The sequence below is a fragment of the Cryptomeria japonica genome, chromosome 11 (assembly GCF_030272615.1).
Source record: "Cryptomeria japonica chromosome 11, Sugi_1.0, whole genome shotgun sequence".
Taxonomy (NCBI): domain Eukaryota; kingdom Viridiplantae; phylum Streptophyta; class Pinopsida; order Cupressales; family Cupressaceae; genus Cryptomeria; species Cryptomeria japonica.
Window position 1 is genome coordinate 714706526 of NC_081415.1, and position 60948 is coordinate 714767473.

A 60948-nucleotide genomic window follows, 5' to 3' on the forward strand; every position below is an offset into this window, starting at 1 on the left:
ATTTGTTACTTGGGCTAGGTTGTCAAGTACCTTAACCCAACATTTCATAATGAAGGATAATTATTTTGGCTCAAACTAAATATTCACCATCGCATCTCGATTTGCTATCTCCTCAACCGACCCTTTGGCTTTATAAAGGCTTCTCCCCTAATTGCAACATTTAACTTTGATAGAGAGTGCAATACACGAGATATGAACACGGTTCTAAAGCTCAAATGCTCTAAGAGACAAATGGATATAACTGGCGAGATAAAGGTAGCCCGATTGAAAGGTATTGTTAATTCTCCTCATGACCTGGTTATTAACGCCATTTTACAAATCCTAGGGGAAGATTTCATTCACAATGAGGAAGAACCAGAGAAAACTCTGATATCTCCTCCATGTTTTTAGCAGTAGTGTTTCATTTTGAGCCTAATAGGGAGTTCATTAGGAAGCTATGCTTAAAGGTCTTTAAGCACAGCATCCTGAGAGAACTTGACCAAGTAATGGTAAACGTTACCAATGATCTTCTGGCCCCTAAGCCCCAAAATTATGACATCCTAATGTGGAATAATCATCAAGTTCCTCGGTTCCCAATTCTGGCAATCAATAATCTTGCAAAATTTGCAAACAGGCATCTTATCATTCAGAGGAATATCGATTTCCTCATGTGGTGGCTTCATGTGAAATCTCCTCGCTAAAAGCACTGGCTGGTTGTATACCTCTGGAATGAACTAAACATGGATTTGGCAAAAGGAATGGAAAAGCCTGACCTGAAGTCTCTAGCCTCGCCGAAGAATTCACCATTGGATCATGCAGGGATCCAAGGGAAAGGGTCTACCACTTGTAGTTAGATTTGTGAAGATGATCTTCTTTTAGACTTTTCGTTTCTCGGACTTAGATATACTTTAATTATCTAGAGTTTGATGCTGACTTTTTTTGAATTTCAGAACCTTCCATGTTGTTCTTCATAACTATATAGTTGCCTCCTTTGTTAACATATCTACACTTAGACTCATAATATATATATATATATATATATATATATATATATATATATATATATATATATATATATATATATATATATATATATATATATATATATATATATATATATATATATATATATATATATATCTGTATATGCCTACATATATGAAAACCCATTTATAGTAATTCTGAAAATATCCCAATTCATAATTAAGATAATCTAATAAAGTGAAAACATCTAACCAAGGCGGAATTAAGCATATATATATATATAATTATGAATTGGGATATTTTCAGAATTACTATAAATGGGTTTTCATATATGTAGGCATATACAGATTTGTATGTATATATATATATATATATATATATATATATATATATATATCGACATACGCATAAACACATAGATGCAAGTGCATATATATACTGCTCTATAAAGATATATACACATCTACATCCACATATATATCGACATACGCATAAACACATAGATGCAAGTGCATATATATACTGCTCTATAAAGATATATACACATCTACATCCACAGGGATATATATATATATATATATATATATACTCATCTCTTATAAGTGCACAGGTATAGACACTTACAGGTTTTATACTCTGCCATTTTCAAATATATTTCTGGTGGCCCAACCCTAGTTATTTCTACATTAAGGGTTAACTATTAAATTGGATTATTTTTTTTCATCATTAATCGGATAACCTATAATTTATTCTACCCTCGGTCCTTGCTATGTTGGTTTCCCTTATAAAAAAGAATCCTCGTCCTGTATTGTAAGTTGGCTTATTCTCCAGGTTGTTCTCTCTCTGATCTTCCATTCTATTCTCCAGTAGTCTACGACTGTAATGGCCCCGGTCTGTTTTTTCTCATATAATCTCTAGTTTTAGGCTCTTTGATAAAATGTCGATGCAGGTTTCAGCCTCTACACTTATTTTCAGGTTGACTTAATACTAGCTAGTTTAGGGCCAACAGGGAGCATTAATGACACACGACTCTGTGTCTGAGGTTTGGTTTATGAAGTTGGGTAGGCTTATTATCTTCCCTTGCTTGATAATTTTATACATATTTTCAATTTAATTCTTCTTCAAGATTAACTCGCTCATCCAAACTGTAGGAGAACCATGTTTCAGTGATTCGCAGGTTCCATAGATAGTCAGGAAGCCACTTCTTGATTAGAGCAACCAGGCTTGAAAGCATTTCTTCTGGATACTGCAGATCGACTATTCTCAATTAGCAAGACTCTACCTATGATCTGGAATTTCATCACAAAAGGTCAAGTTTAAAATTGATGTCAGAGGGACTAATGATTTATGTAATCTCCTGAGCAACCATCCATTGGCTATTTGGCTCTCTAGGATATGTATTGTTATTCTAGGATTTATCCTTAGGCAAGACTGGAGGTTTTCTTCGTTTGGTTCTTTCCTACCGGTGCCCACACCGAACCAAACTTGTATTCATTTATTTTGATCAATAAAAATACGGCTACGACCCATTATTGATTAAAAAAAATAGAGTGTAAGGTCAGTTTAGGATTTAGATAGGAAAAATGACATTAAATAAAAATAAATAGTGGAAATTAGAAGGAACAAGGACATTAAATAAAAAGAAGCAATGAAAACTAAATAAAATTAAAGTTACAATTTAGATAGGAAAAAGGACATTAAATTAAAAAGAGAGTGGAAAATAGATGAAATGGAAGGAGTGATATTAGGGGAAGATGAAAGTATACAATTATAAGGAATTGGCATATAAACTAATTACATTAGAATAAAGAACTATCTCACCCTGTGTAAAATCAATGAAAAAAGTTTCCTAGTGAGATTGGAAAGGTTGAGGCATTCTCTAAATAGATTAAAAAATTATTGTAGAGATTAAGATGATAGATGAAAGTCTACTATAATGCTTGATGAAGTATAGAATTCTCATCCCTTTAGAATAATTTCTCAAATACACTGCACAAGAGAGGATATTAAAAAACCTGTCTTTACTACTATCACATGGATTTGCACCTGAGAGCTAAGCTGAAAGCTCAACAATCCTATGCAACATGGGACTACTCTCAGGCTGTGGGTATCCTATGGCGAGAGTAGACCTCTAGATTATGGGCTGGCTCCCTTCCTAAAAACTAAAGGATTTGACAGGGAAAAGGGGAAGAAAGATGTACTAGTAATTGTAAATCTAACACTAACAGGTGATACACCAAAGATAAAACTTGACAATGTTGTTGAAGGTCACAAAAATAGTTAGTTAAAGAAGCCACACTATCTCACAACTCAACTACACATGCTTGCAAAAATGATTCTTATGAAAGGTTTCAGCCTTCTGATGTTCATAAAAAGGAAAACAATGATGTTTTCACAATTTTAATGCAATGGAAAAACAAACACATTCACAGACTTGCACTATAACATGTTGTTCCTAAATCAACCATTGAAGGAATGAAATAAAAATAAAGGATTTCAAGATAAAATCACAATATTCTTAACAGATTGCTCACATACAACACTGAAATAGAAATATTTGAGGATGAAACAAGCTTCTTTTATTGAGAATCAAGATCTTTTTGCATTCCAAGGCCAAAACTTCTCTACAAAATGATAATTACTCATAAGAAAATGAGTTACAAAGTATGAAGGACTTGCTGCCACAACAGATATAATACTCAGAACTAGAGAAGATGAGAAAAGAAAGGGACTTATACAAACAGCTCCAAAAATTCAAAATTAAAAGTTTGGCTCCAAAACATGATGTGATGTCAAAACTCCATCTTCTCCCTTAAATTAGGCATCTAACTGAGAAAAAACTCCTCCAAGAATGCATAAAGAGTTGTCAAATTGAAAACAGCTTCAAGGGGTCGAATGTAACTAAAAATCCATAGGGTTGTAACTGAAAAAAATAAGGAGTCAGATGCCTAAAAATTCTCCTTGACTCATACTCCATCCATTTGGACTCCTAACTAAAGCTGAACTGCCAATTAAGTAACCAAATCCATTATTTTCCTCCACATATTTGAAGATCTCCTCAATTACCTCCAAGATTCATGTTAAGCTTTAAAGCTCACATTAACTTCCTATTTGACTACCTCCCATTAGCACTTTATGATATCTCTATTCTTTGCATTTCAAATATTATTTATTTAAAGTGATTTATAATTATCACTTGATATTCAATAATTGCTTCTGGATATGATAAAAATTGGTGCACACAATCGAATCCAGAAGTAATTACTGAATATTAATATGGATTGTGGAAATATGATAGCTCTAATTATCAAGTTTAAATAAAGATTTACAAGCTCGGAATAAATGAAAAAATAAAGGAGTTTTGAAAATGTTTGTTTGACTAAGTCTTTATAAACACTTCAAAGAATTACAAGGCATATACACATGCCATGATATACACATGTAAATAAAGCTAAGGCAAAAACTTTCACTTCTTTCAAATCTTCCTAGGGTTATCAAACCCTAAAAGTTGTTGCAAACATCATTTTGTCTTCAATTTCACTTTGATGTTCAATGTGAGAGCTACCACCATGGAAACCTAGGGTTTGAGCTCGAAGTACCTGTTGTTCCTAATGGTTTGCTCAAGATAATCATAGGGAGATGCGTGGTAAGCCCATCTCTGCTATATTTTACCTCTGTGATTTTGGTTGCATTACATTGCATGGAAACACTGTATCTTTGATGCTTTGTAAGAGACTCCTTCACTGTCTTTGCTATGTGCATTCTTGGATTATGGTATTATCCTTCTTGTATGCTACTACTGAGTCTTTGAAAGAGTCAAGATCATTGTGCATGAAAAAATATATTATTTTCCTTTGGTTGATCTTTGTGATTGAAAACCCTCACCTTTTTCTCTCTAGTGTCTCTTTGATAGAGATCTTTGTACTAGCAACTGCTCTTTGTGTTGCCATGGCATGACTTCATAGGATTCCTCTTGTAGGATGTAATTTCTAAGTTCTCCAATGGTTTGTTCTATATTTGTGGCAAGTTTTGGATCTTTGTTCCGTATACTTATAGTCTTGTCATATGACTATTCCATGCTCTTTGGGTATAATACTTTCATTTTGCTCTTTGTCCTTCTATGATCTCGGGTATCAAATGATGGCTCTTTGTGACTGATCTTATACTATCTCTATATTATGACAAGGTCTGTATTATGCTTGATATCTTAGACCTTCAACAAGTACTTCTCTCTATTTACTGCTATTCAGAGAGTTGTCTTCTTAATTGCCTTCCATTGGCTTGAAGGGTATGAACAATGTATTGCATCCTTGAACATTTTGTCACGGGGCTTCACTCAATATCTTCATACTATTTTTGAATCTTCAACATTGTCTTAGGCCTCTATGAGTAATGCTCTTTTACCTTGAGCTAGCTATTGTTTTCCTTAACTCTGATCATGAAGATTCTTTGGGTTACTATCTTGAAGATTGTTACAAACTTTTGCCTGATCTTTTATTTATTTCCTTTGTGTGAACAGTGATCATGCTTTCTTGGATGTCAATATGCCACTATCATTTTAGAGAGGACTGCTACAGTATCATATTTTCTCTATTACAACCTTATGTAATGCTCTCTGATTACTATACTATTTCTTTCTCCTTATTAATGCAACCTAGATGCAACGTGACTTCATTGATATCATGTGACAGTCATATTTGGATCGCTCATTGTCCATGAGACTGTGAATCTTCCTTTTGGAATACTCTTTACACTATGATGGCCTTTCGACTACCATATCAATGTCAAGGTTGTTGTTATTGATAGCTTTGTTGATCTTGAGTTGTGAGACTCTTCTTCTTCTCTATCTCTTTGAAGTCACTATCAATCTTTATGCCTTGAGGGAACGTATGACTGTTATTTCATATCTTGGTTGCTCTTACTTATAACCTATTATCATTGTTCCTTAAGTGTCAGAGGTTTTGTATGAAGGATGCATGAACATGATGTCCCCTTGTATCTAATTTCACATAGACCTCTCATGATTCTAATTTGCTCTTTTGACAAGCGCTTACAAAGTATTGCATTCTTATTATAACCTTGCATTTTTATTTGTAAGGTCTCAATCACTTAGGACAATGATATTCTCCTCTTGTAGATCTCACTATTCTTGTATCTGTATTTTCTTGTGAGCACTATCATGTGTCTGCTCATTGAATGTACCCATGATGGTGATGATCACAGTGTCTAGGTCTTATGGAGTTTTTGACCACTGTCTGAACTAATGGACTGTCATTGCTTGTGTTGTGCCTGTGATGTGCAATACCTATAGCTGCAACACAAAACACTCAATAGATCATTACAAGCATGGTTAGAAAATAATAAGATGAACCATGACAAAGCGACTTATCGCCTCCTAAGAGATGCGAGTATGATTTTTCTCTCAGATCTGGATAAGCAATCCTAATGACTTGACTACACCTAGATGGAGGATTTGAAATGATAATGATATGCAAAGATGAGATTGATTATGATAGATTGATCCAAGAAACTAATTAAGCTAATGATATACATTATTAAGCTATGATGATGATGCAATTAAGCTAGAAAATCGATTGATTAAGCTACATGATTCAACAATTATGCTAGAAAATGATCAAATTAAACTAGATCTAAGATGCAATTGCCTATAGTAACAATGCTAAAATGGATATGCATGTAGTAATAATGCCTAAATTTATATGAGATGGGATCCTTATTGCTCCAAAATGGGGGATATTTATAGGATTCCCAAGGCCAGGGGTGAGGTGGCAGGAATCAACGGTCAATATTGAGTCTGAAGATATCAAGGGTGAAATTGGAGGAGGTTGAAGAAGAGGTCGGAGGAAGAGACACTTGTCATCTCTGTGGTGACAAGTGTCAAGGAGATTTTCTCATAAAAGGGCAAGTGTCCAAGAGAGGAGACATGTGGCCAAAGTGCCATGTGTCTTAAGAAGAAAATATCCACACCATAGGAGGTTAGGATAAGGAGGTTAGGATGTGCAAGATAGGATAGGGTTAGGCAAACCCAAGGTTAGGTGGAATGGGTTAGGTTAGAGGGATGGTTAGGTTAGGTGGTTAGAAGTTAGGAGGCATCTAGGTAATTTGAACTTAAAAATTCAAATAATAGGAAAAGACTAATTAATTCTCAACAACTCATAAATTGATTTGTTTTAATTAATTAGAGGATTATAAGAATTGATTGAAGTGGGGGGAGGATTAATTAATTTGAATTAAGTAATCAAAGGGGACTATGAAAATGAACCTATTAAATAAATCCTTAGATTTATTAATAAGTAGATGAAAGGGAGAATTTAATCAAATTGCCTAATGAATTCAATTAAATTAGGAAGGGGGATTAATTAAATAATTGCTTATTTAATTAATTATCTTCAGACCATTTTTAGGTGTATACATTTCACCCCTCTTTGAAGTGAGGTGTGATGACATGTTGATTCAAATAATAATCTTATTTTGATGATGATATTGGTTCGATAGGATGCCCCAGCTATTGATTGATAAATTGCGATACGATGATGCCCCCTCGGGAGATCAATCAAGATAATTGATCTTTGGAGTTTTTGGATTTTTTGTGAAATTGATATCTCGATTAGAAATGATTTGATGTTTGCAACTATTGTTGATGAAAATGCGAGTTGTATGATCACGGTGATGCGGTTCTTGATTATTGATCAAGCTTGATTGATTAGATTGATAAGATCGAGATTCAGTCTGGTTTCAGGAATGATACCTCTTGTATAAGACAAAGATGATCAAAGCGTCTGGTTTCAAGAATGATACATCATGTATAAGACATTATCAGAATGTATGGTTCTAGGAAAGATACATCCTGTATAAGACATGATAAAATAGATGAGATGTGATCGATGGATAGAATTGATAAGATTGATTGGATGAAGAACTGACAGTTTGTTGATATCAAGTTGCAGGAAGATTTAGATAAGCTGATGTTGGTTCTGTTGAGGGCAGAGTAATATAAGATTTTCGCTGAGTCGATAATATCTGGATAGAGATGAGTCATCAGTTTGATTGCGTATACACTTATGATGATACCTTGATGATTCTTGCGATAGATTTAACCTTGGATAAAATGAGCATGCGGGATCCCATGCAAGAATGAAATGCAAGATAAATGCAAATGCCAATGCAAATGAAATGCAAAGCTACGACCAGACCAATCACTGGGTTATTGCATTTTGTCATCATTGAGCTTTTTAAAATGTGGGAAGTAAGTGCAAACATCGATGGTATAATTAAACCATGATGACCTGAGCACGACTTTCCTAGATTTTGATATTGCAAGTTAGCACAAGCATCGAGTTATAATTTAACCAAGATGACCTGAGTGTTGCTTTCATAAAACAGGCAGTATTAACCCTTTCAATACGCAAATCAAAAATGTCTTCGATGATACTAGGATGATCATGTCCCGAGACAAATCTGCACATATTAATGATTAATTTATAGATAGTAGACAACAAAAATATCATGTCCCTTCCTTATTCCTCTAGTCAAAGACATCTTGGAGTCACTCAGAAATCATGATAGCAAAAATTAAGAGAAAAATTGAACAATCATGTTAATTTTTTTTTTTTTTAAAGATATCATCCGTGTGCTTAGACTGACTTTGTGATAGTTTGATGGTTGACAATTTGATCTCGTGTCCAATGTTGGATATGTCTCAATTTTCACTTGATTAGAGTTGTCTAACTGTCGTGCTACATGTTTGATTTAGCTCATTTAATGATAAAATTTTTGTCTTCATTCATGGATCAATTCTAACTCATGTAATCTAGATACTCGTTGTTCTTCATCCGGGATAATACCTTTTAATGATACTTGTAGAGAAGGTATCTCTACTTTTATTGGAAGTATTGCTTCTGATCCATAAAAAAGAGAGAAAGGTGTGGCACCTGTTGGTGTGCGGATACTAGTACAGTAGGCCCATAGAGCAGGGTTCAATTGAATATGCCAATCTCTTCCAGCATCATTCACTGTCTTTTTGAGGATTTTCAAGATAGTTTTGTTTGATGCTTCTGCTTGTCCATTCCCTTGTGGATAGTAGGGTGTGGAAAATCTATGTTGGATCTTGAATTTCTCACATAGCTCTTGTACATCTTGATTCTTGAATGGTCGCCCATTATCAGTGATAATGGTTATGGGCATTCCATAGCGACAAATGATGTAGTTCAAGATAAATGCAGCAATTTGTTTTCATGTGATATTTGTGAGAGGTATTGCCTCAATCCATTTTGTGAAATATTTTGTAGCTACAAGGATGAATTTGTGACCATTAGATGAAGAAGGATTTATTTTTCCTACTAGATCAAGACCCCATTGATAGAAAGGCCAAGATGTTGCTAAAGCATGAAGTTATTGTGTTGGTACATGAGTCAAATTCCCATGGATCTGACATTGTTTGCATGTTCTAGCTATCTAAAAATAATCTCGTTCCATAGTTGGCCAATAATAGCCCAAGCGTGTGATTTTTTTTGAAAGGGTAAGACCACTTGAATGAGTGCCACAAATGCTATTATGGACTTCATGTAAGGCCTTCTTAGATTCTTCTTGTTCAAGACATCTTAAAAGAGTACCGTCTAGACCTCGTTTAAATAGGGTATTCGCGATGAGAGTATAATGGGAGGATTGGCGAATAAAGTTTCTCTTTTGATTTTTTGATAATTTGGGAGGGAGGATATTATCTTTTAGGTATGTGTAAGTTTGGTCGTAATGGGAGGAATCATGCCCAACAAGGTGACAAATAGTTTGGGAATCAGGACAATTATGAGTAGGGTAAAACAACTCTTCTACCGGGAATTCATAATGCTATTGATTTTCCTGTGTCTGAAGTAGAGAAGAAAGTGTAGTCATGGCATCTGCTTCTTTGTTGTCATTCCTTGGAATCTGCTGAAAAGTTATTTCTACAAAGTATTTCTTGATATCATCAGTCATCTTTTTATAAGGCATCAACTTTTCATCCTTTGTTTGATAATTGTCATTGATTTGATTGATGACGAGTTGAGAGTCTCAAAAGACTTGAAGTTGTGTAATGTTCCATTCTATAGCCATTGTGATACCTGCAACTAAAGCTTCATACTCTATTGTGCTATTGGTGCATGGAAAGCTTAATTTGTATGCTTTTAGGATTGTATGACCTTGTGGTGTGATGAATAGAATACTTGTTCCTGATCCATGTTGTGTATATGAACCATCAAAGTACAATAAGCATTACGAAACTCAATCTGTAAAGGATGATTATCCTGAAGTGGTGCCTCGGCTAGTTGATCTGCAATGACTTGTCCTTTTATAGCTTTTTTGTCAACATACTCAATATCAAACTCACTCAGGATCATGATCCATTTTGCTAATCGTCATGTTAATGTTGCCTTGCTGAGTAAATACTTTAATGGATCGATTTTAGCTATCAACTTGATGGAGTGAGATAGTAGATAGTGTCTTAATTTTTGAGAAGCAAAAACTACCGCCAAGTATGCTTTTTTTGTTGGAGAATAGTTGATCTCGTATCCCACTAATGTTTTGTTGATGTAGTAGATGGCTCATTCTTTTTCTTCATTGTCCTATTGTTCAAGTAGAACTCCTAATGATGCTTCGGTGATCGATACATATAGTAATAATTACTTTCCTAGAATTGGTGACATTAGGATTGGTGGTTGCATGAGATATGTCTTGATCTTGTTGAATGCATTGATCTACTAGTTGAGCAACAAATCTTCTGATTGACTAGAGTCTTCCTTGGAGTGATCGTAGTTGACTTATATTGTTGGGAGATGCCATTTCCATGATTGATTTTACCTTAGTTGGATCTACTTTGATACCTCTAGCTGAAACAATGTATCCCAATAGCTTGCCTGAAGTGACACCAAAGGCACATTTCTTAGGATTGAGTCATAGCTTATATTGTTCTAACCTATCAAAGATATTTTATAGTATTCCTATATGGTCTTCTCTGTTGTATGATTTTGCCAAGATGTCATCCACATAGTCTTCCATGAATGTATGCATCATGTCATGGAATATTGTTGTCATAGCTCTCTGATATGTAGCACCTGCAATCTTTAGTCCAAAAGGCATGACGTTCCAGTAGAAAGTACCCCATGAGCATGTGAAAGCCGTCTTTTCTTGATCTTTAGGTGCTATTTTAATCTGATTGTATCCGGAGAAACCATCCATTAGAGAAAACATGGAGTGTCCAACAGTTAAATCTACAATGATATCAATGTTAGGCAAAGGAAAGTCATCCTTTGGACATGCATTATTAAGATATCTCAAGTCTGTGCATATTCTGATGCTTTTATCTGGTTTTGAAATAGGAATGATGTTGGATACCCATTGAGGATATGCTATAGGTCCGATGAATCCTACATCCAATAATTTCTTTAGTTCTACTTTGACCAGGAGAGCGATATGTGGATGCATTTTCCTTAACCTCTATTTGATTGGTTTAGCTCCAGGACTGACATTTAAGTGATGCATAATAAGCTCTAGATCCAACCCTAGCATGTCTGCATATGACCAGGCAAAATTGATTTGTTGTCGTTTGAATAATTCTATATATTGTTGCATTTCTTCTTCTGACAGAGATGTTGTTGGATGTAGGATCTTTGGTTGCTCTGTTGTCCCAATGTTAACTACCTCTGTTGGTTTGATCAAAATGGATGACCTTTCTTGATAGTGTGCAAGTAAAGTGTCAAATCTCCCATCTTCCGACGCCTCGAGGAGGTTTTCACCATTAGGTACGTCCTTTCTTTTTACTTTTTCCTGATCTAATGTTGCCAAGAAATGGTTTTCATAATTAGACTTGATATTGTTTTCTTTATTTTTCTTTTTGCGACTAGGAGATTTGGAACCCACTTGACTAGAAGATGTGTTGCTGAAATTCCTAGTGAGATTTGTTGCAGGTTCAATTGCATTAAGATATACAGATATGGCATGGTCATTTGGAAAGGTATCAATGGCAGTATGTCCTTCATTTTCCCAATCAATAAGCTCGGGGTGGATTAGAGGTAGGGGCCATTGGGTTGAGATGTTTCAAAAGTATCAAGAGTCATCATGGATGTATTGAAGTTTTCAATATGTATGTCAATGTCTAGAATGGTACCCTCATCAAAATGACCTTGCACAAGAAGTTCTTGATAGTCCTCGATTAAGTCCAAGTCAACTGAATGTGATTCTGATTCAAGTGAACTAGTTCCTAACGTTTGCCCTGCATACGTGTGAACTACATCGACTCCTATATCTTCTTCAAAGCAATTTTCTTCAGCTGATTCTTTAGAGTGATAGGAATCCCATTCCCATTCATTAGAATCTGTATCACTTGCAGCCTGCAATCTATAGATTTGTTCATATAGTATTTGATTTGTTTCTTCATCTTTTCTTATTATATCTTTTCTTTCATATTCAACCTCTTCGGGACTAAGATTGAGTTTTGTCAACCTTGCTATGAGCTCTCCTTGATTAGTACTAGGTTCATGCTTGTTTTGATTGAGTTTTAATTCTGCTTGAGAGGTGCTTTTAGTTTGTTTTTCTTGTTTATTTGAAGCTTGCTTCTTTTCCCATTTCATGTTTGCTTGTGTTTGTTGCTTAGCTGATGTTTCTTCTCTTTCGATTGCCAGTTGTTCTTATCTGTTTTCATATTCCTCTTGTTGTTGGCTAAAAGATGTGTCTTCCAGTAGAGTGTATTGTCCATACCTAAGCCTGTTTTGTCTGCAGCCTGTTGAGTGTAAGGTTGGATAGGTTTTGATATACCCTCTTTTCTTTTCCCTATAGGACCTGTTCCAATGTATCCCATTTTTCTGAGGATGTTAAATCCTTTTCCATACTTTTTTGTAGGTATGCAGACATTGTTGATCTTTTGTTGAACTTCTTCATCCTTGTATAGCCACTGTAGCACATCTTTGTCTTTTGTTTCCTCTGATAAGGTTCCAGCACTAACAAGTTCTCCATCAAATATTAGAAGATGTTTTACAATTGGTTGTTGTTTAGAGTTTGATAGTTTTCCAAAGGATTTAGGAGAAAGTGGTAATTGAGATATTGAATATTCTCCATTCCCTTGATCTCTTAGCTGCATTTGTTTTTCCATACTTGACAAAATTGAGGCAAATGATTTTTCTTTAGATTGTGTGTTTGAAGATGACGCCTCTCTATTGTGAGGAACAATGACTTCTTGAGCTGGTTTGAGATTACTACAATACTGAAATGGACTTGAATCTACTGAGATCGTGATTTCCTACCCATTGTAGGGAAAATTTAAGCACTGATGATATGTTGATGGCACAACTTGTATTTCATGTATCCAGGGTCTCCCCAAGAGTATGTTATAGGATAAGTCTAACTCTAGAACTTGGCATGCTTTGTCTTTCTGCAAAGGTCCCACTCTGATGGGTAACATCATAATTCCTTTAGAGGAACTCTCTTCTTCATCATAGGCTTTTATGGTGATATTTTTTTTTGGGATCAACTGCATCTTCTGAATAACCCAAAGCACGGAGTAGACTCAAAGAGAAAATATTTAAACCAACTCCTCCATCTATTAGGATGCGTTTAACACACATCTTATGGATGATGACTTCGATATGCAAGGGAGTGTTATAGAGATGTTGCAGGGACATGTCGTCTTCTTCAGTGAATGATAAGCAGTGAGGGGTTGTGAGGTGTCCCGCCATGGTTTGGAATTGATCTATATCCAGATCTTTAGACACTGTTGTATCTACCAATGCTCGTTCAAGAATTTCTTTGTGTGCAGGTGAAATCTTTAAAAGTTCCAAGATGAATATTTGAGCAGGTGTTTTCTCTAATTGATCCACTAGATTGTATTGTTTGGTAGTGGATGATGTGTTTGTTGTAGGACCCGACAAAACAACTTTAGCTTTGCTTCTTGTGATAGCATGAGCAGGTTCTTGATTTTTCTTTTCTTTAACTACAATCACATTTACCACATTATCATATGTATGAGCGTAGTTTACCTTCTCTTTACCCTTACCATTATTTGTTGTTGATGATTCACCCTTCTCATAGTTTGGAAGCGGAGTTTTAAAAGTTGTATGTGATTCGTTTGTTGTATGTCTATCAATTGTTATTACTCCATTATCAATCAAATCTTGGATGACATGTTTCAACTGCTGACAATTATCTGTGTGTTGTCCCTTGTTTCGATGGAAATCGCAATAATGGTTATCATTCCACCAAGGTGGTTTTACTTGAGGTTCGTAGTTCCTTTCTTCTGGTAAAGTAATCAATTTTTTTATGAGAAGTGTCTTTAGTGCTGACCCAAGGGGTTCACCAATGTTTGTAAATTGTCTTCGAAACAAATTTTTGATAGTTGCTTTTTGGTGATGATTGTTTGGTCGAGCCGCTGCTGGGTGATGGGATAAATTAAAAACCGGTTGCTTTGGTTTCACATTGTTGTTATCCACTATTCCATCATTAACGACATTACGATTTCTATTCCAAAACTTTAGCTTATCATTGTGATTGTTGTTATTAGTGTTGTTAGGAGGATGAACTCCATCTTTGTATATTTTCAATTCACCTTTCTTTATCATGGCTTCTTCCATTCTGATTCCATTATCAATCATCTTTATGAAACTTTGATTTCCTTGAATTTTTAGATGATGACTCATTTGATCATTTATGTTGTCGATGAATATATCCATCTTTGGCACTGTACGAGGATATCGTGAAGCTAATCATCTCCATCATTGTAAAAATGTCATGAAAGGTTCTCCACTCTTTTGTTTGGTGTTACATAGGTCTAGCATTGTTACTTCATGTTGTATGTTGTAAGAGTATTGTGAAACAAACTTATCCACCAATTCTAAGAATGATTTGATTCCAAGTGGAAGTTTGGAGAACCATTCCATAGCTAGTCCAGTTAAGCTTTTCAGAAATAATCTCATTAAGTAGGTATCCTCATGTGCAAACTCCATACTCATTGTGCAAAATTATCGTATATGATCTTGAGGGTCAGTGCTTCCATCATATTTTTCGTATCTAGGAGTTTCAGAACCTATAGGAAATGGTATCATGTTTAGATTTCTATTGAATGGATAAGGAAAGATTTCTTGAAGTGAGTATCTTCTAACATTTCCTCTCTACATATATTGAATTTGCGTTTGCAGTGTTTGTAATTGTTGTGTGAGAGTTGTGATAGGATTATCAACATGATTTGTTCTTGAATATCCATGATTTTGTATTCTAGGAGGATCTTGGTCTCTTCTTGTATCATCTCTACCCCTTCTTGTATCTTCATTGGGTTGAATGGTATTAAAAATTTCTATTTCATCTCTTTTGGGAATGTAATTTTCTTCATTGGTTCTGGTGTTTCTAGGAATTGACGTGTCATTCATTTTAAGACCAAAAATATCCTCATATTGTTCATTATTAGGAGGAGGGTCAATTTTATTTTGTGTCAATTTGTTCACATCAAAATCTTGGGGGAGTGTAGCACCAATTCTTGCTAACATTAGGAAGTATTTTTCTTTGACTCCTTCCAATATTTTCTCCATAAATTTATCGAATTGGGGATCTTTTTTTATGTCTCTGACATGTTGTTCTATTATTTCTTCTTCAAATTGTATTTCATCTTCATGTTCCATGGTTCTATGTTCTTTGGTTATTTCCAATGTTTTGATTTCCGTTTCTACGATCTTTCATCTCTGAGCTCTGGTTAAAACAGGCATACACGTGTCTTAGATATTGTGCTAGGATTCGATTGTCTAAAAGTTGTTTTGATAAGTGTTCAACTGTCAATGTAAATGTGATAGAGTGATATGACACGAAAAGATGGTTCAAGTGTTTAAAAGTTTGCAAGTTTTTCGATCTTTGGTTTTGGAGTGCAATGATGATGATTTTGATAAAAACCAAGTTGAATACGAACGATATATCCTACGATGTGGGACAAGATTTTCCTGACCAAACATTGTAGTTTCGTGATAAAGGATGATAGATCATGATGAGAAACTATGTTTTGAGTGATCAGTTTATGAAAGAGGGTGATGATGCACTTTGAGATGTTTAGATCTTGAACTTGTTGAGGGTGAGTACTTGAAAATATTGAGGTGTTTAGATTTAGAATTCAATTTGACAAATGATAACTTGACTAAGTAAACCAAGAAGACAATCCAAGCACATAATGACAAATGACAGGTGTTTATGATCATTGTAAACTCACCAAGAAAATATGATAGTGCTGAAAAAGATGTGCAAGAAGACAACTCTAGACCAACAAAGAAAGAAATTTGTATGACAGTTTAAGCAGCTTCAGATGACAATACATACAGGCTCATATGAAAAATCGAGAATTTAATATGAAAAAGCAGAAGCTCGTACGAAAATTACCACTGAGAAAAATGGTAAACTAGAGACCTCGTACGATAAACAAGAAGGCTCGTATGACAAAACACAAGCTCATACGACTCAAGACAGAACAAAGGTAAAAAATGTTGTTTGGATAGATTTTTTATCATTGAAGTTTGATGTTTTGCTTATGTTTTCCAGTTTTAAATGTCTATTTTTTTGTTTTAGGGATGAAGACACAATAAACACACGATATGATAAGCGACCTCAAGCACATTACATTACCTAAGGAAGTTGGTTGAGAGAGAAAATCTTTGCTTGCAAGCTTAGGTACACACCCAATAGCTAATCAAAATACGGTCGATGAGTCTCACGCAATGGATTCTCAATGCCGTATTATCTGACTCCAAACGCTAATGGGGGCACGATATGGCAACTATCTTGGGAGAGTTACTATCTCTCTTGCACAAATATTATCACCCTTTCGGAGGTGAATCGGGTAGCTTCTAATTTAACCGAAACTAGTAAGGGATCCGTTCGGCGCGTCGGGGTATAATACTTATTTAAGAGGTCTCCCAGCCTTGAAAACCAAGGTTTGATATACTTGAAGGTATGGAGGAGATCTATTCCCGAGAACTGTTGTTGACTTGATTTTCATTAAATCACATTTATTTTATAGTGGGTTGGAGTACTTGGCGTTAGCCATTCCCACTTGGGTCGTTCCCCTCTCACCGACCTTAATGGCTAAGAGTTATTAGCTCCTCGAGAGGGTAGGCCCGCTAAAGATATGCACTAATGAAAGCAAAGGACGAGTCTAGCTTTCTAATCACCTAAGAAAGGTGAGAGCATACTCGCCTATTATCAAAACAAATGCATTAGTAGTCATGATGTTTGGATGAAATGAAGCTTTGACAAGTGTAATCTTCGACAATCGTCCTGCAAAAACCAGTTTGGCTGCCGAAAAACTCACAAGTAGACCAGGGTTAACATTAATAATAATCAAATTGAAGCATGAAAACCCTAAAATGCAATCTACTTTGAAAACATAGAAGCAGATTTTCGTACGACACAATTTACCTGATCGTACGAGTATCCTTCCGAGACCGTACGAGTGCAAAATGGAGCTCGTACGCCAATTCAGTCTCCTTAAGAGCTCGTATAAGTCAGGAAGAATTATTGTTTCAGTGCACAAAGGAGCTCACATGAGACTGAAAAGGGACTCGTATGATATTCTAATTCAGACTTGGCCAGAGATGAAGATTTGATTATGCTTGAGAGGCCAAAAATGAGATTTTCGGCCCCACGGTGGGTGCCAAAATGTCATTCCTGTGATGTGTGATACCTGCAGCTGCAACACAAAACACTCAATAGATCATTACAAGCATGGTTAGAAAATAATAAGAAAACAAAGATAAACCATGAGAAAGTGACCTATTGCCTCCTAAGAGATGTGAGTATGAATTTGCTCTCATATCTGGATAAGCAATCCCAGTGACTTGACTACACCTAGATGGAGGATTTGAAATGATAATGATATGCAAAGATGAGATTGATTATGCTAGATTGATCCAAGAGACTAATTAAGCTAATGATATACATGATTAAGCTATGATGATGATGCAATTAAGCTAGAAAAGAGATTGATTAAGCTACATGATTCAACAATTATGCTAGAAAATGATCAAATTAAACTAGATCTAAGATGCAATTGCCTATAATAACAATGCTCAAATGATATACTAGAATGGATATGCCTATAGTAACAATGCATAAATTGATATGAGATGGGATCCTTATTATCCAAAATGGGGGATATCTATAGGATTTCCATGGCTAGGGGTGAGGTGGCAGGAATCAATGGTCAAGATTGAGTCTGAAGATATCAAGGGTGAAATTGGAGAAGTTTGAAGAAGAGGTTGGAGGAAGAGACGCCTGTTATCTCTGTGGTGACAAGTGTCAAGGAGCTTTGCTCATAAAAAGGCAAGTGTTCAAGAGAGGAGACATGTGGCCAAAGTGCATGTGTCTTAAGAAGAAAATAACCACACCATAGGAGGTTAGGATAAGGAGGTTAGGATGTGCAAGATAGGATAGGGTTAGGAAAACCCAAGGTTAGGTGGTTAGAAGTTAGGAGGCATGTGGGTAATTTGAATTTAAAAATTCAAATAATAGGAAAAGACTAATTAATTCTCAACAACTCATAAATTGATTTGTTTTAATTAATTAGAGGATTTGGAGAAGTGATTGAAGTGGGGGGAGGATTAATTAATTTGAATTAATTAATCAAACTGGACTATGAAATTGAACCTATTAAATAAATCCTTAGATTTATTAATAAGTAGGTGAAAGGGAGAATTTAATCAAATTGCCTAATGAATTCAGTTAAATTAGGAAGGGGGATTAATTAAATAATTGATTTTTAATTAATTATCTTCAGACCATTTTTAGGTGTATACAGCTTGTGTAGAGGACTGTTGTCTCAGTCCATAGACTCCTTCCATAGCACTTCTCTTCAAAGAAGTGTGCTCATTGCCACAAAGAATTAGGTTGCTCCTTTATGCTACAGTGATATACTTGTGAGACTATGCTTTGTATACTATCTTTAATGACTATGAAAGCTCATGAAGCTTTGAAATGTTTTTGAATACTTATGACTGTGAATGGCTCTCATAACTGAGCTTAAGTAAGGAATGATTTCTTTTAAAACCCCTTCAGTGATTAATGTAAAAAGATTGTGTTGTGATGTATGACCTTACCTATGATGACCTTCTTTGTTCTTTGAAGGATGCTCATTTCTCTAGCTTCTTTGGTCTTGAGCATGTCTAAGCATAGAATTCACTTCTTGATTGTTCTAGTTTGTGGTGAAGAGTTCATTTATCAAAGTCTCATGTATGATTGTCATCTTTAAGGGTTATTTACCTTTGAACACCCTTTTCCTTTGAGCTGTGACTCTACCTATACTTTGTGGCTGCTTTTGATAGTGATTGATACTTCTCTTTTGGTGTGATCATCCTTGTATTTTTTTATCTCATGTCACAAGTAGTGTCCATATTAGCCATTGCTCTATCATACCAGATACGGGATTGAAGCATTAAGCATTGTTTGTCTATGAAACAAAATTAACATAAAGCTTTCACCATGGAACATCCTTTCTCATCCACTGTATGATAGCCCTAAAAATGATTGCATGGAAATTTTCATGTTTGAGTAAAAAATATTGGTCACTTTGGATTTTATTTTGCCCTCTATCAAAGTTCAAGGTCTAGGGTTTGTGAATTTCTAACTAAGCCTTGTGAAGGAAAAACCCTAAGCCTGTTATATTTCGTCGCTACCTTTTTTCACTTAAGCCAAGGGTTGATTACCGTTGGCGGGCCCATTTGTGTTTCCTAAGCATTAGGTTGTTTTTCGGCCTGGCCCCTTATATTTTTCCTAAGTTAAAAATTTTAAATACTTCGACTGGTGGATAAAAGCAGAAAAGATCTTACAGTCAATGTTTCCCCGCGGATGAAAATGCAAGAAGGATAAGGACCACGACATCACGAGATGATGCCACGTGTCCTCAACGGAGAAGGGTAACTTAGTTGTTTTACCATTCAAAGTCCTCATATTACCGGTTCTCAAGAGGTAAAACCCGAGTTACTAGCGGTTCTATCAATTTGCATGTGTTTCAAGTTGATGGTGATGTTATAATCTAGGCGAAAAGGTGCTCAATTTTTAATCTGCAAAAGTTGGCGGGCACTGTGGTTGCAAGATAAAGAGAGAATAGATCCAAAGTTCCTTGTAACCCCGGGAATAAAGATGCAAGGAGATTATGGACCGTGGCATCACAAGATGATGCCACATGTCCAAGGTGGACCAAGAAGACCAACAGTGGGGTCACTGACAGTGTTGGGCTAGAAGATGAGTTGGCACTGCTACATCACATGTTTCACAGGTCTAGAAGCCACGATTGAAGGTTAATGTTAGATTGACAATTAGTGATCGTTTGATTTGTCGGGCTGGGAAAGATCTACGACAAGGTTTCAAATTGTTTTTTAAAAGGTAATAAAGGGGTATTATTTGTCACCTGCGCGAGAAGGTTTAAACAAACAAAATGCAGGCTTGTTGACATGGAGCAACATAGTGACAAGTTGGGACACTAGGATGCCAACTCATTCCTGAGAGACTATTTTGAAGGTTTCTACTGAACCAAGATTGATTTGACAGGAAAGAATGACTGTTTCAGAGGCATAAGGGGATTGGGATAACTTCTGAGTTGGAAATGAAGGATCACAGGTTTCCCGATGAAATCAAAGATCACCTGTTTGACAGGGATTCTGAGGCAGAAATTGTACACTCAAGGAGGAATAAGATCAGAACAAAATCATTCACGTAAGATGATCCTAAGAAGGAGGCAGTGAATTGATAGCCTAGATGTGATAATGAACTGGGTTTGATAGGCATGATTTCTGGAATCCATAGCTGGCAGGATGAGCAGAAAGTGTCAGGATGATGATCTTTCACATAAATGAGCACCACCATTTTAAATTGATCTTCGATTATAAATTCAGTGGGTAGAAAGGAACAAGAAATTTTTTATTTTCTGAGAGCAATTCTTTCTTCTGCAAGGAAGATGATGTTTCAGCAAGATCGTGCATGGAGTTGTTGTATGCTCTGTGATACTGGATGGGTATTTTTCTTATGTGAGTGTATTTATTGCCAGAGGGGTTTTTTAAGTGAGAAGGATTGCCAGAGGGGGCATGAAAGCCTTTTCTTATGAATAAAGGCCATGCATGACACAACCTCTGCTTCTACTCTGTCACTTGTTGGCAAGGGGTTCAAAGAAGGAGCTCGCAAAGGAATGAAAGAAGGATTTGTTTGGGTAGGGAGTGGTAGCCAGTCATCTCTGTGACTACATGGAAGCTGTAAACCCTCCCCAACATATTATGTTTCCCTTCCAGTTCAACCTTCCACTTTTTCTGATCCTGGGCATGAAGGCTTGAGGTCCTATTCTATTTTAGAGGTGACTTTTCTTCTTGTCGGGACCCAGTATCCCTTCTGAGAAGGAAAACACAATGTTGAGCATAACATAACATCTCACACTCCATCCGAAAGCATCAGGGTGATAATGGCATGGCTCAAGTAGTTTTGCTTCTACCAATTTTCAGTTGAAATTTATGATTCACGGGTGCCAGCACATGGATATGAAATATTGTTGTAACAATATCGCATATGGCCTTTTAGGCCTAATTGTTGAGAGTACGTATGTTGTTGACATGTGTCTCTTGGCTTGAAGCTTGTTGCTCCCTTTTATTCTATAAAAAGGGAAATCAAGGCCATTAGATGGGTTTGGATTTTGGGAGTCTCCCGAGGATTCAAAATTTCAAGTTCCTTAGGGTTTTCTTGCATGTTTCTAGTAGTGAGTCTAGGTGAAGGGAACAAGTTGTAAAATCATTTACAGAGAAAATGAATGAGTCTTGTGTCTAGTTTTTTGCAGGTTCTTGAAGGAGTTATATGTAAATTTCATAATGTGACACAAGTAGTATTTTATTCAATAGAAATAAAATTCTGACCCATTTCTCTCCATTGTATGATTCTATCAGTTTTTGAGTGAAATCAACCAAGGGTTTATTTTATTCAGTGCATTGTTGTGATGCATGTAGCTCCCTCTTTATGCTTCGACCCAAGGGGTTAATTAAATTGCTTAAATAGAGTTGCAAAATGATAGGGCTTATGCAAGGATTTAGATAAGTAGTTTGGGTTGGGATTGCAAATGAGATATACTGTAAGGCATCATTATCTTAGATCTTATACTATTAGATGAAGTTCTGTCGCATTTTTAGTTTACATTTTATACCTTTAGTTTCTCAATGGAGTAAGGCACTAATCACTGCTTGTAACTGTCTTTAAATATCAGTATTGTTTCAAATTCACCGATGAATTGCTATAATTTGTTGATTATCAGAATACCTTATATTTTCATGTCTGTTATTGTTTAGCTTACCTATCTCATGCTCCAGTTAGGTTGAGGATCACTGAAGGATTTTCCATCCTTGAGCATTCTCCCTATTGTTGAGCAGGCATATGAGAGAATCTGCTTTGTTTTAGTGAATATTTGAGTGTGGTGCAGAGATCAAGAAATTCACTAAAGGTATTACCCTCCTGGGTTTTGTAAAGCCCAAAGTGAAGAAGGGTCTTTAATCCTTGTCGTAGTTGGTCCAATCCTTGTGATAATTTCCACAATTGAAGTTGGCTACTTCATAGAAATTGGATTGAGTGTATTGGTGGCTTTTAATAAGCATACAACCCATTTTGGGAACCAACACTGTGAATGATTGATATCTTTGTTTTGAAAGGCTATCACTGTCATAAATGGGCTACATCTTTTGTACTTTTGATAGTCCTTTATTGTGATTTCATTATCTTAACAGTGAACCCTATATGTCACAATGAGTTGTCACTGTGCATCATTATTGTTTCTCTGTGATCTCTGAGATCATGAGCCTACAACTGCTAAAACTATGTTGAGAGTCACAACTTCTTTTTGACTATGAATGTTCAACTACAAACTACCTTTGTGGTTGCCTTTGTTCATTGAGATTTATATTTCCCTTGATGATATTTGATACTGTTACCTAATATCTTAACATCATACACTGTATTTTGATTACTATTTCATCTTTGTATTACTATCTTTTGTACTGTTCATTGCTTGATATTAAAGTGCACTAACATTATGAATGTTATTGTCTTACACTTTTTGCAATTCACTGTCTTAATAATATGTCATCATAAAAGGAAAACATGTTGGGCTCAACCCTTGTGGGAGCCACATTTCAACCCACATGTTGTAATAGATAAAACAAAATCGTAGCAAAGATTTGACCTATACCTGCATAGTGAACAAACATGCTAGATAAAAAATGAGCATATGATAAGTGTGCTTGATAGCTCATTTTCTTGGACATCTTTGACATGCTAGCTATTATGGTCTACATGAGGATCATATTATATGTTTATATCTGCATCTGCATATAATGAATGATTACCCCTCATTGCTCTAAAAATATTTTGTCTCTCACATGCAGGCACCTAGGAGCATCAAGGAAGCAACAACTAGATGCAAGACAGGCGAAAGATTAAAGATGATTGAGCTTTTTAGAGAAATTAGGTAACATTTAAATAACAATTGTAGTTGATTTTTTTACATTAAGTGTTACATGTTAAAGGGGTTCTTTAAAGGAAATTATCCCTAGTGATTTTATTGGATTGAATAAATATTTCTGAAGTAATATATTTGTATCATAATTTTACATTCTAAGCCCTCCATATTGCATAAAAGCTAAGATTATTTTCCATATAGGATAAAAGCTAAGATAATTGTACCGGGAGCACGTAGGAGGCATCCATGCCACAAGATGCAGTATGCATTTTAATTTGTTGTATAGATTGTGCCTTCTCTACTTCAAAATGATGAAAGGCAATATGAAATTAAGGGCATCATCTTTGCAAATCCATCCAAGATATCCTCTCAAACTTTGAAGCAGGAGCGATGTTGCACATTCTTTCTTTGAGAATTCACTCTAACATGCCTTCATTATTTCCTTGTACAAGATAAATGTGTATGCTCAAAAATATGTTTCCAAGAATTTTTTTTTTTTTCTGTACAACTTAGAGCTCACATGGCAAGTTGTCACTTAATGATGAAAACAAAGGGACCCACTATGAGTAAATGCTAAGAGATCATGCTAATCGCGGGTTGACTATAATGCTTTACCTACAAATAAATTCGACCAACTGAGCATAAAGTACTTAAATTTAACTTTGATAATACCCTACTAAACTTGTAACTAAGTGTCAAGACACTATAAAGTTAGCTAATGGGCTATGGTACTTGCTCAGAATCAAGCCTTCCTCATTCTTGGATGGTTGAAACATTCATCGCCTCACAACAAAAAGTAAAGTTTGACTCTCATTTAATGTTGGAAAAATCTAATTGTAAGATCTCCAAATCAAATTGGATTTTAGTAGGGTTTTGAATTGTGGGATTAAGCATTTGAAACTTTCTAATTTTTAACTTATAGTTAACTATTCTTTAAAATTGGTTGTTATTGGTAGGGTTGTGAGTTTATAGGCTTCATAAGTTGCTATGTTACTACTAATGATCTTTTTCCCATTTATTTTTCTATTTCAGATGTTTAGTAACAACCTATCATATTAGTGTTTAATACTTTTTGAGGGGAAGGTCAAGGTTTGTTATTAATAATTCAATAGTTTGAACTAAATTAATTGTGTACTAGAGACTCAACAAAAAATTTCAATAAGGAAGTTTGTTTACCAGTTTGAATCCTTCAATCCGCCTGTCAACATCTTATTGTAATGGTTCATTTTATCATTATTTATTATTTTTATATTCAAATTATCTATTGTTTTTTTTGTCCTTTAATGCTTTCAAAATGTCTGAATTAAATGCTTTATTTTGAATGGATCTTATGGATGGTGACAAACAATTTATTTGTGGAATCTAAAATTATTGGTGTGGTTGCATACTTCATGTTCTTTCTATTACTTAATGGGACTTCCCTTTGAGCATTTCTTTTGCCAACTCACTCTTCCCATTGTTCCTTTTTTACACAATAACCTCTAGTCTATCTACTTGTGCAACAATTTTCTTTCTTCTTATATTGCATTTATTTCCTATCCTCCTTTCAACGCTAAAACTTCTATCTCTCTTGTGCAACCAAACTTTTCTCTGCAATAACTATATTTGATTCTACTTTCCCATGCCACTTCATGTCCTCTCCTCTTTTCCACAATACTTCTTCTTACCTGAACCTTCTCATCCACTTGTGGATTTTGTGGAAGGGCATAATTTCTCTATATATTAATGCTTTAGAGATTTTTTCCATTAACTTATATTTCATTTCTAGGCATTGTAGATGCATTGATAGAAGTTTGGAACTTGCAATTTTTTTTTAAGCAATGTTACTTTTATTTGACAAATTTTATTATCAATTTATTATATTACTTTTAGAGTCTTAAATTTATCCATGTTTATTAATTTTCTTCCTTTATCCTTTTATCCACTTTGGATTAATATAAACATCATATTAGTAGTTGTGGTTTGACCTTGTCCAAACTTTAAGGCAAAAGATAGTTGGCTGCATTATTTTGGTTTATAATAGGATGATATTTGTGAACAAGGGACACATTTCATCAAGTTCTTGTCGATGATGTTTCATGGTAGGTTGCAATTAAGATTTAATAGAAGATTGTTTTTATTAAGGCAAAAGTAGGTTTTGAGGGGACCCGAAACCCCATACAACAAGTTTTAGAGGGACCCGAAACCCTCAGATTTTACCAGGGTCTGGAACCCACAATACAACACTGGTAAGAGGAATAATCATTGAAAAAATAATAGCCCAACCACAACCATGACAGGAAAGGACAACGACAATCACATGCCCAAGGGTTTTACAAAGTCTCCCTTAACCTTCAATGAATACCATGGGTGTTTCCAGACACCCATAACTTTCAAAGACACCAGATTACAACATATATTCATACAATAACAATATGGACACATAAGGTTTTAAAAGGCTCCCCTAACCTTTACAAGGGACATAGGGTTTCAAAGGCTCTCCTAACCTTCACAAAGAACAAGGGTTTAACATACACCCTCAGCCAAATATTAGGGATAATCCCAACCTCCTTAACCTGAGACAAAATCTTTGAGTAGCAAAAAGATAGCCCAGGCCTTAACTAAAAACAACCACAGTCTATGTTGGGCCCTTGAAAACTGCCAGCGACTAGCCAGACAATATAACACAATAAAACATTAAGAGTAGACCAAAAAACTCACTCCTAAAGAAACCTGTTGCACCCACCTTCACCTCAATAGAAGGAAGATCGAATCCGGAACAAACCCTCTCCACCTCAATTGAAGAAGGAGCCACCTCAATATGCCAACCCAAAGAAGACCGAAGATACAGTTGAGAAACCAGGAGCACAAGAGAGTTGGGTTTTAAGAAGGCTTCCAAAACCTTATAGTGCTGAAGAGTCGCAGGCCTGCAAAACACTAGCAAGAAATCCTCCACCCACGACCCCACCTCTATAGGAGAAAAAGAATGGAGGAACCCAAAACTGGTGCAGAAAGCCACAAAGCACCTCAACAACAAAGAGACAACAAGACAAATACCCAAGAGGTCTCCCTCAGCAAAACCCTCAACCCAATAAGCAACCCCAAAAAGAAAGCCATCCACCTCAAGAGGACGGGCAATGAGGGGTAATAAGATTGAAGGACACCACCACCAGGCCATCTCCATCAATATCTACAAGAAAAAATCTTGAGCCATCACACAGGTTAAGCCCCACCAGAAAAGGAAAAATTCTCGGATGCACCAGAGCCAATCAAAACAACAAAACAAAGCCCCCAAAACATCAAGGGGGACTCTAGAGACACCAATAGGGCTCTTAACTCCACTAGAGAGCCAACCAAAAAGTGCAAACAGAGGAACTGTAATTGTGGGAAAATGATGAGTGATAGATCAAGAGGAAAACTAACCCTTTCCCTCAAAGAGAGATGAGAATTTCATTTATTGATTATCCTTCAAACAGTTTTCACCATTACATTAAGAAGATAAGGGATAATTCACTAGATTCAATCTACACACAAAGATGATAGATTGAATTCTGAATGAATTAAGAATGTTAGGATGATCCCTTCTTCCTTTGTTTGAAAGGGAAAGGAAATTGATTGAATTATGAAGTGCAAAAGTGACAAAGAATTGATTATAACTTAAGATCTGAATATGGGATGAAGTTGTGCACCTGGATTTGGCAATAAAATGTCAATACAAATTTGCCCTACAAATTTGATGAAAAGTTGTCTGAACCATGGCGGGAATGTACATGGTCCTCTGAAAAATTCGCAAAACGAAAAGGGTTTTTTCGCCTTTGCAAATGAAGCCCGAATCTAAAAGTACAGCTGCACATCTTCAACCTACACATATAAAAGAGAGGGAAATGTGTTGGGATTGGGGGTTTACCTTTAGGTCAAACCCCAGTTTTGGAATTAACCAAGTAATGAAAGAAAGTACTTGCAGGTAGATGTAAATGAAAAGACTGAATTGTAAATCACCTCAAGGGAGGTTGTAATAGAAATGTTGATAAAAATGCTTGTATGTAATTGTATGTTGAAATTAGTCTCCTCTTCAATGGTTGAATCCTTTAATTGAATGCAACACCTAGCCTTGAAGGGAGACTTGAGAATGCTCGATGCTGGAAAAGAATGCTTGAATGCTCTTGAATGCTTGATCGCTTGTGAGATTTCCACGTATCCAAGTTTTGCCAATGAGAGAGCGAATGCATCCTTTAATACATGTTTGAAGGATTTGAATTTTGTCATGGGCCGACATTGAGGAGATTTTTCGCTCATTGCACAACCCACAATGTATGCTCTAGGAAGGTCCTGCCCCAAAATAGGGCAGGGACAGGGGTGCCACACCCCTATCCTAGGAGGACAAGGGTGCCATGCCCCTGTCCAAGGGGGGACAGGGGTGCCATGCCCCTGTCCTACCCCTTTCTCCATGGCAGAGTGCAAACAGAGTGATGTGAAGGCCAAGGAAGAAGCTATTTTCACAAGTTGAGCACTCTCCGTTCTCCAATCAGGCAAGACGATTTGAGTTTGCATGCGTGAGGACCCTAATGTAGTTGTAAATTGCTAGGGTCACAATTTTATGACATTACATTTAGCCCTCACTTTAGCGGGAGTATAAGTGTATGCCAATACTGTTGGTAAAGTACAAGGAAACAAGATTGAAATACTTTCACCACATCAAGGAGGCAAGATGCGCCAAGCCCCCAGTGGATTTAGGATCTTACAATTTTGATTGACAAATTAAAAGGGAAGATTGAGAAGGGGAGAACCATGACTTCAAGTAGCAAAGTTCCCTTCACTATGAGTCATGAAAGAAAGGATAAAAAGATTACAAAGCAAAACAAAGTTCAATAAGTAATTCTAAGTATCATGAGAAGGAAAGTATGAGTGGAGTGTATGCCCCCACGTTAAAGTGATCGCACACGCCTTATCGGGAGCGATTTCTTTAAGGTAGGATACATCCAAAAAGAGAGAAAAGAAAGGGAGCACGTTATCGCAAGGATTTATCCCCCAATTGAGGTATAAACCCAAGGATAATGAACACAAAACATGAGGTAGTGTCACTTTTCTCAAGGTCAGTATGTTGTATGATAACTCATGTATATCATGTATGTGTATGCATATAATAATCTTCATTCCCCAAAGAAGGACACTACCTTAGAAGAAAGGGAAGAGAGGATGTCTTTTGAGTCAACATGAAAGAGACCAAGAGAAGATCTCAATGCTTTGCATCATCTCCAAGTAGACATTAAGGGAAAAATAGAAGAACAAGTATACATATAGAAGAATGGTCACAAAAGAGAAAGAAAAGAGAGGAAAGATCTACAGTGCTAATATTGCTAATCTAGCATGACATTCGCCTCCCGATCTTGCTGATCACTATTTCGGGAAGGCGAGCAACATGCCAGAGGAGCAATATCGAGTGTAGTAGATGGAGCTATCATAAGATCCAAACAAGGACTATGCTCATGTTGTAAATCACTTTGTTCAATTCTAGGAGCTAGGATTAAAGTTTGTGAAACCTCATCCGATAAATGTTTGTCCAAATCAAATAATCATACTCACTATCAGAAGCAATAGGAGTTGTATTGCCATTATGAATATTTTCACCCATTTCTTCATCAAAGTTTAAAGCAAGAGGAGCAAGAACATGAATAGGAGTAAAACCATCACATGTTATATGAAACTTATGATTTGGAGATGTTGGTTGAACATCTTGCATAGGAGAAACGGGAATCATATCAAATTGTGGGAGTCTTAGGAGATTGAGTATTTTGAGGGATAGCTTCACGAGCTCAAATGCAATGTCTTTGTTGGCGTTCTCTCGCACAACAATTCCGTCGAGTCTTAGTGGAAGGTTGAGAAGGAGGAGGAACAATTGAAGAAGGAGGAATGGTTTTCTCTTTAATAGTGGAAGGTTTAGGTTGAGGTTTTTTTGGTTGAACAATAGGAGAAGCATGCCTCTTCTCTCGATAAGAAGAAGGAGGTGGAACTGCACCATATAAAGGAGGAATATTAGGTGTAGGAAGGAGACCAAGTCCATCATGAGGAGGAGGTATAGGTCTAACCTTAGGAAGAATATTGGGGTTCTCCTTAAGAGAAGGTAAAGTCACATCCATAGGAGTAGGTGGACAATTTTCCTTAGGAGGAAGATTAGTTCTATCCAAGAGGGGAAGAACCTCATCTTGAAGAATAATAGGAATGTCAAGTGTTGGTGATCTAGGTTGACTTAAGGATAAGATCATATCATTCTTCCATTTTTTATAAGATTGAAAAAGAGCATCGCTCCCTAATGGAAGAGATTGAAATTGTTTAGGCCAAAATATATCAATAGGAACACCGGGGCTTCTTTCGGATGGATAAATAAGCTATGGTTCACGGTTATGATTTCTCCATTGTGAGAAAATTTAAGACATTTGTGGATTGGAGAAGCAATAGCCTTCATGGAAGATAACCAAGGATAAATCAACTTCACACGGAATTGCTCAGTGGAAGGTATGATAACAAAGTCAACATCCATGGATTTAGCATGAACCTCAATAGGAAGAGTGATAGAACCAATGGTAGGACAAGAGAAGCCATCAAATAACTTCACAACGACATTAGAAGCATCATATAGTGGTTTATGCAATCATAAAGTGAAAAGATACTCTTTAGTTATGACATTAACCATGCAAGAGGGATCAATCAGGGCACCATGGCAAGGGATATCCTTAACCTTTGCAACTATGTATAAAGGGTCATCGGGTGCTCTAATGGTCTCACTAGGGTCAAATGTAATACAAGGATCCTTAGGTGAATCTTGTCTTTCTACCATATTAACCAAATTTGGAGACATATAGATGAATATTTCAGAAGAGAGATAATTAGGCACAATCTCAATAACGTTAGAGGTATGAGATGGCAAGGGATTTGTGAAAATCTTAAGATTTTGATTAGGAGGAGCAACTGATTTATTCCCTTTATCATTCACACATGCCATAGATATAGTATTATTATCAATCAAGTCTTGAACCTTAATTTTCAATGCAAAATATTTCTTAGTATCATGACCAAGTTGATGATGAAATTGGCAAAAGGAATAGTTATCAAAATAAGGAGATGCAAGTTTGGAAGGATCAATTTATTTTATAGGAGGAAGTTTGATAATATTTCTGTGCAACAACTGAGACATAATACTATGTAAAGATTCATTCAAAAGAGTAAATTGTCTTTCTCTTTGAAAAAAATAGAAATAGAAGGCACACCTATTGTAGCATTCACATGGTTGTTGTTGATTGGATCATTGAACTTGATGAAGATTTTTGTTGGTTTCAACTTTTCAAACGGTTGTTGAACACTCTCCCCCTTATCACTCGGAGCCATAGGAGTGGATTGCTCCATTTGACTCACAACCAGTTGATAATTGTGGAGTATTGCGCACAACTACGGAAAGGAAGTAAACTCAAACAAAAGAAGCTTTTCCCTGATATCTTTTTGTAAATTAGAAATGAAAATTCTTTGAATATCATTATCAAGCACATGAAAAGAAATTTGAGCACACAAATGCTTATATCTACCAATGAAATCAGTCACTTTCTCTTTAACACCTTGTTTACAATGCATTAAATCGGTCAAAGTGATTTTAGGACCAATGTTGTTTTGAAATTGTTGGATGAAAGCATTTGCTAGTTGTTGAAAGAAAGTGATAGAATAAGAAGGCAGAGAGAAATACCATTGTAAGGCCTTATCTCTTAGTGTTCTTGTAAATAATTTTGCAAGCAATCGTTGATCATAAGCAAAATCAGTACATAAGGTTTGAAATGTTTTGACATGCGTAAGAGGATCACCTTTTCCATTATAGAGTTTAAATTGAGGGATCTCAACATGTTTAGGTGGGACGACTTTAACAATATCAAGAGAAAGTGGGCTCGCAACATCAAAGGTGGGCACACTAAACTTGGATTGACTCATGGAAGCAATTTGTTATTGTAAGGAAGACACAGTTTGGGCAAGATTGTTGATTGTCATTTTGGTAGAAGAATTCATGTTAGACATAGGTGATTGAGAAGGTGGTGTGATGTTGTGGAAAGAAGGCATGGACTAAGAATAAGGTGGTGGGACACTGTGATAAGTAGGCATCGGTGATGATTGGGTAGGAAAAGAGATACTTAAAGGAGGAATAAAGTTGTTGAAGGAATTGCCCCCTTGTGTCACACTGATTGGTTGAGAAATAGTAGGAATACTCATGGAAGACATAGGTAATGATGGAGGATTAAATGAAGAAGAGGGATTGCCCCCATGACCTATGGTTGTAGGAATGACATTTTGGGTTGAAGTAGCCATGATGTTAGATGTGAAAGTAGGAACACTAGTCATAGGATTAGTCAAAGGAATAGAGGAATTGACTTGTGTTGAAGGTTGTGAGTAACCTAGGGTTTCAACACAACTCTTGATAGGCATGACATTAGAATCAACAATATGTGCAATGCCACATAATATATATCAATTCCATTCTTATCACTTTGAATCATGCGCTTAAGACCTTCAATTAATGGAAGAGCTTCACTATTAGGGTATTCTTGGGACATCCATTGTTGAAAGTTATCAAATTGATTGTCCAATGTAGAAAGTTGATCTAAAGAAACCCTAGTTAGAGATTCTTCTTCACCATGGGATCCATCAATGGGCACATGATTAGGATGGGAAGAATTAGCATGATCCTCATTAAAGAAGTCACCCAAATTAGGCTCCATCTCCTCGGTAATTAAACCTTGGGAAGCTTTAATTCTAATGCTTCGTCTAATGGGGATAGGATAGGTAGGACTAATAGTGGTAAAACTCATGCACTAGAGGGAAATTTTGAATTTTGAGTTATGGAATAAAGCTTGCAAAAATTGAGTAATGCAAAATTTAAGAAAATAATGATTACACAATTTGAACTTTGTTGGAGGAAGGGAATGACACAATTTCCAAAAAAAAAATGAAAGGAAATTGGAATTTTAAAATTAGGGCCAAGGGAATACCACTTAATTTTAAAATTAGAATTTTTAAAATTAGGGCAGACAATAATTAACCTCTTAATTTTAAAAATTTTCTTCAAAGTTGAAATGTTGAATTTTGAAGGTATTTTCGATTCTAGAGGGTTCAAAAATCGCTAAAATCAACCAATCTTCTGGATTTAGGCTATTAAATACAGTCATAACAGTCTCCCGAAATTTTAGAAAAAAAACCAAGGACCGTGGCAGGAACGCACATGGTCCGACCAACTTTTTTTAAAAAATTTGCAGGGATGGATATTACGACGATTTTAAAGCTAACCCCCCCAAATTGGCAAATTTTATGATCTCTAGATGGGCGAATGAAGGCACAAAGGTGAAAATAGGACCCTATTAGGGTTTTGAAATAAAAAAGAGGAATTGAAGTGCAATTTTGAAAAGGGTCAAACCTAATGGACAGGGACACCTTGGAAAATGTTTAAGAATCTGAATGTAAATGAAATTGATTTGAAATTCACACAAAATCCAATTCATTTTAAAAATTAGGGTTTGATGACCTAACCATTTAATTTAGAATTTAGAATTTTGGGAAAAGGGGGGGAAATTGAAAGTTTGAATTGTAGGATTGAAAACAAATATGAGAACAATCAGAAATCTGAAAATGAAATGAAAATCTAATTTTTTGCACAAGTTCAATATGATTTTTGAAAATTAGGGTTTGAATAAGTAACCTCTTAATTTTGTAAATTTTAATTGTAAATTGAACAAGACAATGAGGAAATTGAATTTGACAAACAAAATAATTTTTAGAGGAAAGCATGCAAGACGTCGGGTTCACCAAAATGTAATGGTGGGAAAATGATGAGTGATAGATCAAGAGGAAAACTAACCCTTTCCCTCAAAGAGAGATGAGAGTTTCATTTATTGATTATCCTTCAAACACTTTTCACCATTACATTAGGAAGATAAGGGATAATTCACTAGTTTCAATCTCCACACAAAGATGATAGATTGAATTCTGGATGAATTAAGAATGTTAGGATGACCCCTTCTTCCTTTGTTTGAAATGGAAAGGAAATTGATTGAATTATGTAGTGCAAAAGTGACAAAGAATCGATTATAACTTAAGATTTGAATATGGGATGAAGTTGTGCACCTGGATTTGGCAGTAAAATGTCGAGACGAAGTTGCCTTGCAAATTTGATGAAAAGTTATCTGAACCATGGCGGGAATATACACGGTCCTCCTAAAAATCCGCAAAATGAAAAGGGGTTTTCCATCTCTGCAAATGAAGCTCGAATCCAAAAGTACAGATGTGCATCTGTAACCTACACACAAAAAAGAGAGGGAAATATGTTGGGATTGGGGGTTTCCCTTCAGGTCAAACCCCACTTTTGGAATTAACCAAGTAATGAAAGAAAGTACTTGCAAGTAGATGTAAATGAAAAGACTGAATTGTAAATAACCTCAAGGGAGGTTGTAATAGCAATGTTGATAGAAATGCTTGTATGGAATTGTATGTTGAAATCAATCTCCTCTTCAATGGTTGAATCCTTGACTTGAATACAACACCTAGCCTTGAAGGGAGACTTGAGAATGCTCAATGCTGGAAAAGAATGCTTGAATGCTTGAATGCTCTTGAATTCTTGATCACTTGTGAAATTTCCACTTATCCAACTTATGCTAATGAGAGAGCGAATGCTCCCTTAAATACATGTTTGAAGGATTTGAATTTCATCACGAGCCTACATCGGGGAGATTTCCTGCTCACTATACAACCCACAATGCATTCTCTAGGAAGGTCCTGCCCCAAAATAGGGCAGGGACAGGGGTGCCACGCCCCTATCCTACCCCTTTCTCCAGGGCAGAGTGTGGACAAAGTGATGTGAAGGCCAAGGAAGAAGTTGTTTTCGCAAGCTGAGCACTCTCCGGTCTCCGATCAGGCTAGAGGATTCGAGTTTGCATGCGTGAGGACCCTAATGCATTCGTAAATTGCTAGGGTCGCAATTTTATGACACTACAAGAATATCAACGAGCCTCTCACACGAAGCTCCAACCACAAACCCCCCGCATCTGCCAAAGACTGCATGGATGAGCAAGGGAAGTAAGCAAGGGGAACAAAAGTCATTGTAGCCAAGCACAAAGCGAGCAAAACCCTCGGCCTCAAAACAAAAAAAAGGCACAAGCCCCACTTGCACCGCAACGGCCGCATCCTGCCGTAGGTAAGAGCTCAAAGAGGAGGCAAGGCGAAACACAACGCCGCCAAGCCAACACAGACCACCACCGCGAACCAGAGCAACCACCAAACAAGCCAGAGGGAAAAAACAAAATGCTACTTACATAGGGGGATGCCCATCGTCTTCATCATCCTCCAAATCAGCTTCCTCAACCCCTGAGGAAACCCTAACCCCTGCACGCCCGCCACAACCACCTCTCCCACTCATTGCATTAGGTCTCCTTTGTTCCAAAGCATCCTCTCTAACAATATCTAATTGATATTTAATAGAAGATTGTTATCTAGGCTGAGATATTTATAAAGCAACTATTTAATTTTTTCTGAAAAAATGATAAGATTAGTATTTAGTGTTGTTCAGTATATTTATAATTTTGATCAAGTGAAAATGAATGAGATTTTAAAATATTAATTGTTAATGATAATGTAAAACACAAAGTTCTAATTATTGAAAGAATCATCTTGTACAAATGAGACATGGAAACCAAGAAGATTGTAAGTAAAATTAAGACATGGCAAGAGAATCAAGATGAAGATTAGATTAAACTTTAAAGAGAGGTGCATGGGAATATAAAATCTACTTCACCACATTGAGGTAATGATTTTTTTTTCAAGGAAGTACATATTATTCAATCACAAAGACTTATGATATATTTGAAGCAAGGTTATAATACTATGTAGCTTGATTGATTTATATCGAACTTAATAATCTGTCAAAATGTGGCAAATCATTAAGTCACCACAATTAATATTGAAGACAAAGTTCAAGAATTGTGTTTTTGAAAATCTCTTGATGGTACAGAGCAGTGTGTATAGCAATCCACGTAGAACACTGTCATTAGTAGTTGCCCAAGTTGCCTCTCTCTTTATCTCCAACTTTTCTTTTGGTGTCCTCCATAAAAGTGGATTAATCAAGCACTCATCAATAACAACTTGGAAAACATGGCCTAAGTCAGAGGACATGGGTAGTTCAAATATGAGGCATGTGCTTGAAAGGGTTATGAGATTAATTGGTACGTATTTGTAGCCAGATATGTTGAGAAAATACAAAAAGATTGTGCATACGAAATATTCAAATCCTATAGTGCTATAACTTTCACTTGAAAGTGACACCGATTTCTTAATTCCTCCTGCAAATTAAGAAAATATAATCTTATAGATTAAAATGACGAATTAGGTTTTGATAGAGGGACATTATTTTAATCTTGATTTAGTATTATAAACAAATAGTTTGTTATAGAATGGGCCAATCCTATCCATTCAAGAGCTCTAATATAATTTTGGTCTAAAACCCTGTTTTATCAATTTGTAAAGATTTTGTCATGTAATTACTTAAACTTTATAAAAATGAGATAAAAATTTCAAAGTTGCACTGAAATGCATTTACATAACCCTAGTTAATAGAGTTGAAAATGTATCCTCCAAAATTTTGATATACGATAAAGATAGATTCTCATATTTTAGATGGAATGAAGTGTACAAGATTTTATATTTAGGGATTATTTTAGCATTTATTAATGTGAAATTTCCTAATAACAATAATTAGATGTAAGAGAAAATTTTAAATTTACATTCCATTTCATATAATATAAAATATTACGGAGAATAGCTGTTAAGGGAGATTTCATATTAATGAAAACAAAATGATCAAATTTAACATCAACAAAAAACAATAACACAAAAGATTGATAGAGAGCTCTGGTGTAATTTATAAACTAATATAATACCAATTGAACTAATGGATTATGTTAACTTTTCGCACTAATGAACTAATACAAGAAACTTGAGACATTAACAAATGTCAGTAGTATTATATCAAAACAGAACAAAAATATTAGATAAGAGAGGCATTATTATATTATCTTGTAGTAAGTTCAAAAAGGGTAGCATCAATTGCATGTGCAGATTATTAAAATGTTAATAAGATAACACCACTCTATGATTGAACAATTTAAGAGGGCTAGGCATGTAAATGTTAACATATGCAAGAAAAATAACACCATATTGTACCCAGTGAGTCGTAGTCAACATATTGTTGAAATGACACATATATTCTCTCTAACTCCTTAGCAATAGCTTTGTTCAGTGCTGATCAAATCACACATTAAATTATTAGTACATATTCTAAAATAGTAAATTTCAATTAACATGAGATAGCTAAAGCAATGTACGCAAGCAAATATGTATCATGGTCAGGGCAGAAATGTGGTATATAAAAATATTACATTGGACCTATATGTGATTTGTAAAATGCATGTGGTGTTTGTTCTTCATTGCATCGAAATCTCAACATGTTTACATATTTGAATTCCTCTTGAATTTTTTTCCAACTATATAAAAAGTGGTACGTCATTTCAAGTTCATATGCAAAATATAAGCCTTCTATAAAGAGCATATTATAGTGGTTTTGGTTAATGTTTGTATGAAACATACCTCACCTTTTTTAGAGTCTTGTCATAGCCTGAATAAGTATAGAAATAGAATGATCATTAAGCCCCTAACAAGAAGAAAGAGTATCTAGACTTCAATGAATGAATGCATTGCTAATAAGCTTAAGGTTTGCGGCCTAGTGTAGGAGAAACAATCATAACCAATGCTTCTATTGTCTAATATTGTAATTATAGTCATTAAGCTTATCTGGGTTGCAAGCTCTCTTGGCTTCTTGGCAAGTCTTTTACATCTTCAATTAGCAATGTTATCCTCAGTATTATGCAAGCCTCTGAGTTCTCTAGGCATGCCCATTAGGGGTTATGCTCTAGTTGGATATGCAGATGACTTTAGCGGTTGTTACTTGTTTGATGGAATCAAATCAAATTAGCCCTTGAAACATAAGTTCACAATCTTCCCAATTAGTTTTAACTTATTTAAGCATTTATGGGCAAATGATATATACCATGAATAGCATTTTTGCATTATTGTTGAGGACAGCCAGAACATTCTTGATTCATTATAACCTTATTGTTTTTTTCCTTTTATTTTTGGTTTGAGTTCATTTTTATTTGGTAGTTGATCTCTGCATTATAAAAAATACCAAGAAAGGACTATTATCTTACTTTTGATTAGTCTTTGGTCAGAATTCTGATTATAAGAGATATTCTAACTTATTACTATTGGGAAGACTGACTTCAACAAGTACTCTGACTTTCTCTTTGAGATCAATAGAGGATTCCGATTTATGGTATGAAAGTTGATTTCTTACTATAGATTTTATTAGATTATTCTTATTTTTTTCTGTATTCCCGCTAAAGAATATTCTACCTCTCAGGACCTTATGTTGACATTAACTTATATGTTATCTCAACAACCTCTATTGTAGAAGTTGACCGACATGCCTCTTGATGTTCCATTTTAAGCCTTGAATAAAGTATGCTTTTCTTACTTAAAATAATATTTAATAGAATTATGGAAATCATTCAGAGTTTTGCTACTGCAAGAGGGGTCTTATGTAGTATGCCATTTCTTGTTTGCTAAATGCATGATAACTCAATATTTGTTTAGCAACATTCTATACATAGGCCTTGTATGAATTGAGTGTAATTATTTTTTATGGTCATTAAATATTAATCATTATTAGATGTTATGGATAAGGTTTTTTCATAAACTAGATAGGGTAGTTGTGCTAAAGTTCTATGTCAATGAAAAAGTTACTTTTTCAAAAGTATGAAGAAATACTTATAACTTATTTGTTTGTCATTTTTTTGTATGCAACCTCCCACCTCTTGTATTGTTTAATCACTACATTGGAATATCTTTTGGACTTTTATTTGAACTGGGATTGCCTACATATAGACACATTGCTTTATTACTAAGAAGGTTTACCTCTTAGAAAGAATCACCAAATTTTAACTTTGTTGATGGACCCAATGCTATATGCAAGTGATGTCCTTGTAGCTTGGTGCAAGAGCACGGGATGGACTTTATGCCTCCATGAGGCAATTTTGTAAATTTGGCTTTATCATTGTGTTTTGATAATGCAACAAAGTCTTTTGGACCATTTTGGACTTATTTATATTGAGTTTGAGTCTTAGGAGGTCATTTGTGGGTTCTATGGAAAATATTGTAAAAAGTTGTCATGTTGTCAAATGTTGTCATGCTATTTTTCATTTTTGGTTGTATGTGGAAGGTGAAGGGTCAAGTCATTTAAAAGTCGGTTGTAATTGATCATTTTTTGTTGGAAAAGGCATAAAAATGGCCTCCAACACGAATTCCATGAGTTTTTGAAGGTTGGAATAAAGAAGGAATTTATTTTTGTATCATCTTTACATTGTTTTTTTTTTTAGTTTTCAGAATTTACAGTCTAAAACATGCTATTTTACGGTCCTTTAATGGTCTCATATTGAGGACTAGAATATATGGATGGAAATATATTTATTTCTAGTTTCCAAATATTCTTTTCTCATTAAATTTTATTTATTTTTGTGTAAGATATGGCGATTTTGGTGAAGGTTGTCCAGTTTGACAGTTTTTGGTGAAGCTAACAGTCTACAAAATTTGTGGTATGTAAATTGTTGGTACAATAAAATCCCTCAACCAATTGGAAAAGTTTAACAAATTATTCTATTTTAATCTAAATGTGTTTTGGTTCAATCTAATTAAGTCTTTTAAAAGTTATAAGCAATTTGGTGCAGGTTGCTTGGAACCCTACCTAGGGTTAGCAGTTTTGGGAAAAGTATCATAACTTTTGTTTTAACCGTTGGACGTGGCTATAAATTTGAGGAAATGTTTGTATTTAGGCTTTATTAAATCTCACCAAAGCGATTGTATTAGTTACATCTTTAGTTAAATTTATTAAGGATTGTTCTCAAGTGGTAGATTTTGTCCTAGTACGTTGATATGGTTAAAGGGTTACAAATATCAATCTACTGTGTTGATGTGAATCCTCCCTCTTGCATCATATCTTTCTTGCCTTTTTTATTTTCTTTGCAATTTGACTTCAAATTAATTAAACATTGTTGATCATAGAGTCCCATGTAGCTATTTGGAAGCTACAATTTACATTATAAGCAAAAATAATGGTTTATCTTATGTTCCACTACGAAACTGTTACAAGTTTCATCCAAAAAATTATAATTATTTTGATTTTGAATGGAGAATGTTTCCATGGTATTTTTAATTTGTAATTAATACTGTAATTTACATTTTGATACTATAGGAAAAATTCCATAGTGGGAATTGTAATTATTTGAATTTTGGATAATATATCCATGGCCTTTTCAATTTGTAACATCTAAAGAATTTGATTTGTATATGCTAGCTATGTTGTGTAGTATCAATTTTTCTTATAGGAGGTGTTACCATGATATCTTGAGCAGTTAGTTTTATTGGTCTAATAATATGAATATATGTTTTATGCATCACTTCTAGCTATAATTATCTTTTAGAGGATATACTTGCCTGTAGTTTGCTTCTATCTGTAGACACATAAAAATTTCATTAAAATATCCTCTTAATTAATCTCAAATTTCTAATCTTCATCAAGTGGATCCATTATAATATTTATTTCTCATTATTCCATTATTCTCCGTTATGCTATTTATTATATTAATATTCATATCCATATCATTAATATTCCATTAAATCAATAATATATTCATCATTTCATTAATTCCATTTAATAATATAATCCATTAAATAATACATATTCCATTATTCATTAAATTCACAAATTCCTAAATGCTTCTCATATCACAAATGCACCCTATATTTATCATCTCTCACCCCTATCAATTACACTCATCTAATGCATGTGGGTAAACAATCTTCATTTATGCCCCAATATATTATCCCACATTCATCCTACAACTTGGATCCCCCTTTAGGACAACTATTTAAACCTTGCTCCCTCTCATTTCTCAACCTAGCAAGTCAATCTATCATTTGCATACTTGCATTTTTTAATCTTTCTCTTGTATTCTTGATAGCTTGATCTCTTATCTTGATTCTTTCATTTTCAGTTTTCTTTGCATCACAAATATCTATTTATCATAGCCTCTTATGTATGTGTTTCTGAGAGCACTTTTGATTAAACACGAGATCTTGGTTGATATGAGTGCAATGGAGTCATAAATCCATTTGCATGCATGTGTGTTTTAGTAGTTCGTTTTGTTTTGCATGTGTGTGTTTTGGTAGGAACTCCATTGTTGGATGTTAAAAGAAGCTAAATTCATGATTTAGATTTTCATTTCCTTCATCAATATTATCCATGTTGCTTTAGCTTATGTTTCTCTAACTTTATGATTTTTGGTATCTTGCAAAAGTATTAATGACTACATGGGTTCTTGTCTGGAGAACTTACATTGTATGCTACAATAACATTCTAAATTTACACTAGTGGTAGCTATATCAATGCATACTCTGAAATTTAGAAATCCAAGTAAATATCTTTGAAAAAATAAGATTGCGGGAATAGAATTGTCTGCTCAAAATGACAAACATAGCTACAGTAATGATTTGAAGTTGTTAAGTTTAACTGTGATTAAAAATGTTCTTTAGTAAAAGAACATTAAACAACTTTGTATTGATTATCTAATATAATTTTTCTCTAGAAAAAAGAGACAAATATGGGAGTCTCATGCTGAATTCCAGTTTCAATATTAACTAGCATACCATTAGGCGCACTTCAATATGTGATGGAAAAAATACCACACTTAGGTTTCCATTATAATTGGTTCTGACGGTTCTATTATCAACAACTATCAAAATTCAATGATTCAATGTAATCTCTACTTAATGCTAAAGATTATAATTTGATCAAGAGAATCCATTAGTATAGATACAATCAACTAGATGAATGCTACTTACAATGAATATATTTCTTAAACTCAGAACAAAAAATAGGAACTTGAGTGTAAAGCAACAACACAAAATAACAATAAAAATCTAATTACATTGTAAACAAAGTTTTAAAAGATATTATTATTGTCATTTAGTTCAATCATTACATCCAATGTATGGGTTTTATAAAGCCATTATTTTCGGTACAAAACTAACTTACGAGAGTGAACTACCCAGACAACTAACTAACCTAACTTGATTTATTAAATGCAAACCTTATTTCCTAACAAACTCTCTTTAAGGTTTACATTGTGAAAAAGACAAAAACTAAAGACAAAAGATTATTTAACGTAAACTTGATTCCTAACAACCCCCTTTAAGGTTTACATTATGAAGTAAAATAAGAAAATGAAATCAACATTGGCCTAAACTTCCTGGTTTAAGCAAATGTCTGGAATCTCCAACTCTTCATCAGAATCAAACTTCCCGGTCTAGGCAAATGCCTTGAATCTCCAACTCTTCATCAGCATCAACCTAAACTTCTTGGTCTAGGTAAATGAATCTCCAACTCCATGGAAGGATCAACCCAAACTCCTCATGTCTAGGTAAATACGTTGATCATCCAACACACACCTATCCATAATTAGTTTCCATCTAAGTGACTTTATATATAATTAGGATACTTTGAGGATGATGTGAAAAACTTGTGAAGGTGTATGTTTTTGATAAGTTCTTCAAGTGTTTCACCTTCAAGGGTGGCAAGTTGTAGGCATTGGATCCATATATTTCGGTGATGACAAATGGTCTCGATCAATTAGGTTCAAATTTCCCTTTCTTTTCTCGATCTTGTTGATTTTTGAGATTTTATTTAAGAACAAGATCACCTATTTCAAATATGAAAACCTTGATCGTCTTATTATATAAATGTGATAGAGATGATTTTGGTTACAAGCCTATACATAAGTCAATACATTTTGGTCTCTCATCCAATAATTACAGGTCATGAAGTCTAGAAACTTTGTATTATTCATCCTTGATAAGGTGTTGTAAGGAAACCTCAAGGATGGTAACTCAACCTTGCTATGCAAAATGGCTTTAGCTTTAAAAATAAGAGAGTATAGGGTAGCACATGTAAGTGTGTGAATACTAGCTCAATAAGCCCATAAGGCCAAGTTGAGTTGGATATGCCAATCATGGTCAATCTCATTAATTATCTTTTTAAGGATTTCTATAATGGTTTTATCAAATGCCTCAACTTGATCATTATTATGAAGGTAGTAGGGGGTAGAGAATTGATGTTGAATGTGGAATTTGTCACAAATTTCAAACATCTTAGGTTTTCAAGGGATGACGGTTATCTATAACAATGGATAGAGGGACATTATACAAACTAATGATGTAATTTAATATGAACTTCACTGTTTTCTTTTCGGTAATGTGAGCAAGGAGGATGAATTCAATCCACTTTATAAACTACTTAATCATAATGATGATAAAATTATGGCCATTTGAGGAAGAGGGATGAATTTTGTCGATGATTTTGAGTCCACGTTGTGAAGAGGGCCATGGTGTGGTAATTGGCTATAACTCATGAATAGTTGCATGAATAATATCTTCGTGTAGCTAACGCTATAGGCATTTTTTAACAAATCGGTAGGCATCGTTTTTCATGGTAGGATAATAATAACTAGTTCACATCAATTTTTTGGTTAAGGTAGGTCAACTAAAATGTGCCCCACAAATTCTCTAATGCACTTCATGTAAGGTAATTTTGGATTCTATTGACTCAAGACAGCTAAGAAGGGTATTGTCAATACTCCTTTGATAAAGCATGATGAGTCTTCTTTTTGGCTATTTTATATGAACTTTATGTTATGTTAGATTTGTCATTTTGTGACTCAAACATTACAAATGAGATAGATATAAGCCTTTTTGTGTTTAACCTATGAACTTTTCTATCTAATTAACAACCTTATTAATGATATATTAAATTTTGCTATCTATTTAACAACCTTAAAAATGATATATTAAATCCATTTTAATGATAAGGGAATGCTTGATTAAATGTTGATTGAAAGTAGTATTGTTCAAATAAATGTTGTGTGTGTTAACTTCTATGTATACAGCTAGAGGAGAGACCAAGTCAACAAAGGATATCTGTTGTTGATTTGAAGAATTGAAGTCCTGATCAAATAGAATTGTTGAACCAGTTAAGACAGTAGTTGATAACTATCACAAAACTCCTAGTTGTAGTTGATGCAGTTGTTGCTTCAAAACATGTGTCGATTTGTCGAGGAAATCTAGAGGAAACCTTGGCCTATATTTGTGCATGAAACTGAGTCCTAGAATGATTCATTCTTCTATGCTTTTAGTTCTAATAAAAGTTGTCCTCCTAGTTTGTTGGGAGTGGATCAACTGTGTAGTTAGTTAGTTGTGGAATCTCTTATAAATCCATTGGTTAGAGATGGAGAATGTAATGCAGTTTTATCTTACTTGAGCATCGAGTGTACTTTGTTTCATGATTGAAATCAATAAAGGAATTTTAGTTCTATCATATTCACTGTAAAAAAGTATCAATGTGTTTATGATGCTTTTGTAATCTTTAGATTTGGTTAGAATTTTAGAGGCTCATCCAAGGGGGGCCACTTGGGGAGCATCCACGTTCATATACTTTCATTCCCTTTTGTGTGAGTTCATTAGCAAGCTTATGTTTGTTGGTTAAAATCTTTGAGTTGACTGTCCTGCAGCCACAAAAACTCCATTCTGTAACTGTTCCTGCAGCCAAAGGAAAGAAAAGTTTATGGTTACCAGCTTGTTAGTTCATTTTATACATAAAGTTATAAGTTTCATATTAAGTAGATTAAGTTGATATCAATAGAACCAACTTTAGAATTTAGTGATTTCCATCAATTTCTTATTTAGTTGCTTCAAGCTTAAGTTTAGTGTTCCTTAGGAGTTTCTTAGTGCACATATAGTGCATACCTGTTTCAAGTATACGTTCTTGGGTTGACAAGTGAATGAGATTCTGATTAATGAATTAGTAGTCGAATGATGCAATGAATTGAACCTTTCAGTCAAGAAAATATGTCTTAATTACTAGGGCATTATTAGGAACCAACAAAGCATATTATCAATTAATACAAAGCAAGATGAGTGACAAATGATTTTTTTCTTTGAGTGGAGGATAAATCAAGAGGATAGGTGTTATCATGAAGGTAATTGTAGACATCTTGATACTAGGTGAATTAGAACCAACAATTCATACACGAGTTTGATATTTGGGATATTAAAAGTGGGGATCAAAAGTTGTTCCACCAAGAATTCACACTTCTAAATATTTTATGGCATATCAAGAAGAGGTAAAATGGCTGCCATGGCATCTAAAATTTGTTATCCGACCTAGGAATTTTCTTAAAGGATATCTGTGTGAAGTACTTTTTGAAACTGTCAACCTTTCTCTTCTAAGGCAAGAGTTTTTCATCTTTGGATTGATAATCATCATTTACTTGTCTGGCAACCAATTGAGAGTCACCAAAAACTTGCAGTTCTTTGATTTTATAATATATAGCCATTCTAAGTCTAGTAATCAAGGCTCCATATTCAACAATATTTTTTGTACATGAAAATAATATGCGGTAGGATTTTGTAATTTTGATGTATGCTATGGTCTGTACTAGACTAACCATTTCTCAATAAGTGGGAGTTCTTTCCATATATATGTCTAATCCTAGTAGAGTTCATTGGGATGCAACTAAAAGGGTATTCAAATATTTGAAGGGTACCTCAAAATATTCTTTTATTTTTATCTTGGTAATTTGATAGGAAATGAGATTTCCCTTGATATTCATGGTTATGTGGATTAGCAGGTGATATTGAGAGAAAAATATCCACCAATGCTTTTGTTTACTTTATTTGGTGGTGAAATCAACTAGATGAGTAAGCGAAAGGCTATGGTTTCTTTATCCACTACTCAAGTAGAGTACATGGAAGCTACTCATGCGTTTAAAGAATCTATTGGCTTAAGAGACTGTGTTAATTTACTGGAATAAAACAGGGTGTAACAATATTTTATTGTGATAGTCAGAGTGTGATCTACCTAGCTAAGAACTCGACATTTCATGCCCAAATCAAACACATTAATGTTCAGTATCATTTCACCAGAGATATGGTTGAGGATGGAAAGGTGAAGCTGGTTAAGGTAGAGACTTTGATGAATGTTGCAAATTCTTTAACCAAAGTTGTGAGAACAAACAAATTCACATGGTGCTTGGATTCTATGGGCCTCATGGCCCCTAGCAATTAATTAATTGTGTAGACACTCTCTTTGCTCTTGCAAGGTGTTCGACAAGTGCAAGAATGTTAGGAAAATGGTGTCTCAACCTTACATATACAAAAGGATACTTTTTTTTAGTAAGTTTTCATTTGAGCACGGATTAGTCTAAAATTTTCCCCAAAGATTCTAACTGGCTAGATAAGCATGCCAATAAATTTTCATTGCAATATTATGTCTAGATTTGAAGATATTAAAGTTTTTAATTTTGAAAGTTGTGAATGAAAGTTTTAGAGTCAATTTTGAGGGACTTAAAGGCTTTTAAATGACCCAAAAGTGTTTGTAACTAGTGTAGCTAGTTATAGTTTGATAGATCACGTTGCAATATTTCTAGCGTTTCAAACGGTTCATCAATTGGGCACACAATCAAAAGTTATGGCCTTCGAAAGTTGGGTCGACTAAAATTACAAAATATAAAAAATGTGTTGGACACATAAATGAGCTATAAAAGGGAGTTACATGTGTTGGTGTGTGTATTGACACATCATAGGTCATCTTGCATTGGGGATATGATAGGTTCGACTCTTAAGTGGTTTTAGACCATGTGGTTTTGTAATACTGTTTTACAATTTCATGTGTTGTATGTCCTATATATTAGGTGCATGAGATGAAGGTTGTGTGTAAGAGTGTGATAGTTCTTAAGTTGCCTCTAGATCTCTATGGGTTTTACTCCTATGAGAAGATTTCTCTGCAAGTATAATGTGATATGTTGATTTCTAAATAATATATTGGGTGGCTTTTGGTGTGTGGGGTTTTTTTCTCGAAAGGGTTTTCCCACGTAAATCACTGCGTTGGTATGCATGCTATTTATGTTTACTTTGTTAAGTTTTTGTAACTTTTGTAAAGATGTATAAATTTTTTGCATTACCATCCTCTCAAGGTTAGTGTAGAAAGTTGTTTTGCTACCTAACTTCCTTACAAGATGTACAAGTTGTTGAAAGAATATTATGATATAACTCCAATAGAGATGCTATCTAGTTTACCCCCTTCATAAGGTATTACACACCATATTGAATTAGTGCCAAGGTACAAGTTTCCTAAGCAAGTTGCATACTGATTATCTCTAAAAATAAATAAAGAAATGAGAAGGTGGGTTTGTAAATTATTAGAAGAGGGGCTCATAAGGGAGAGCATAAGGCCTTATGCCACACTAGTTTTTCTTTCACTCAAAATGAGATGAAAATGGAGAATGTATGTGGACTCTAGAGTTATCAACAAGATCATAATAAAGTATCGATACCCCCTTCCTAGAATGGATGACAAGTTAGACTATTTGGGTCTAGGTATTTAGACCCTACATTAGAAAATTACCATAATATATTTTGATGATATCTTAATTTTTGGCAAGAGGATGGAAGAACATTTGAAACACCTTCAAATTATTTTTGATACTCTTATAAGGGAGAGGTTGTTTATAAATCTTGAAAATGGTTAGTTTTGTAGGGACAAGCTGGTCTTCCTAAGAAATGTGGTTTCAATAGAAGCAATAAGCATGGATCCTGAAAAGGTTAAGGATATACTCGAATGGCTTATCCCTCAAAGTACTACATAATTAAGGAGTTTTCATGGGTTAGTAAATTTATATAAGAGGTTTATTATAAATTTTAATAAAATATGTGCTCCCTTGAATGCTTGTACTAAAGTCTTTTTCTTAGACTCAAGCAACTAAAAGAAGTTTTTAACAACTAAAAAAGAAAGGTGACCAAAGCCCGTATACTTGCTTTACTAGAATTTAAGGATTTTTAAAACCATTGATAGTGATACTTTTGTAATAGCCATTGGGGGTGAGTTAAGTCAAGAAGGCATACCAATTGCCTACTTTAGTGAGAAACTAAATGATGCAAGAAGAGATATGGTACTTATGATAAAGAATTGTATGTTATGGTCCAAACATTGAAACAATGGAGGCACAACTGGTTACGTAGAGAATTCATTTTGTTGACAAACAATCAACCACTAAAATATATCAACTCTCAAGATAAATTACCCCATAAACATACCAAATGGATCTCCTTTTTATAGGAATTGTAGTGTCATAAAATTGTGACCCCTACAATTTTAACCACATTTGGGGTCCTCACCTTGGCGACACCATCTCCTTCCTTAACCGAGACCTACTTCTGCATTTCTAACCCTTCTCCTTTTCTCCTTTATGTCTTGTGACTTCTCTATATCCTGTCTAGGGCCCAAAATAAGGCAGGACAGGGGCGTGGCGCCCCTGTCCCCCCTGTCCCCCCCTAGGACAAGGGTGTGGCACCCTTGTCCCCCCTAGGACAATGGCGTGGCGCCCCTGTCCCCATCTCCTAGAGTGGTCCTATTTGTGGGTTGCCCGATCTCCTATGCACTTCTTGTCTCTGGAGTTTGTTATTCCACTTTGTCAGCCTTTGGTGGTTGAAAGTTAATCCTTGAGGCATGTATAAAAGGGAATTCAATACTCTCATTAAAGAGAGAACGAATGACAGATGTCAAATGATAAGAGATAGAGAGCATAAGGAGAAGATACAAGATTTCAAGGTCATTATCAAGCATTCAAGTCTTCTTCATTCATCCATTGGAGCAACATTACAACATTCATTTGCAAGCATGTGTGTGTGTGTGTGTGTGTGTGTTAGGGTTTTGTCATGTTACATGCCATTACACACAACATTTGTGATTACATTCAAGAAGCAAAGCAATCATCATCAACAAGTTGCAGATCTACAAGGTATACATCTCCATTGTTTACATTCAAGCATTTGCAATTACTTTCTTTCTAGGTTGATTCTTCAACCGGGGTTTGACTGAGGCAAACCCCTATAAACCCCCTTTCTTCTCTTTTTTTTGTGTAGGTTGCAGATGCACAATTGTAATTGCAGGTTTGGACTTCATTTGCAAAGATGGAAGAACCCTTTTCGTTTCGCAGATTTTGTGACGGACCATGTACATTCCCGACAACTTTTCTCCAAATTTGTAGGGCAGATCCGTATCAGTCTAATTAGTTCAGATCAAAAGTTACAACATGATCCCGAACTTGTAGAACATCATTTCACTCATTTTCTCTCTTTTCCACATAGTCAACAAGTCAACTTTCTCATTTACAAAAGAGGGTAAGTCACTTCAACCACTTGCAATCCACTTATTATTCAGATCCTTGTCTCTCTTGGATGTGGATCTAGTGGATTCGACCCCTCTTTTGAATGTAAAGTTCTTTCCAAGTGAAAATCATCCTAGTGGCTTCCTTTCTCTCTCTTAGGTGGGGACTCACTAGGATCCAATTTTCCACTTTACATGAATATACATTTGTTATTCAACATTTGAGTGGCAAAATTAATGTAGTGGCTAATGCTTTAAGTAGAAGATGCCACCTACTTCTCTCAATGACCAATGATATTTTTGGGTTTGAGGAAATGAAAGGAGAATATGCAATTGATCCATATTCTAGTAAGGTTATTACTGCCCTCAATAATGCTATTGATGAAAGGACTAAATTGTTTGTTTACTAATTATTGGAACATTGATTTTTATTTAGACAAATCCAAATTTTTATCCCCCTTGGCCCTAAAAGGGAAAAATTAATCTGATAAATGCATTCAAATGGCTCGGGGGACACTTCGAAAGGGACAAAACTTGCAGCTTGGTAAGTGAGATTTTTTTTTGGCCTTGAATAAGGAAGTGAATATATTTGTTCTATAGATAGAATTTGTCAAGTCTTTAAAGGTAGGCAATGAAACACAAGTTTATACAAAATCTTATCTATTCCCAAGGGACCATAGATTGACATCTCCATGGATTTTGTGTTGGGATTACCTCATACTCAATAATGAAGTGATTCTATTTTTGTTGTTATGGACCAATTCTCAAAGATGGACCATATTATTCCATGCAAAATGGCTACAAATGCAAGTAAGGTTGTTGATTTGTTCTTTAAACAAATTGTTCACTTGCATGGATTGCCCAAAAGTACTACTAGCAATCAAGATACAAACTTTTCAAGTCACTTTTGGAGGTTATTGTGGAAGAATGTTTGAGAGAATAATTTAGTATAGTTTATCCTATCACCCTTTAACAAATGGAAAAAATGAGGTGGTAAATAAGAGTTTGGGTAATTTGCTTTGATGCCTGGTTGGTAAAAATCCAAGGCAATGGGATTTGATTTTAGCACTAGTTGAGTTTTATTTTAACTCACGCATCAATAGGTTACTAGTAAGTCTCCTTTCCAAAGTGTTTTGGGAAACAATCCTAAGGGTTTTATTAATATTTTGAATTGGAAATGGGTTAGTCAAGATGTAGAGGACTTTGCAAGACATATACAATAAATACAAGAAGTGAGGCACAAGCTACAACTGACCAATGAGCAATATAAAAGGGATGTTGATTTGCATCAAAAGGAGAAAGTATATGAGGAGGCTGAACAAATCATGGTGTATTTGTGTAAATAAATATTTCCTTAGGGAACTTATAACAAATTGAAACCTATAAAAGTGGGACCATGCAAATACTAAAGAAAATTAGTGTGAATGCCTATTTACTGGATTTGAAGATTTGGATATCTCTCCACTATTTTATGTTGTAGATATTTATCCCTTTCATTCTAGTCTTGAACTAGTTCTTGATGAAAATGTGCCTAATGCTCTACCATGAAGAAAAATAGAGCAAATTGAAAATATAATGGATACTAAGATTGTTGCCACAAGATCCAAGAATTAAAAAATATATTTAGTAGAATGGGTGGGTTTACCTGATCCAAATAACACTTGAATCACTTAAGAAGATGTCATGAAATTTACAAAATTAGACTCTTTTGAACTAGGAGGTTCAAACCTTTTTAAAGGCACAAAATATAACATAACTATCGAATCTTTCCAAGATAGGCAAAATATTACAACGTTTGCATAATTAATGGACTCCCACTATCCATTAGTTATTTCCTTTTTTTAGATGTTCATGTGTTCCTTTTTGGGTGAAAATTGTTAGTTTGGACAATTCCTATTTTTGGTTTGCTTTCTCCTTTTTGAGGAGAGTTTTTTGGTTTTCTTTTTGGTTAGTAGAGATACTAAGGCAGTGAGAATTTTTTTCTTTGGTTGTGTAGAAGCTATGATTTTTTACGGTATGAAATAAATCTCAACTTTTGTTACCTCTATTTCCGTCATCGTTTTCCTTTATGTTTTCAAAATATGTTGATTATGAATTCTATTTTATATTAGCAATAGGGTGTGTTGTGGGGTTTTTACACAAGAACTAAACAATACTTTTGGAGACTTTCTTGCAGAGGACAGAGGTCTAATATACATCAAAGAGACACAAGAGAGATAGAAGTAAATTCATAAAGATTATAAGTAAGAAGAATATATACAAGAGATGAACATGTACTAATATATTGATATTAATGTATTACAAACAAGTATAAAATGAATATATGGTGGTTTATTTTGGTTGTTGCATGGTAGGATAAATGATTGTGTTTATATTATATCTTTATACAATTTTAGGTGCTTACATCTTTTACTTAAAAGGAAAAACAATCTTGACTCTTTCCTTAAATAAATTAGAAAACAACATACATTATGGTGCTCCCCAAAGTGACCCAAATTTCTAAACATACACTTTGGGGAGGGTTTTGTGTTGTAGTTATTATTTTTTAAAACTAAATGTTGATGAAAGATAAAGGGGGTTTGATCTAAAAATGCTGCAAGTAGCTTCAATTGATTGATTTATCTAAAAGTATTGGCTAAGATGGTTCTATGTTGTGATTTATATGGTTTTACTTTTAGTTTATAAGTAATTTCTAATAATTCAAAAATAATGTTGTGCAAAAATGCAGTCACATGGAACATGAGCAATGGCCCTTAGGACCAAGAATGACATTGATAAAGCATGATTAGACCTCATCCTTTTGCTTTTTGATGGGACAATTTTTAGAATTGTTAAGGAATTGCTTCAAAACCCATATCCTTACTCACTATTATGTAGTAGATGGCTTTTCTTACAAGGGCCTCTTAAGCATTCAACAAGCTTAAGGAGTGGAGCTTCGTAGAGAGCAATAAGGTGACATCATGCTTTCCAAACTTAATCGATGTAGACTTGACAATAGCTTGTGTTTTTGTACCAAAGAATAAGGGTCTCAAAAGATTAGTGCAAGATGTTAGGGTTTGCATATGCTAGACATGGTAGATAAAGGAAATCTATTCATGATCATGTAAGAGTGCTTCGCAAGTTTTATATTAAAAGTAGTACTTGAAATTTTTGACAAAGAAGCTTCTAGACTAGGATTGAAATAATTTGCCAAAGAAGATAGATTTAAATCCCTTAATACATCTAAGATTGACTTTGCCTAGATTGCTAAAAATTGTTGAATGCTACAAGAATTAGAACTCCACTACTATGATGATGGATTAGTCACTAAAATTTTTACATGTACAAAATTTGTAGATCCTTTGATTGGTTGGTTCTATAGAATAATCCTATCATTTTTGCTTCATGGATATTGCCCTAGTCATATTGGGGACCACAATTATAAACATTCAGTAGAATTGGAGTTCAATGGTTGTGAGGCTAGCTATTGAGAAGTTCTTGCAATTGATCGGTGTTGTTTAATATTTGAACAATTGACATCAATAGACCATGTAGACGTATAAATCTGACCACTTTCTTAAAATGAATATTTAATATTTATTTTAACCCCATTCCCCTTATTAATTAAATTCTATTTAATTAATTTCTTCACATTCATCTATTTGATTAAATAAATTACTCAATTTATTTAATTAAGCTCACCTAAACCTTTTCTAGCCTTTAATTAAATAAATCACTTTATTTAATTAATTCCCCTTTCTCCCTTTTTAATGAAATTTACATTTAATTAAATTGATCCTTGCAAATAAATAAATCTAATTTATTTATTTAAAATCTCCCACTTGTATTTAGTTGCACCTATTTTGTTGAAATAAAGTAATTTTATTTTAATTAAAATCCTTTTCCCTCCACTTGCAAAATCCTACATCTCCCACTTGCCTCCTAAACCCCTTCTAGATTCTTCTAATCCCTTCCAATTTAGCCTAATTCATCTCCTAATTATTGTCACATTCCTAAGCAAAGAGAAGTCATTTCTCAAAGCCTCCAAAGTCTTTGAAATGCATTAAAGGCTTTATGTCTTCAACAAGTTAACCCTCAAAGTCTTCCTAACCATTAATGGTTAACTCATCTTTGACCTTTGGTTAGAGACTTTCTCTCTAACTTAACCCTCAACTAACCCAAGGGTCTCATCAAGCATTCATGGCTTTAACCTTGGTTATCCCTTTAACCCTTGCACAAGAGTTTACCCCTTGGGTAAAAGATTTATCCAATGGATAACCCTAACCTAACCTTAACCCTTACCTCTTAAGGTAACATTCACGTCTTCTCAGGCATTTAATGCCTCTTACATATCCTCTCAAGAAACCTCTTGTTGACAATTGTCACCATTTCATTGGTGAGAATTGTAAACATGGATTGATAACTTTCAATCCTAGCCATTGTTAAGATTATTCAATCTTAACCATCCATTGCCCTAGTTTTCCTATAAATAGAGCCCATTCCTTTTGCATAAAAATCAAGTCCTTTGTGCATCAAACTTACAGTCATTTTGCAGGTAGGTTAAGGAGCTCTCTTTGTCATTTTCAAAGCATCAAACATTCATATCATAGCATTTTGGTTTCATTTAGCTTAGATGCATATCTTTTCTTAGCTTAATTAATTCATATAGCATCATCTTAGTTTTCAATTTGGAACTCATCTAAATCTTAATCATCTAGTTTTGCATTTCATCTTCATCATCTCATCTTATCATTCACTAAGATCTTGGTTGCATTCCATTTAGATCTTAGAATCATTTAAATCTCGTTCTTTAGGTTGTCATCTTAAAGAATCAAGTGCTCTTCCAAGCTGAGAGTCACCTTGAATCTTGAAGATCCTTGGAGATAGAGGAACATGGAACGATTTTAAAGAGTTTAGATTCATTTAACTTGCTTTGTTTGGATTTCTAACCTATAATGCAATGTTTCATGTGGGTGTTTGAATTATTTTCTCCTCTTGCAGGTTGATACCACATTCCAAGCATACAGACCCAAATCCTTATAATAGATAGAATGTGGCTTTGACTTTTCGTTGTAGCGCATATTACATGTTGGTTGTACGAGAGTATGTACATGCCCTCAAAGCTCTATGCAATAGATGCCAAACTCTTTGAAATGAATCCACACCTTACACATTTTAAAACTCAAAGCAAGTAAATATTAATTTATTAAAAAAAATAACTATAATAACTAATATTTGTTTAAGATGATGTGAAAGCTATAATAAAATATCAATTATTTTCACCAATTTACCAACAAAATTGCAAATAAATATTTTAATTCTTTTAAAACAATAAAAATTATTTATAATTTTATTTAATTATTAATGTTGAGAGGCATTCTACAATGGCAGCAAGGGGTAGAGTGTAATGGTGTGAGGATGTTAATGTGTGTTAACAAAAATTCTTATCTTTTATTTTAAATTTGACAACCATTTACATATCAAAATATTAATATTAAATATAAACATAATAATAATAATGTAAAGCTGCAACCAATAATACATTCTTGTATCTAAAGACATTTGATTGAACAAGACAAAAAAGTAAACACCTAAATGATATTGAATTCAAATCAGAATATTTCAGAAATCAGAATCAAAGTTGTTCTAAATAGCTAGCATAAACTCTTGACATCAATTTCTGCAATGGAATTTGTTACTCCTATTGTAAAAGTGCTGGATTTGCTATTTGTTTTCTCAACTGCTTTAAAATGCATCTTTCATTCTTATTCCAATAAGAAAAAATATCCCTCGTCTGCATTCAGTAGCCCCCACTTCTTTCAAATTCAGACGTCATGGTGTCTCAATCCATTTAATCCCACCAGACTGAACTCAGAAACTGACCAGGAAAAGACGCGAGTCCCAAATCTTTAATCTAATCCGACGGCCATATACGAACGCCACAGAGGAGGGAAGGTTGGCCGTCCGATGATCAAAAGACAGACCAGAGAAAAAAACTATCACCAGTCGAATTTGACTGGAGACTTCCAAACATATGCTAATGGAGGGCGTTTTCAATGTGGAAACAAATGTACGAATTTCCCAGACGCACAATAGGTTAATGGAGAATTTCATTGACTTTGACTATATTACTCATTCATTTCATTGATTTTGACTATATTACTTATATCTGAATGTGGCTTTAGTGGCTTCGTTTAGCTGGACTGATTGGTATTGAAGAACCATGTCAGACGTGTGCAGCAATATGCCGGGTGCGCTCGGAATTTGAGCTGTGTGAGATTCGAACGCGCGACGTCAAAGTAGGGTTTGCAAGTTTCTTAATTGTCGTACGACTTTCACAGCTTTTTGTGACCAGAGTACTTTTTGATTAAGGTCGTTTTTGCTTTGAAACTGAAGATGTGGGCATTATTTTCAAATTTCTCCTCTTACCTTTAAGCAAAATGTCTACCATCATCGGTTTTCTGAGTTATTAAGCACTGGCATCGTTGTCAATTTTTTCCAGTCGTCTGTAAACAAAATGTCTATCATCTGCTTTCTGAGATATTAAGGGCTGGCATTGTTCTCAATTTCTCCGGTTATCTGTATTCAAAATTCTATCATCTTTAAGTAGTGGATTTTTCGATCCAAAATTTAGCTTTTTTCAATAAAATTTGCTCCCAGAAGCCAAGTGGTATTTGAGAACCTGATTCAGATCTGCAGGTTTTGAGGTATTAATGGAAGACGGAGCATCATTTACCATTTTCTGATAGCTGGGAGTATTAGGATTCATAGGTTTTATGTCCATCTTTATCTATTTTACCGAGTTCAATATACCTCTCCCTTTCCCATTAGGATTTCAAATCTGGATATTTAGGATTGATAGGATTCAATATGTGGAACTTAGTGTACTGCCAGTGTTATCTAGTTGTTCTCCTATTAGTATTCTCTGTCTGGATACCATGTAATTGCACAGTTGCTGGTAAAAATGCAAGCCTGTTTGGAAATGCGAGGCCTTTGGTCGTAAATGTTGGTGCTCTTTTTGCATTTGATTCTACAATTGGAAGAGTAGCTAAGACAGCCATGGAATTGGCAGTGAAGAATGTGAACAGTGATTATAGTCTGCTTGGTGGGACAAAGCTAGAGCTTAGTATGATGAACTCTAACTGCAGTGCTTTCACAGGCACAGCGGCAGGTCAGCAAATTAAATTTTCAGGGCAATGCTTTTAATATTCGCTTTATTTATAGTTTATGTTATTTTAAAAGAATTGAGGTTCTCGTAGACTTATTTTCTTTGAATGTATGGTAGCCCTGGTGGTTGTTTTGAGTGGTTGGCTCTTTTGCTTCCACAATGAGATGATTCTATGCTAGCCAACATTGTTGTTTTGCTGGGCAAGGTCCGAGATGCATTATTTTTTAATATTCGCCTTAACAATTAGCTGCAAAATTGCAAATTCGATCAGGGCTCTATTGTTTGAACAAACTAAAATTAAATATTTTCAATCAACTTTCTTACTTGTGGGCAAATAACTTTGTCTGAGACGGGTTCAAGAATGTCACAGACCCAGGCTTCGGCAAGGAAACAGAATATTGGCAATTCCATGCTCTTTCAGTACATACCCAAAACAATTATTTGTGAAAATTCCGTTCATTAGGAATTGCTTGATTTTATATCAGTTTTTCAATATTATGCGTTCACTAGAAGATAGTCCAATTGCTGCCTTTTGACGATTGCGTTTGTTTGAACTATTTTTCATAAGATACCTGTTAATTTCATTAATGGAACTCAGAAGGCCTTTGATGTGTGTGGTAGTTTAGGGTTCCAAATTAGATTATGATGCTCTCAAGTAATCTTCTATTGCCGCCTATCCTAATGCAGTTTTAACACTGACATATCATCAGATGATTTGTATTCTGGAGCACTTGTATAGTTGAACAGTATATTTTCTAATGTTTTCGTTACAGTTGTTTTTCTTGTGCAGCTTTGGAATTGTTGAAGAAAGATGTTGTGGCAATAATAGGTCCACAGTTATCCGTGCTTGCTCACATTGTTTCGCATTTGGCAAAGGAACTCCAAATACCACTTTTGTCCTTTGCAGCTACTGATCCCACTCTTACATCATATGAGTACCCATATTTTATCAGGATGGCTCACAGTGATTTTTCTCAAATGTCTGCAATTGCTGCTGTAGTGGGTAATTATGGTTGGAGAGAAGTTGTAGTAGTGTACATAGATGATGACTATGGCAGAAATGGAGTTTCTATATTAGGGGATGCTCTGGGAAATCTTAGAGCTAAGATTACTAATAAGGCAGCCATGCCTCCTGGAATCAGCCAGAGTGAAATGGGTAATATATTGGCGAAATTGGCTTTAGAAGAGGCACGGGTTTTTGTAGTCCATATGAATTCAGATGCCGGTCTTAATCTTTTCTCTAAGGCTAAAGACATCGGAATGTTGAGCAGTGGATATGTTTGGATAGTCACAGATTGGCTATCCTCTGTTCTAGATTCAACTGTACTTGCAACAGATGACATGAACTCACTTCAAGGGGTGATTGGCCTGCGACGGCAAAATCCAAATTCAGAAAAACGCAACGAGTTTACAAGAGTGTGGAAAAGGTTACAAACAACTCACATGGTACATTCCTCTTTGAATGTGTTTGGACTGTATGCTTATGACAGTATATTGATGATTGCTCATTCCATCAACGCCTTCCTGAATCAGGGAGGAAATTTCTCTTTTGTAGAACAGAACACACTATCAAATAAGAGTGGAAGCAATTCAGAATTAGCAGCTTTGAAGGTCTTCGAAGGAGGAGCACAGTTACGGAAGATAATACTAGAAACTAATTTCACCGGTGTTGCAGGTCCTGTGCAACTAGATAAATACAGGGATCTGATGGGCTCTACTTTTGAGATTATTAATATAGCTGGTACAGGATTTCGCAGCATCGGTTACTGGTCAGATCACACTGGCCTCTCAGTTACACTACCGGAATATTCAGCTACCATCAACCATAACCAATCTCATGTAAAACCAAAACTTCACGATATCATATGGCCTGGTGAAAGCAAAGTAGTGCCACGGGGCTGGGCATTTCCAAACAATGGCAAGGAACTTGTGATTGGTGTTCCCAGAAAAATAGGTTTTAAAGAGTTTGTGACAACAGTAAATGATAGCCACACACCAAAAGGATTTTGCATTGATGTGTTTGTTGCTGCAGTGAATTTGCTTCCTTATGCCGTTCCATACACATTTATATCTTATGGAACAGGGAATTCTACACCCAGTTATGACAAGCTCGTCGAACAGGTTGCCTTTAAGGTTGGTATCTACCATGAATTTTATATCATTTTCATACTTGTCCCTATTTTTTTGTATCAAAGTTTGTTTCCTTGCTGATGATCTCACCAGTATTCTTGCACAACATTGAAGAATTAGTATTTAATCTCAGAGTAAGCATATGCACGCTAGTTCAGTTCAGCTATTCATAGATGGACCCTTGCAGAATTTTGATGCAGCCGTTGGAGATATTTCAATTGTGACAAAACGGTCGAAGATAGTGGACTTTACGCAGCCTTACGTAGAATCTGGCTTAGTTGTGGTGGTACCTGTTAAAGAGATTGATTCCAATGCATGGGCTTTCCTGCGTCCGTTTACAGTACAGATGTGGTGTACAACTGGCGCCTTTTTTCTTGTCATTGGTAGTGTTGTGTGGATTCTGGAGCATAAATCAAACCCAGAGTTCCGAGGGCACCCAAAGCAGCAAATCATGAATGTTCTCTGGTATTTTCTTTTCCTGTAATTGTGCAATTGATTTTTATGTGAAGTAATCTAACAATGCTTATTTCAGATTGCTGCCTTTGAAATGAAAGTATATTTGGAATTTTCAGGTGGTCGATTACAATTTGATGTGGTTTGTATCATTTGAAATATGCACTTAATTTTGAGGATCTTGAACTGATTCAGAAAAATGTAGAACACTGCTGAGAATATCAAGGAAATCCATACATTCAAATGTTATATTATTATTTGCTTAACAACAGAAGACATGATATTGTTGTAGTTGCTTTTGAGAACTGTATTTTCAGACAGCTAAGATAAAATGACTTACAAACATTAGTTTTGGCAGGTTCGCATTCTCTACGATGTTCTTTTCCCATAGTGAGTATTCTGTCTTCTACAATCTATTTTAGTATGTTGGAAATATATTGGTTTGGTTTATGCTTTCATATTATTCATCTTAAACTATTTGAACATTACAAAAGATGTAGAAAAAGTAGTGAAGATTCACCTGATTTGTAGTTCTGGAAAGGTTTTTGTCACACTAATTTCAGGATACCTTGCCGATCTTGCAAATATCCGAAATGTTGTGTAGAAAAATTTATGACCTATGGGTTTGTGCAGGGGAAAATACTGTGAGCAGCCTTGGACGTGCAGTACTAATCATATGGCTATTTGTTGTTTTGATCATTAATTCAAGTTACACAGCAAGTTTAACATCAATCCTCACAGTGGAGCAGCTTTCACCAACAATTCAAGGAATTGATAGCTTGGCATCGAGCAATTTACCAATAGGATATCAATCAGGATCCTTTGTTGCAGATTATCTATCAGGAGAGTTCAATATAGCGAAATATAGATTAGTGCCTTTAAACACTAGGGATAGTTATGCTGAAGCATTGTCTCTGGGGCCAAAAAAAGGTGGTGTAGCAGCAGTTGTAGACGAGCTTCCTTATATTGAATCATTTCTATCCACACGGTGTGGATATACAATTGTGGGCAGTGAATTTACTAAAAGTGGATGGGGGTTTGTAAGTAGCTTTGCTATGATCTCTGTTAACTTTTTTCATTTTTCTTTTATAATGAAATTTTAACTTTTTAGGATCTGTGTTGATATTGAATAGGTTTTTCCAAAGGACTCTCAACTTGCAGTTGACATGTCCACAGCAATCCTGGACCTTTCAGAAAGTGGGGAACTTCAGAGAATTCATGATAAATGGTTGAAAAATGATATATGTAGTCTAGAGGCCCGTGCAGTCCATTCAAATAAGTTTGGCCTGGAAAGTTTCTGGGGCCTTTTCTTAGTTACAGGGATTGTGTGCTTTGTATCTCTGTTTGTATTTTTCTTTCGCATGATTTTTCAATTCACTCGTTATGCTGATGCATATAATGAGGAATCTCCTGGTAAGTCACATTCCTTAAGCCTAAGAAGTGCAAAGGTTCTAAGATCATTTGCCTCTTTTGTTGATGAAAGGGAGGATAATGAAAAAATAAGGAGGCTGAAGAGAAAGCGTGCATTCAAGAAAATGGATCCCGAATTCGAATTGAGCCAGACTCAGAGCCGTCCAATCTGATTGACATCCCTTGATATGGGCTTCTCTGTTGATCATACCATTGGTATTTACCCTATTCAGTTTGATACTAGCGAAACTACCACTTTGATTTGAAGCTAAAACGTCTTTGTCAGTGCAACGGTAGCTCTTAGTTATTGGAAGGAAGCAGATTGCCAATGAAAAGATGGCTCTCAGTTATTGAAAGGAAGCAGATTATCATTTTCAGTTATTCTTCATTTCTTAACAGCTTCATTTCTATGAAGAACTTTCCAGGGAAGCTTACAAAACAGCGTTGTTAAAAAGGCTTGACATAAACAACAATTTATTTATGATGATCTGTAGATCATCGATCAACAGAAGTAATACATAAAAGTGGAAGACTCTCCAAAATCCCTATTCATTGAATTCAAAGAAGAAATGAACATTTATAAAAAAGAATTATAATTCAATAGCAACTAACTCCTTGCTAACTATCTACTAACAATTAACTGCTTGTTAATGTAACCAAGAAATAATGTTCATTATTCTTTCAGGCTGTTCAACATTTGCTCACTTCATTCATTTTAGCTTATTTTCTATTTTTATTTATTGACAATTATTTATTAATATTCTGTTCATTTTAGATTTCTGTACATTAGATGTCCCTTTTGAGATTTGAACTTGGATCTCCACAATGAGAACTCAATACTTCAACCAACTAAGTTCAACCCCTCGGACTATTTCCTATTCTTATGTATTTTTTTATTTATTTTATGTCTTGAATTTGTTAGCCATACTCACTTAGGGGGAATACTTGGGTGGATGGAAGGTGGTTACA

General features: G+C 34.9%; 1 protein-coding gene across 3 annotated transcripts; it reads left to right on the plus strand.

Moving 5' to 3' along the window:
* The first annotated feature begins 54507 nt into the window (after window positions 1-54507).
* On the plus strand, window positions 54508-60460 carry LOC131061315 (glutamate receptor 3.3). Of its 3 annotated transcripts, XM_057994940.2 has the most exons (7): window positions 54508-54888; window positions 55004-55989; window positions 56777-58119; window positions 58304-58581; window positions 58928-58959; window positions 59203-59609; window positions 59703-60460. In XM_057994940.2, exons 2-7 carry the CDS (start codon window positions 55689-55691, stop codon window positions 60150-60152), a joined length of 2811 nt encoding a protein of 936 aa, XP_057850923.2. In that variant the 5' UTR covers window positions 54508-54888; window positions 55004-55688; the 3' UTR covers window positions 60153-60460. The 3 variants fall into 3 exon arrangements, with proteins under 3 accessions (XP_057850923.2, XP_057850922.2, XP_057850925.2); XM_057994939.2 differs by having other exon boundaries at window positions 54508-55989; XM_057994942.2 differs by lacking the exon at window positions 54508-54888 and having other exon boundaries at window positions 55859-55989; window positions 56760-58119.
* The last annotated feature ends 488 nt before the right edge of the window (window positions 60461-60948 follow it).

Bases quoted from the DNA above. Each gene is read 5' to 3' on its own strand.
- LOC131061315 (XM_057994939.2), top strand. From the start codon at position 55,689: ATGTGGAACTTAGTGTACTGCCAGTGTTATCTAGTTGTTCTCCTATTA. The intron at 55,990-56,776 runs GTCAGCAAATTA...TTTCTTGTGCAG, and splicing joins TTTCACAGGCACAGCGGCAG to CTTTGGAATTGTTGAAGAAA. The intron at 58,120-58,303 runs GTTGGTATCTAC...GGACCCTTGCAG, and splicing joins TCGAACAGGTTGCCTTTAAG to AATTTTGATGCAGCCGTTGG.